Source organism: Ylistrum balloti, unplaced genomic scaffold (genome assembly GCF_031769215.1).
Source record: "Ylistrum balloti isolate Yb309-2 unplaced genomic scaffold, AGI_CSIRO_Ybal_v1 Utg370610, whole genome shotgun sequence".
Taxonomy (NCBI): domain Eukaryota; kingdom Metazoa; phylum Mollusca; class Bivalvia; order Pectinida; family Pectinidae; genus Ylistrum; species Ylistrum balloti.
Genome location: NW_026782375.1, coordinates 21072 through 93160, shown reverse-complemented (window position 1 = coordinate 93160; position 72089 = coordinate 21072). Strand labels below are relative to the sequence as shown.

Genomic DNA, 72089 nt, shown 5'->3' with positions numbered 1-72089 from the left:
GACCAAAGGTGCTGGGGTACTGACTGTGGTAGGAGTGGGTATCTGCTCAACTACAATTGGCTCTATAGGACGCTGTTGCGAAGGCACAGTGGAGCTAGCATTTACATATTTAATTTTTGCAGTTTTGTTAGACACCGCCTCACTGTATTTCCTAACCGTGGTGATAGCTTCTCTCCTCGTGCATTTGTTCTCTCCGACTACTTCCAAAACTTTGATAGCTTCCTTTCTACGCACACAGCCCCCGTAGGCAGCACTATGTTCCCCCCACAGTTTGAACAATTTATCAGTGGTGCACTCTGAGGTTATATGGTCTGATGTTCCACATTTAGTACATTTCTTTCCCCCGACATCTGTCACGAGTGTGACCATATTGGTTTCATTTATAACACCTTATAGGAGGTGGGGGTGTATGGTTTCACTCTAAATTTAGAGTATCTGATGGTGATAGACTCAGGCGGATCTTTCGAGCGAAAAACAAGTTTGATTGTTGTAGATCCTTTGTCATGATAGTTTCTGCCCTTCATACGGACGAAATATTTGACCCCTTATGGTTTTAGGGCATCGCCAAGTTCGCCTGGGGTAATCTCGGGACTGACCCCGTAGATCACCCCCTCCGAGCTATCTTGTTATTTAAGTATGTTCAGACTTTTTTCACACAAGCCCACCATCTATTCAAATAGATGGTGTGTTATTCAAATCACCCTGCGTCCGTGGTCCGTCGTCCGTCCGTCCGTCCCTCCGTAAACAATTCTTGTTACCGCTATTTCTGGAAAAGTACTGGATGGATCGTTCTCAAATTTCATATGCAGGTTCCCCTTGGTCCCTAGTTGTGCATTGTACCTTTTTTTAACTGATTCGAATTCAAGATGGCCGACAGGTGGCCATCTTGGATTTTGGATGTAAAAGTTTGTTACCGCTATTTCTTGGAAAGTACTGGATGGATCTTTCTCAAATTTCATATGCAGTTTCCCCTTAGTCCCTAGTTGTGCATTGTACCTTTTTTGGACTGATTCGAATTCAAGATGGCAGACAGGTGGCCATCTTGGATTTTGAATGTAAAAGTTTGTTACTGCTATTTCTTGGAAAGTACTGGATGGATCTTTCTCAAATTTCATATGCAGGTTCCCTTTGGTTCCAAGTTGTGCATTATACCTTTTTGGACTGATCCGAAATCAAGATGGCTGACAGGCAGCCATCTTGGATTTTGAGAGTAAAATCTTGTTACTGCTATATCTGAGGAAGTCCAGGATGGATCCTTCTGATATTTCATAGATATTGGTTTCCCATGGTCCCTAGTTGTGCATTGTACCTTTTTTGGACTGATTTGAAATCAAGGTGGCCCACAGGCAGCCATCTTGGATGTCGATAGTAATACAGCACAAGCATATTGTCCATTATCCACCTGTAACTGACTGCTATCTAATAATACTTTGGGATCTTTTTCAAATGATATTTGCTAATAGGTGCTTAATAAAAATATCTTGTGCCATCATTGAGTACATTCAATGAAGACCAGTTCATGAACATTTACAACACCTGTAACAAACACACAAAAATTTTCAAGAACTGAAAACAGATCCTCAAATGGTGGGCGCCAAGATCCCTCTGGGATCTCTTGTTTTATATAGATTTGATATGAGGAACCCAAGTTATTTTACGATCAAAAGTCATGCCTAAATATTTTGTTTCTTTGACAATTTTAATTTCTGAAGTATAGTTTGGGTTCTCTTTGGCGCCTTGAAAATAATATGGCTACTGTTTTTGTTTTTGAAATTTTGAAGCCCCATTCGTCGGCCCATTCTTGTATTGTGTTTAATGTTTGTTGTACTGCTGTTTGTGTATGTTATATTGTAATGTCTGTATGACAAACACTGGTGTCATCTGCAAATTGACCCACCGAACCTATTCTTGTTCGTTGCCTAGCCTCTTCTAGTTTTTTTTATCTAATTTATTAATATATATGTTAAAGAGGGTGGGGGATAGTACACTACCTTGGGGACTCCATTTTCTAGGGTTTGTACTGTCGAATGTTCGTTATTTACTCTGACTGTTATGGTTCTGTTGTGAAGGAAGTTCAAAATAAACCTAAAAATAATTCCCGTGATACCTATATGTATGGGATTTGGGGTTGCATGTTTTGTCTGTGCATGTTGTTTGTGGTGGTATTATGTGGTTTGGTAGTAATTTCGGTTGTAGTTTGTTCATCATTTGTTTCGGTGTCTGGTGTAATATCTACAGATGTGATTGTTTTGTTGATGTGTGTGTTTTGGGGAGTTGTTATAGGGTGTGGTTGCGTTGGGGTGGTTTCTGTTTTTTTGTTTGTATCTTCGTCTACTGATATGTCTAGCCCTATCCCTATTTCTGTTCGTAGTGTTTGGTTAAATGTTGGTTAAACAAAGATATGCTAAGCCTAGAGGGAGGTGTCGACAGCTCGGGGGTCAGGAACAGAAAAGTATGCATACCGACGGTTGTCCCAATTGACGTACGTCGATTCTCGGGCGACGTGAGGGGGATGCTCTCCTCATGATGTGGGAGTCGTCTGGTTCGTTAATTAATTTAGATGTCCGTCCGAATTAGGAAATGGTTTTATCTAAATGGGGTGTGGGAGGGTTGTTAGGGCTCCTGGGCGGCGTTAAGCGCCTACTCTTGTTTACGAAAACCGCAGAAAACCATGCAAGGATGGACGGTCCTTACACGGGACCCCGTTTATATTCCCGTCCGACGGACTATTGTTAGTGATTGTTAGTAGTTGTGCAGGTGTGACCTTTGGGTGTTCTTTCTAGTTTACTTTACGTTGCTTTCTGCTGAGGTTCACATTCGATTTCAAAATGTCTATGCTTTCTAGGAACCTTTCCGGGCTTTCTACTATATACTATCTGCTATTCTTGACATTTTAGTGCGGGAAGGATGTGCTAGTGCAAGTAGTTATTAGTTGTACGGTTTTATAGGTAGGAGGTAGTTATTGATATAAGGTAGGTTATAGGGTTTTTATATTTATTTTTTTTTAGATAGAAAGGGTGTGAAATGAGAATAGAAAGGTGATAGTGGCATGAAATGAATGTAGAAAGGTAATGTTGCGAGGATAAGTTTGGGGGGATACTTGTGAATGTAATTGGGGATTTGTTATTATATGTGGTAGTTTGATGTGGATTTGTCCTATTTGTGTTATAGTGATGTGTAGGTTAGGATAAGACTATTAGATGTTTTGTTCCGTTATTGTTTTAGTGTATTTATTTTGGTGGTGTAGGTGTAGGTTTTTGGTTGCTGTTATCGTTGTATTTGGTGTGTTGATGTTATGAACTTAGGTCCAGTGTTGGATACACCTACCTGTAAAATGAATCCATAGGGTTGTGTATCCCTTTTCCCTACCTAACATAGGATACCTAACGCCCATTGGGTACAGGTAGGTGACGAACACATCTACTGTGTAGTCGGAATTCGTACAGTGTTTGTACGACCTACAAGTGGTACCTATTTTTGTTTGTCTATACTGGACTTGGGTTCATAATGTCTTGATATGTATTTCCTATATCTGTTTTATTTAGTTTATTTGCGTGTTTTGGATGTTTTTGGCTAACTGATCTGCGTTTTCATTACTGTATTTCTGGTTCCGTTTGCGGTTGATATAGCTATAAGAGAGGAGAGAGACTATCAGATAAGATTAGAGCTCCGTTCTTAGGTTGTTCTATAACTATTTTTCGTTACTTGCCCATATACTGTTTTCAGGGCTAGTCCTATTGCCCATAATTTCAGTGCTGTTAATTACGCATCCAGAACAATTATTAAGAATTTACAAACTTTTTAAAGAAACAGTATTCTGATTAGTAAATTTAGACCAAAATTGTGTTTCAATTGTATTTCAGTGTGCGCCATTTGGCTGTTTTATGGCCCCTTCTCAGATTCAAATTTCCTGTTGGTGGTGCAATTGTCCATGCCGTTGTGGTCACAAATCTCAAAAATGCCTTTTTCGATAACATTTTAGACACAAAAACTGTGTTTTTTTTATGAGAATACACCCTTTTTTTTATGGGCGTTGGATGCAAACCAATTTTTATCCTATTAAATAGTACGTAATATGCTATTGATGAGAGGAAAAATCATCAAAATGTGAGTGGTGGAACATTTTCAAATGTTGGGTTGATCAATACATATCAATATATAATATATCAATACATCATACTGGTACAGATTTGGAGAGCTAGATATATAGAATAATTAAATATCAAATAAAAGGAAAAGATACTAACTTACGTCTCCGATGTCTTGGATGAATTTCCTGGATCGAACTTTGATCTCGTTGTCGCATAAGTATCGCACGAGGAAGTGGGAATCCTGTCTGCCAAGTGTTCTTTTCGTCATGTTGATCATGCAGTCAGAAGTGAAGTTGGGAATGTCTGGCCGTGGTAGCCGCACCCGTATTTACGTTGCGCTCTTGCACAACAACCCAGATGGCTCGTTAATCGCTAAGAAAACAATATATGCCAGGTCTCGACGGTGTGTTCCCGGGATGCCAACATTTTTAAAATCACAACATGACATGTTGTTGTTATAGTGGTTAGAAACGGGTAACAGTTAACATTATTATATAATACTTACCTGTATACGGTGAACCATGTATACTGCTTACCTGTATATCTCTAACTGGTAAAAGTTAAATTAAAACAATACAACTACTTAAAGTATGCCAATTCTGGTTAAGGCTGTCCGATACTTCAAATGATTGGATAGTGAAAATTGTCTCTTTGTGAAAATAAAACTGATAGACCGCATTCGGTTTCTGCCAAGTATGAACTTACAGGGGAAATAACAACAAAACAAACATCGTATTTCGTTTTCAAAACAAATTTTAATACCATCAAAGTTAAACATAATTTAATAGTGAAAGGTTACGTCTGAAATGGAAGAAGAATATATATATATAATAAAGTTTCGCACTAAAAATAGTTTTAGAGGGAAACAACCCAGGGGGAACGGTAATTAGCGTGGAACGACCTGGAACCCTATAAATAGCCACATTATATCGACAGTTTCCACGTTGTGGTTAGAAAGTTAGCTGAATTCTGAAGGAAACAGAGAACTGTTCGGTATGATGTTCGAGTTCACATTTCTAATAATCTCTGTTGTTAGGTATTTGGCACCTGGAAACATTTAATCCAGATTGTTGTTACTTGTATGCGTAGTCAAAAGATTCGATAAGATACTATTACATTGTACTGCGAACGGGGTCATCATAAATGTATTATCATCAAGGGTCAAGGGAAGCAACTCCCAATGATACTTGTTTCCCTACACGCTCTAGCGTGGAGTAACATGGAGTCTCCACGCTAGAGCGTGGGGAAATATTGATAGTAATAGCATTATCGTTCTCCACGCTCCTCCACGCTGTAGCGTGGATCCACGTTCCTCCGTGGAGTCATGATGGTGGGATTAACATGAAGTCACGGTGGAGGGAAAGTTAACGCCACGGTGGATGGTGGAGAACGATCCTATGAGGATGAATTGTAGTGTACGTCACTGCTTGGCAGTTGACCACTTCTTGAATGCTGATTCAAAGTCTACATCACCATCATGAATGGATATTCTCATCAGATTCTCCAGGCTTCTAGGACCAAGGCTGTTTCTGAGGTCTGTCTTTATTAGGTTCTGTCTACTGAAGCTTCTCTCGCAGTCCACTGTGGATACAGGGATGACCAGTAATCGTTTAGCAGTCATGGGAAACTATCTTTACACTTAATGGCCAACTGAGCTACATCCCCTATACCTTGAAAAGACTGAGTACTTCCTCTCACATGAACCTTGGCATATGCCCTAAACCCTGTCATCTCCTGTCTACACTCTACCTCTGACCCTAGAACACACCTAGATATATATGATACAACATCATCCACAACATCCTCAGACACACCTGACGGACAAAGAGCTGTATCAAACAACTTGCTAACAGCAGACAAAGTAGAAGCATCCCTGAGTTTGCTAACAACTCTATCCACCAACATCTCACATGAGCTGACTACCTCTGAGCACAACTGTCCCTAATTGTATGACCCCTATACTCGAATGTGTTCAACACTGCCTCATCTACAACTGGCTCAGAGGGCACTACCTTGAGAAACCTGACCATATTCTCACCAGACTTCCTATCCCTAATCTCCTCTAGAACTTCAACTGTAGAATGGTGGAGGGGGTTCACCTCAGTGAAATCAATAGAAGACCTCTGGTATGTCTTACAATGGAGAGAAAGGTGCTTCAGCACATCCACCAGAACGTGAGCCACATACAGGAACTTAAAAGTAGTGACGGGCTTGTGCATTGAGAAAGCCTTAGCCGAGTTGTCCTCAAGAAACACTAACAAGACCTGGAAAGTTGTCTACCACTGACTGGACACTACCTAAATTATTCAGGAAAGGGAAGGTAATCATGATTTTTGGAATGTCATGAAAAACATATATCCCAATTCTCATCAAATTAGAAGAAATTATATTTGATGAGTTATCTCCCCATAGGGGCCATCTTGCTTTGATTTCCAGAAAATGGAAATGTTCTACCATACTGCCACACATACACGGACCCTTTTCTTTAGTTTTGTTAAATTACATCCAATCATTGTTTAGAAAATTGTCGGAAACCTTGCTAGTGGAAGAAACCCAGCAAAAAAAACATTTCCTTTGAGAGACTTAAAAGCCATTTTTACGATGGATATCAGCTGCCTCGAAATTTGTGAGGATAAAGGAATAATCTAAATGAAGTAATAAGATTTTTCAATTCAATTACCGGTGTTTGAACAATAATACTGCATTACAGTCTGTGCTACGTGGGTGTTTGTATTACATGCCTGTGTATTTGGGAGACTGCAGTATGCTTGTGTAAATCTCCCTGTGATAATGTGAAAACTGATGCCGCTTTTTAGAGTGCTTCCAGAGTTTCTTAACATTTCTGAACAAAACTCGCCATTTCATTAGATGCTTCATAATTGGTTAAAATGACTGCAGCAGCTCTTCTTTTGTAGTCCTGCTTAATGGACGTTGTATAAACGTTCTATAAGCATCTGAACAGGCTCTTCTGCTCTTCTCTTATTGAACAGAATGAGTCGTGTTAATATTAGCTCAGCAATCTTTCTCCACAACTCAGCTACTGGCTGACTCAAAACTTTTGAAGTCATTGGAGTTGTTTCTTCCTCTAAGTACTTGTGTAAAAACAACAAGAGGCCCATAGGGCCTTAAAGGTCACATCAGTTTTCATAACTGTTCTTGTCATTACGCAGAAACTTACATATTCTTACCATCATCTTTGACTCAGTGATAATAAACCCTCTGTTAATTAACAATCTTCACTATACATTATTTCATTGATTTCCTCCATTTTGATGTTTAATATATGATATATGTTCATTTGTTTGAAAAACAATTGTGTAATTTATAATGTCATTATGATGAAAATTTCTAACTAATAAAGTAAAATTGTATGACATTATAATAACATCATTTAAAAAATGTGAATTCTACAATTATTACAAGAGTAAAGCTGTGAAAATCTAATTCACATGCCTTAGATGCAATTGATTTTATTTTAACAGGACCAGACACAGGACTGTCAATGTTGAATTTTAATATATTATACATTATAAGTAAAATTATTCCCATATTAATTAACTTCTAGATGGGAATGTCAGAAGATTGTTCAATGTAACAAACACACATAAAATATAATCTCTAAAATTACACCAGCTTCAAACTAAACAGATATCTGGTACAAGTCAGTCATGCCATGTCGTGATCATTTAACATTATATTTTATAACTGACAATGCCAATGGCCAAATTCTGTAATTTACTTACCGTAACTTTCTGCAGATCTGCAGTAAGTGGAAGAATAGTTTCTTTGTTGAAATGCAACTCTTTGATATTTTGATGTGCATTCCCTGATATTTTGTCACCACATCATCTTTATTATATCATTCAATAAATGCAGCCGCTGCCAATTTTGATGCCTCATCTTTTTTTCTGATGCCCTGTCCTTTCTTGAGCTCTGCAGTTTTCCTCAGCAGGTGTCCTGCTTTAAGGGCTAGGGAAGGTTTATTGAATGTTTTTGTCCCACTGAGAGACAAATGATCAGTTTCCTCTGCTAATTATTTCACTCTCTGAAGGCAAGTATCAAAATCCATAGTATTGATAAAATCTTCCATTGAAGCAGAAAGTTTTTCAGTGGTTCTTCTGAGGACAAGTTTATTAGGAGTTTCTCCCTCGCATGGCAGGCTTTCCTTGCTCCTAGCTTGTTGTATTGACCCTGGCCTAGTAAAATGAGTAGCTGATCAGATCTAATTGCTAAACTGATTTTATCCACATGCATTGCTTTTAGAACATTCAAATCAAACTGTTCATCATCAATCTAAAACCCAACTGCACCTACACCTGTGGCACCCTGAATAAACATCTTAGATGAAGTAGAATTTTTTCTTGCCACCTTTTGTTCTTGCGAAACATTTTCATACAGCAGCGGCCTTGAGAGAAATGGACATTTCTTTGTGTGTCTCCAAACTTCTTTTGCAATGTAAAATACAAAACAGTACTGGCAAGGAAGATAATGTTCTGAACTACGCTAAGTTTCTTCTTCGTTTGGTCTTCTCCCAACAAGAATCTCCTTTTTCTCTGTCAGAACTTCAATGTTGTGATTAAAGTTACCCATATTCCTGTGTGTCTAGTATAATTTTCCTTTTCTTTTTGTCTGCTTTTCCTGACGAAACACTGGGTAGTGTGGCAATGTCCTTTACATCACTATGCTGATGAAGAATTTCTTGCAATTTTTAACTGGCTCTTACCACAAAAGTAACAATAATGTCGCTTGTTATAATCATTGTTTATTCCTTTGGTGACTGTTTGGATAGCCATACCCTGCTTAATCTCCTGTCCCACAGGATTTGACTTCAGTTCATTACTGACAAAGTGTGGCAAGCACAAGGTGAATCACATCTAGCGGTCTTACGTTCAAAATCAAAGGTTTTTTTCCATGAAAAACTAATGCAGATGATGAGTTCTAATGTATATTAGCAACAATGAATTCACAAACCTGCACATTCAGTAGTTTCGTTGACAGGAAATATTAAAATCCAAAAAATGTGTCTTCTGTGTAGTTGTAAATAATATGTGATGATGGAACTTCTGTTGATGATAAAATGAAAACAGCACAGTACATGAACACATCAGTGATGAGTTCTGGACGAAGTTACACGTTAAAGATCCTCTTCAATAACTGGAGGTATCATGATGGACTGAAGTCTTGGGTATATTGGAGTTGGCTGGAATGTTGGTGGTATGAGTGGTACAGCTGCAGGTGAAGCTTCAGTTGGTGACATGGTCATCTGTAGAGCACTTCTTTCTTGTTTACGTTCACTTGACCCACAGTTTTCATGAATAGTAGATTTAATTTTCTTTCTATATTTTTGCGAACATTTGATATAAATACAAAATAGAAATATAACTAATAAAATGCCACCTAAAGCAGAGAAAACTGGAACTAAGTGCTGTTTATAGGTCCAAAAGTTGCTATCAATAGTCTGCACTTGCGAGAGTTCTTGAATTAATGATTCCATGGATATTTTTTCCATTTTTTGGAATTTATTTGGTATATTTACTGATTAGTAATTAGGAAACTTTTTTGAAAAGGTTGCCATAAGGAACTAACAGAAATATTTAATATAACGGGTGGTGAGAAAGTAACGTTAAGGGAGTGAATTGCTGATGATTTCCTAAAAGAAGCTGCTAAAGTAAGGTGGTCACTAGATGCTGAACATGAATTTGAGACATAGATTAATTGAATTGGAGGTTTTACAATCAAGTCTGAAGTTTCATCAGTATTGTGACATACAATGGAAAATCGCATTTCCATTTTTGATGTAATGGCCCAAGAACCATTTTCAATGTGGAAAGCTAAAGGAAGTCGAGAACTTGGCATGACAATAGTAACACGGTATTTTTTAATTTTGGCTTTGTTGTTTGTAAACAGAGCAACTATACAATGGCTACTAAGATTAATGGGATATATAGGGGAAGTAAGTTGACATTGATTATAAAAAGGATGAGTACATGTACGAACATCTGCTTCATTAAGAATAATATATTTTGAAACTTGGGGGTTAACAGCTATAGCTGAAGATTCCAGTTGTTATTTAGCAACAAGATTGCAAGCAGCACAGTCTTGATTATTTATGTTAGATGATTTAGATTTAAACGGCATAGTAACAGGAATATTAATTACATTGTACAGACGAAATTTGTTCAAGACATCCATAAGAGGTACTGGTATAATAACAATAATTCATTCTGGATCAATTAATGTGGAACAGGTTAAAAACTGATAATATTTCCAGATGTTTGACAGAGGATCGATTGGTAGTTGTAGTGTGTGTGGAAGAATACCTAACAGTGTTTCGCGAAGTTGAGATGGTGTTTTAGTGCTTGGTGAAAGGTGGTTTAATGAGAGCATTGGAGTTTTAAATTTTGTATTTGTATGATTGCTTCCTCAAGGATAACTCTAATGTGCGATATAAAAGAATAAACGTGAACAAAAGTCATGGTGAAATAATAGATATTTGCTACGATTCTGTGTAAGTAATTTGAGTCAGAGTGAACTGCATTCTTTAATGAACGAAATGAATCTATAAGAGAATTGATCTTCTGACGATTAGCATTCACGTCAAATCGTGTTGGGTTTAATATCGACAAATTGTTTTCTAGAACACGTTTAATTTTCTTCTGGTTTGTAGAAATTACATTAATATTACTTCTAATTGCAGAAAGGTCACTTTCTGAAGTGGTTCCGAAAAGAAAACTTAAAGCACTTCCTACAAAAGGAAGTATAGAACGTTTTGAAACATGTAAAGAGCGGAAGTCCGAAAGAGTAGATAATAGTGCATCATATTCCGAGATGAACAAGTCAAGTTGTTGTTGGAGTTGGTTAAATATTTTAGGGACATCTGTTGAAGAAGTATGATTTAAGGAATTTTCAATCAAAGAGGAAGCCTTTAAAATATCTTGGTAAATAATATCTAAGAACCTATTGTAATCGAGGAAGTTAATGGCATAGGAAATCAACCACTGTGATTTTGTTGAGCTTATAACATTGCTCTCAGTAAATATATTATTTTCATTTACTTTTATAGCTATAAGTGTCGTGATGAAACAAGAAAGAAGTAAGTTTAATGTTGACCAGAAGTTATCTGTAATGAGAGAAATAACATAGGTAATTTAATGATAATAGAAAGAATCTATGAATACAAATGATGCTTTTAAATAGCAAATCTCATACGATAAACATAGTTTATGGTATTAAGTTAAATAATGTTTCTTGTGTTTTTAACATGTGTTGCAATGCATTTTTGTATGATTGTTATGTTTGCTGATTGTCAAAGCAGTGTGCATGACTTCTTGAATCAGACGGGAGATCTGACATTTGGATGGATGTGTGACCTACATCCTTAATTGGATAATTTGTGTCAACTGAATTGGTGTTATGGGCGTTTTGCTGTTTCTTATGTCTATGGCTGCGTAGTTCCATGTGTGGAACGGGTTCATTATCAGATTAGTTATCACGTTGATGCTTTGTGCGGTTGACGATTTATGGTCTGGATTTGCGAAGTTGTGTTTTTGTGCGGGGTCGAGAAGTTTGATTTGGTACTGTTTCATGATCTGTGTCACTGTCGCTACCATCGTCACTCGAAGGTGGACAAGCATATTGAGCTTTGCGTACAGGTTTGTCTGTATTGTTTAGAGAAGGGATATCCCATTCAAGGTGGGAAAGCTGTAAATGACATGCATGGGTTTTGTGTGTTGAACCATCTAACTGGTTTTTAATGATGAATGTTGATGGAGAAGTTTGTTCAATGATGCGATAGTGAGGTGTCCATTTTGGTGCAAGTTTTGTGTTACGTTGGTGATTGCGTAAATACACAGTGTCATTAACCTTGAATGACGTGTTTTGTGTTGTAGTGTTGGCCTGTTCTTTGCGTTTTGTTTTTGCAGATTTTAGATTTTTTTTTACTACTCTGGTCATGGTAATGTGTTGATCTTGAATGACATGTTTGTGAAAATCTTCCAGATATTTTCTGAGGGGCTTTAGACTTGTGTCTATAGGCAAAATGGGGTCTCTGTGATATAAAAGGTAAAAAGGGCTGAATTGTGATGTTTCATTCCCATGAAGTCTCATGCTCGCTAAGGCGTGTGGTATGTTTTCGCCCCAGTCATTTGGAGTTTCAAGTAATAATATGGACAAAATGTTGTTCAGAGTTCTGTGGCTTCTCCCAACCATAGAATTCCCAGTTGGATTGTAAAAGCTGGTTTTGATGTGATGGATATGGAGATAACTCAAAACGTCATCTATGGTTTTGTTAATGAATTCCTTGCCATTGTCTGAAACAATGTGCAGAGGACAACCGTTATGATGTGAGCTACATTGATAGCTTTTTTTGTAGGGATAGGAAAAGCTTCTACCCATCCTGTGAGACAACAAAAAAACTGAGGATGTATTTGTTGTTACTGTGTGTGGTATGGTGTGGACCTGATATATCCATCTGTATTTTGGCGAAAGGAAATGCGGGAATTTCCGTTTCTTGTTGTGGAACTTGTGGTGTGAATGAAGCTGTCTGACGACATGAAAGACATGCTTTAATGTATTCATCTAGGTGTTTAAATAGATTCGGCCAATAATATTTTCTTTTGATTGCTTGGTATGTTCTGTCAATGTCATGGTGTCCTGTTTCGTCATGATATTGTGATATGACTGCTTTTGTTAAGTGTTCTTGGATGTAAAGTCGGAGTTCTGCTTCAGTGTCTGGTTTGGTTATGTAATATACCATGTTATCACATAAGATAAATTTGTGTGTCTGTCTTTTCTGCCTTGTTGAATTTTAGTTTTGATGTTGAGTATGTTACAGTCCTTTACTTGTTCATGTGCCATGCCATATGTTTGAAATGAGTAATTGTCAATATTTGGAATATCCTCAGATGTCAGTTTAAAGTGCTTAAGGTTGAAAACATCTGAGTTTAGAGTATTGACCTGGAATGTGCTGTCTGAAATGTCAACGAGCTGATCGTCACTGTCATCAATAAAGTAATGCTTTCAATGGTTTGTGATCTGTTTTGATCTTAAATGTGGCACCATGTAAGTAATGATGAAGTTTGTTTAATGCATATGGAATAGCATATGCTTCTTTTTCGACTGTGGACCACTTGCTTTGAGTTTTGTTTAACTTGTGGGAGAGAAAGTAGATAGGTTTTTCATTTGACTCTCCTGGAATGATTTCTCCTCCAGGGTCACAAGGTTGTGTAAGTACAGCACCTATACTATGGTCAGAAGCGTCTGTGTATAAGGTGTATGGTTTTGACACATCAGGAAAACTAAGGAGTGGAACGACAGATAAGCTGTCTTTTAGAAAGTTAAATGCTCTCTGGCATTCTGATGTCCAGCTGAATTTGGCATATTATTCTGTAAGGTTAATCAATGGAGCAGCGATTGTTGAAAAATTTGGAATATAAAGACGATACTAGCTAGAGAGATAAAAGATCTACATTGTTTGACATCTGTTGGATGTTTCATTGATTTGATCACATCTACTTTGTTATTATCAAGTTTAACTTCCTGGCGATTGATTGTAAAGCCTAAATATTTTTAAACACGTTTTAAGTCTGGAGTGTCAAGATGCTCTAGTGATATGTGAGATGACTGTGTCTTGTGTTCTGTGGAATTGTTTTCTGTTATAATGGAAGAAATTTCATTGGCGTGTGTCTCTAAGTTTTGCGATTTGACATCCTTTATGTAATGTAATAAGTGCGTTGTGATGAATCGACAATGGCGAGTGGAAATTTAGCCTTGTGGTTAGAGATGGTGCATATGGACTCCAGTACTTGTATGTCTGGTTCATTTGTTAAAGATGTGGAATGGTTGTGTTCAACATGGAATAGTTTGGAGCTATTAATGGCTCTGTAGTGCGGAAGTTTTCCTGTGCAAACAGTACTAGACTGTGGTGGTAATACAACTTTTTGGGTAAGACGGACAATAGAAGATACAAAATAGTCATCTATAATGGGCACTAAAATGTTTCGGACTTTCAGAGCTTGTCTTTCAAAGTGGAGACTGACAACTTCTTTAACAAACCTATCTCTGCCTAATATAAAATTTCTCGACATGTCTTTGGAAACGCAAAATGTGTGGGTGAATTTCATACCTCTGATGGAGAACTTTAAAGTATTTTTACAGAAATATCTAATTTGTTTCCATTCACCGATTTCAAATAAACTGAACTTGTTTGTAGAGAATGTGTCATATGTAATTGTTCTATGACTTTGTAGTGAACGAGGCTCAAATCAGCTCCACTGTCTAATAGACTCCTGTATTTTTGTTTACCTACTTTGATTTGACGTGAATTTGGAGTTCCACCGACATGGTTGTTGTAGGTGCGTCTGTGAGGGCGTGATCTGTAACTAGTATCGGTGGAATGTTGTTGATTTGTATTTCTATAGTGTCTGGTGACCCTTCGGGGTATTATGGCACGTGTGCGAATATGTAGGTTGGTATGAAGACTTGTGGCCTGGGGTGTTATGATGATTTACTGGATTAGGTAGTAATGGTTGATAATCATGTGATTTGTTATGTCTATGGTGACTGTTGAAGTTACTGTGTCCTTTTATGGCTTTGTTGATTTGGTGTATTGGTGTATCGGTTGTGGTATTGGTGTGGTCTATCTCTTGAGTTGTTTGTCTGAGTATCATTGTAGTATGTGTACGTATTGACAGACCTTATTCGTGCGGCGTCAATATCCATGGGTTCTTAGTTCTAAATTGTGTATCGGTGTAGGGTGTTGCGTATGCAGAAGGAAAAGAGTGTGTAATATGTTCTTGGCGTTTGTCGAAATGTTCTTGGCGTATGTCGAATTGGTGTCAAATGTTCATCTCTTTCATTGCACAATTTACAGCAGATTCAAATTCCCTGAATTCGCCTCTCATGACTTTTAATCTAATTTCCGGTAATTCTAAACCATCTTCAAAAAATCGGACTAGCTGCTTAGCAACAATTGGGGTGTTTAAATCATTACCCTCGTAAACCTTTTCTGCTAAAGAAAGAATTCGCTGTGCAAAAAGTTGTACGGGTTCATCAGGTCGCTGATGAATTTGCTTAAGAGCAAATGCATGAGACGAGCCCTGGATATCGCCAAACGAGACAGCTGACTTTTTAGAGTGTCCCAATCTGGATCTTCAACTCCCCGTATAAATCTTTGGATAAATTCACTGACGGAACCGGTAGTATTGCTTTATTTAGTAAGAACCTATCACCATGATTTTGGGTTCTAGCCCAGTATTTTAGTGTAAGGTTTTCTCGCCTAAGTGTTAATGTGGTTTCGCCGGCCTCTGCTAGTAAACTATTGCTATTGGTGTTTTTGATGGCCCTTAGCGCTTCCCTTAAGGCTGTGTGTTGTATTACATCTAGATGTTTTAATACTGTGTCACTAGCTGTATTATATACCTCGCACCTGTAATCTAACCTTGATCTAACTAAGGCCTTATATAACATTAATTGAGTTGTTTTATTGGCGCCAAATTTACAACCAGAAATATACCTCATGGAATTAATGGCCTTTTGGCATGATTCCTTAACATATTGAATATGTTTACTCATGTGAGCTTGTGATCGATTATTTTGCCTAAATACCTAACTTGTTTTTCAAATTTTAATTTGGTCTGGCCTACGTATAGTTCTGGTAGTGTTCTATTTCTAGAGAAATACATAGCTACAATTTTTTGTTTAGATGGTTTAAAACCCCACTTATTGGTCCACTCATTGATTGCTGTAAGATTTTTTTGGATATGTTTGGTTAAAAATCTAATGTTTTTGCCTGTACTCCAGATACACCCATCATCTGCAAATTGCGCTAACTTGGTGTTGTTGTTTAGCGTATCTGACAGTGTGTTGATGTAAATATTAAAGAGTGTTGGAGAAATAACTCTGCCTTGTGCTACACCGTTGTCTAGTTCAAGTTGATCCGAAAGAGTGTTATGGATGCTAACTTGAATTTTACGGTTTCTAAGGAAACTGTTGACGAATTTGAAGATGTTACCTGTTATGCCAATTTTTTTGTAGTGAGACCAGAAGTGCGTCATGCCAAATGAGATCATAAGCTTTTTTCCAGATATAAGAAGACAGCTAGAGTGTTTTGTTTAAGGTTAAAACCTTTTTTTTTATCTCTGAAGTGAGTCGAAGTAGTGGGTCTAATGTCAATCTACCCTTAAGGAACCCGCTCTGTTCCTCGTTTATGATACCTGATCTTTCTATTGAGTGTACTAGCCTATTGTTTACCATAGTTTCCATAACCTTACACAGGTGTGAGGTTAGAGCTATGGGCCTATATGATGGTTCTTGTGGATTTTTACCTCGTTTTAGTATAGGTATAACAATGGCATTTTTCCAAGATTCAGGTATAATACCCCTGTCCCATATGTGGTTGTAAAATAGGAGTATGATGTCCGTGATGTTGTCTGGACAGTGTTTGAGTACGTTGTATGAAATGTTATCATCGCCCGGGGACGTGTTTCTCTTGTTCTGTAGTGCTTGTTTGTATTCTGTGATTGTGAATGGGTAGTTGAGATCACCGGTGTGCGGTTGCGGGGGGTATTTCCGACTAATAAAGCCAAAGTTCACCTAGACGGAATATACTAATGGGTGAATTAGAGGGAAATTTTGAGTCGATTAAATATTACAGAAAATTTTAGTGCAACCGGATGTGTGCCCAGATGTGCTAATGAGAGACATTGTTTTATGATCTATAATTTTGTTTGTCTAGTTTTTGGAGTCCGTCTAATAGGCCTTATTAATGAACCTTATCTTTATCTTTATTGGGGCCTCCGGGCCGGCGTTATCACACCTACTCTTCTTCGAAAAGCCACAGAGGGATCTTTAACGTGCGGGTTGGACCTTTCCTGCACGGGACACCGCTTTGAGTCCCATCCGACGGACTATATGTTTAGTGGTTAGTACTGGTGATTTATATTTTTGGTGTCCGTTCGGTTGTACACATCCATATCTTCCTGTCCGTAAACAAACTTTGCACTTAAACCAATGTCCGCTTTCTGTTTATATTCCATACTGGTGCTTTCATCAGGAATCTTTCCACACTCGACATTTTATTATTTTTAGTTGTGACATTTTCTTAATCCGGAGAAAGGTGTTATCAAAGGATAGGATTTGAAAGAAAGGAAGGGAGATCTAAGAAGGGAATTAAGTGCAAAAAAAAAAAAAAAAAAAAGTAGAAGGAAGGAATAATAAAGGAAAGGAGAGTCTTATATTGGTGGTTTCGAAGGGGGGGGTTGGATATGGTGTTGTTTTATTTAATTTATTGTTTGTTTTACATTGTTGGATTTTAGTACCCGATTTATATGTGCAGCTGACTCACACAAACCGGATGTTGTGGTGGTGTTGTAATTATCGTGACTATTCTTTTTAGGTTTAAATGGTTATTCTATATGTTTTTTATATAGGTTGTTGTTTGACTGATTAGTATGTTTAATTTACGTCTGTTTTGTTTGTTTGTTGCTGATATTATTGGAACCCCCTATTCTCTGTGTTAGATAGTTAGATATTAGATTTGACTTATCGAATATCTCTCTATCCCGTTTTGCCCTACCTAACGTAATAGGTCTTCAAGGCAGAAAAGCGCCCCCTCAATTTACCGTGCTAACCCTTAAGGGTTTTGCCCGTTTGAGAAAGCTAGACCTATTATTTGATCTTTAGACAAATTATAGGGTGTTATTTGTTGTTTGTGTATATAATCATGAGGTCGCTGTTGGGTGGAAGACATGTTCAAAAACTGAACTCCCCGTATGTGTCCTGAACACATACGTTGCAGTTAGCTTAGCTCATTCTTATATATCGGAAGTGTATATTATAATTAACATATTTATTTGGTGTTATGTTGATGTTATGTTTGGTTTGTTGATATTTGGTTTAAAGGAACTAATTAATCATTATTATTGTTATGATTTGTTGGATATATTTGAGTTTTGTTTATGTTCGTCTGTGTTATATTGTTTATTTGGTTATTCTCCCTATTCTCTGTGTTAGATAGTTAGACATTAGATTTGACTTATCGAATATCTCTCTATCCCGTTTTGCCCTACCTAACGTAATAGGTCTTCAAGGCAGAAAAGCGTTCCCTCAAATTGCCGTGCTAACCCTTAAGGGTTTTGAACTAGACCTATTATTTGACCTTGAACGGATCATAGGGAGTTAAACCGAGTAGTATATATTATCCTGAGGTTGCTGTGGGGTGGGAAACAAGTCCATAGGACTGTGTTCCCCGTACGTGTCTAGGACATATGCATTGTAGCAATATGTCCTTACCTAGCCTAGTGTACTATTTTCTTTCTTCTTTTGACCCTGCACCCTGCCCGTTTTATAAGTGACCTGCCCACCTGCAGGGTATAATAACTAGCTGACTAGGGGATAGTAGTTTCTAATGGTCACTTAGTTTACGTTATTCCTGATGTAGGGGAGGTAACTCGTACTAATTTGTCCTTAATTTTAACCCTGCACCCTACCCGTTTTATAAGTGACCTGCCCGCCTGCAAGGTATAATAACTAGCTGACTAGGGAGTAGATGTTTCTAATGGTCACTTAGTTTACGCTAATCCTGATGTAGGGGAGGTAACTCGGACATATTAAGTTTCAAATTTTATCTATTAGTTCGGTTTTTGATAGAAATTTTAGTATGGTTTGTGTAGCTGTTCGTTCTGTTTGTTTGTTATTTAATATTTTGATGATGTTCCTATCATGTATTTGGTAGCTCTCTAGTTCTTTGACGAATTCGGCTCTTGCTGTTGTTTTGTTCCTGCATTCCCAGAATATATGTTCTAAAGTTTCTGTAGTGTTACAATGTGTGCAGTTGGGATTTATGTGCTTGACCATTGTGTTGGTGTTCCCGTTCAATTTAGTTTTACCTAATCTGATTCTTGTTATTACTACATCATCTTTCCTATTACATCCATGTAGTCTAGGTTTATTCATTGGCTGATCTATGATGTTTCTTAAATGATTATTGTTGGTATTGTGCCAGATATTTATCCATTTTTGGTTTATACTGTTATTTATGATCGAATATGTTTCATCTTTACTAAGGCCTAATTCGTATGTTATTTCTGGAAGTTTAAGTGCCTTTTTGGCTAACTTATCTGCTTTTTCGTTGCCCGGTATGTCTATATGGGCTGGTACGAATTCAAATTCTACTGAAATTCCTTGTTTATTTAATGTATCGACTGAATTTAGAATAGAGTTCAGAATGTTTGGTCTTGTACTGTTACCTGTCATTATTGATTGTAGGGTCGATAAACTATCGGTGAGAATTACTGCTCCGTTGGGGGTTTTATTTCATCAATAATCCTGAGTGCTAAACCTATCGCTAGAATTTCACTTGTGTATACTGAGCAGTAATCTGAAATTCTGGCCGAGATTGCTATTTTATGTTCTTTAGAATATATCCCTAACCCTACTTTGTTATTATCTGGGTTTTTGGAGCCGTCTGTATAGAATTTTGTTTTATTCTTGTATTCTCCTTCTATGATGGCTAGTGCTATATTTTTGGCTGCTAGTGGGTTTTCTTTTTTGTTTGTGTTTGTATTTATTTCTGTGCTAATCTTGGGTTTGTCTAATAACCATGGCGGTGTTGGGTTTGTTATGTTTTCTGATACTTCTATGTGTTCTAGTTTGTGTTCATTAATTAAGTTTAATACTACGTGATTATATGGAGGTTTTATGTGTTGTTTTTTTGTGTATTGACTTGTATTTGGAAAGTTTTGCATCCTGTACTATAATATTAGGAGGAAAACTGGACCCCAGTTGTTGTGTTCTAGCCCAGTATTTGAGTATTAGTCTGTCTCTTCTAAGTTGTAGTGGGTGTTCTCCACTTTCAGCTAGAAGGCTAATTGATGGTGTGTTCTTGACCGCTCCTAGTGCTATTCTTATTGCCTTGTGTTGTATTATGTCTAATGTTTTTAGGATTGAATCGGAAGCTGAGTTGTATACCTGGCAACCGTAATCAATTTTAGATCTTATAAGGGCTTTATATATTTTAAGTAGGGTTACTTTGTTAGTATTTAATTTGCTTCCGGAAATACATATAAGTGTGTTGATTGCTTTTTTACAATTGTTTTTGATGTAGTTAATGTGAGGTCTCCAAGTGAGTTTTGTATCAAAAATCATTCCTAGGTATCTTGTTTGTTTTACGAATTTGATTTTATGTTTTCCTAGGTACAGATCTGGAGTTATTTTCCTTCTTGAAAAATTCATTGCTACTGTTTTTTCTTTAGAAATTTTAAATCCAAACGTGTCAGCCCATTCCTGAATTATGTTAAGTGTTCTTTGTATGGCGTTACAGTTGTGTTTCAGTGTATTGTGGCTATTCCATAGGCTTGTGTCGTCTGCAAATTGTCCTATTTTGGCGTATTTGTATTTAAAGTTTTGTTCTTCAGCTCTCTGTCTGATTAGGTGATCTAATTTGTTTATATATATGTTAAATAGAGTGGGTGAGAGCACACTACCTTGTGGGACCCCGTTGTCTAGTGCATGTTCTTCTGATAGGATATTGTTTACTTTAACTTGTATTTTGCGGTCTTTTAAAAAGTGTGTTATGAATCTAAGTGTGTTCCCTGTTATGCCTATTTCTTTTAAGGATTTAAGTAGACCCTCGTGCCAAATGAGGTCATAAGCTTTTTCTAGGTCTAGAAAAACCGCTATAGTGTGTTGATTTTTACTGAGCGATTTTTTAATTTCTGATGTAAGTCTGACTAGTGCATCTAGAGTTGACCTATGGTTTCTGAAACCGCTTTGGTTTTCATTTATTATATTGTTTTTTTTGTAAAAAATATTTTATTCTGCTATTGATCATAGTCTCTAGTGTTTTACATAAGTGTGCTGTTAATGAAATGGGTCGATATGACGAGGGCTGTTCCTTGTCTTTGCCTGGTTTTAATATAGGTATAACTACGGCTTTGTTCCATTCAGCCGGATATACTCCTGTGGTCCAGATGGTATTTATTAAATCAAGTATAATGTTGTTTATGTTGTTAGGACATTTTTTCAATATTGTGTATGATAATTTATCGATACCTGGAGATGTGTTCTTTTTCTTATTTAGTGCTAGTAGGTATTCTGATATTGTGAATGGCTTGTTAAGATCTGTTTCATTGTCCCCTGTTTCGCTAAGATATGTTTTGATATTGTCTAATTCGTTGATTTTGTTTTCCTTGAATATATCGGTACAATTTTCGTCACTGCTTGCTTTTTGAAATTGTTTAGCCAATAATTCGGCTTTTTCAAAATTGGTTTTTCCCTCTGCTTCTTTACCTAATATCGGTATTTCTTTAGGGGGAATACCTTTGATGGCTTTAATTTTATCCCATACATCTTTTGGTTTAGAATTGTTGTTTAGTGAATTGCAGAATTCATACCAATGTTTCTCTTTATATTTTTTACAAACGTGGTTGAAGTTATTTTTAGCTGATTTATATCTATCAAAAGTGGATTCTGTAGGGTTTTGTCTACATATTCGTTCCCACTTCCGCTTGTCTTTTTTTGCATCGGAGCATTCTTCATTACACCAGGGGTTATTTATACGTTTTTTTGGTTTGCCTGAGGTGATTGGTATTGTTTGTTTTGCCGCGTCGACTAACTTAGTCGTGGGTGTAGATGTATATATATCTATGTTTTGGTTTTTTATGTCATTAATTTTAATTTCCCTACATAAATTTCCGAATTCTGGCCAATCTGCTTTTTCAAAGATCCATCTTGGGGGGAATCTAATTTCATTTCTTATGGGCTGAAATCTGAATTTAGCTAAAAATGGATAGTGATCTGATCCTAGTGTACTATTACTAACTACCCATTTTTCTAACAAATTTGCCATTTCCGGGTTGGTTAAGGTAAGATCTATGTGACTAATACTTCCCGTTTTATGGTCTATTCTAGTTCCTTCATTTGGGTCGTTTAAGACGTTAATATTATTGTCCGAAAGCCAGTCTCCTATCAATTCTCCTCTATCATTATTGTTTTTGCTTCCCCATAGTTGATTAGCCGAATTGAAATCTCCGGACATCACGTAATTAGAATACTTGCTAATAATGTTGTATATACTTTCTAAATCTTCATCTTTTATTTCTATACTTGGGCTGATATATATATTGAAAATCGCTGTTATTTTGTTTAGGCTATGTATTTCTGCGCCTTGTAGCTCTATTTTAGGGGATAGATTGGTGATTTCGATAGATTTGTAGGCTATGTCATTTTTTATATAGATGGCTTGGCCGTGTTTAGAGTGATTTGAACGTAATGGTTCATAATAACCTTGAATTTTGGGAATTTTTTGTTTATTTTTAATTTTTGTTTCTTGTAGTTTGATAATATCTATGTCTGGATTTTTGGTTATTAAATGTGTTAAATTGTGTAGATTGGCTCTAAGGCCGCGGATGTTCCAGCTGAGAACAGACAAGGTGCCCGCGGCCTGTTTGTTATTCTGTTCTATCATTACTACTATATACTATTTTGTTGTTCATGTGATGTGTTTTTTAGTATGTAAGTTCCCTGGCGGCTATTGTTGTATTTCTCATAATTGCGAGTTGTCCCCCCTTTAATGTGTTTGTTGTTCTTCCCTTGTTTTTTCCTTTGTGTATTTTTCCGGTCGTGTGGGATTATGACTGGGGATTTTGGGGTGGTTTTTCTAGTTGAGTCGGGGGATTGAATGTTTTCCTTTGTAGGTGTCGTTTCCGGTGTGTTCATTGGGGTTGTGTGTATGCTTGATATCGGGGAGGGGACGGGGGAGATCTGTGGGTCTTCTACCGTTTCTATATTTGTTTTGGTTTCTTTTTCCTGTGTTTTGGTCTCTACTATGATTTTAAGGTTGATTCCTAGTTCTTGAATCAGTGCCTGATTAAATGTGTCATATAATTCCTTGGGGTTTTCATTCAAATTTGATAGTGAAATAAAAAGTGCGCCTAGGGTGTTGACTAGCTGTTGTTTTGTAACTACTTGCTTTCCTACGGAAGGGGGCGCTTGTACTATATTGTATTTTATTGGTGAACCATTGGTTGATGTGAAAGTTGATGAAAATTGTTTGGTGGGGTTGTTGGTGTGTACTGCCTCTGCGTACGTTTTGTTTTTATTAAGTTTGTTGTTGTTGTTGTTGTTGTTGGTATTTTTGTTCTGATTATGATTATTGTTTCTGAAGGAGGTAATGTCGAATATTTGGTTCCCGTACCTGAGGGTTTTTGGTTGAATGAGGCAGGGGAATACCGATTACCCTTATAGTTAACCATTCTAGTTGCTTTAGTAACATAGAGGCTTAGAAAAAAATTGGATTTACATGCATTGGGACATTGTATATGACCCCGCGGCTACTTGCTTTATTAGTTTTGGTAGTGTTGTGTTTGTTTCCTGTTTTTTGGTTTTGATGTTTAGTTCCTGATGGTTTATTTGATTTGTAGGCTTTAAAGGGGAGATTCTTAATTTTGTTTATCTGCAGGGCCCCCCGGATTTGCATGGCTGTAAGGCAGAGTATTAATATGAAACCAGAGGGGAGGAATTCTATCGGGGCGATTACCCCTGTCATACCCTGTATTTCCGCTACTGCCTCCTTTTTATTTATATTTTGGTAGGGATACCTGTTTTTTCCTGTAGGTTTTAGTACAATGACTGTTCTTGGTTCCATTATTGTTTATTTCTACTGTGAGTTATTGTATATAATATTTACTTTGCCTTTTTTATTATGGTGTTGGTTCCGTTTAATTACCTGATGTGTATAAAAAATTGCTAGTTTTAGGTCTAGGGGGGATTGAAATTTCAGCCAATCAGAGCCGCGTTTACAAAATTTAACAGCGAGCCGAAAATGTAGGGGGTGTCTTCTATGAGTTTTGTCGCTTATCGAGGTTCGAGTGGTTTTTATTTAATTTGATTTCGATCCACCCTAGCGTGTTTTGAAGTATATAGGTTTTTATTTGATACTAATTGTTCTTTACCTTTACTATAACTGTAATTTAGATAATATTGTATTTATCTTATTGAAGGAGGGCAGTATGGGTAATTATGGAGAGACTACAATTTTGGTATTATTGCCTAAATTTTGTGTTTAGTGGATTTGTGCTTCGTAATTAATTAAGGATTCTAACTTTATGGTGGGGTTTTATAAATATGAGGATGGTCTTATATATGGGGTTGGTTTGTTTCCCAAGATGTTGTTTACGTAAATGGTATTGGGTGTTAACTGGGATATGGTTAGGTGAGGAAGTTTTAGTATGATATAAGTGTTTTACTTAACTGTTCGTAGGTTTTCTATCTTGTCTCGTAACAGCTAAATCCTTGTGGAATAGTGTGTCACTTCCGAAAATTCTGAAAAGGTAGTCGGTCTCAGTAGGTATTGTGGTAGGTATATGTGTTTGTTGTCAGATGGTTGTGTAAGGAATCTTGTGGTGTTTTTCTAGGTATTGTAGATGATGGGTAGGTTGGTCTGTATCTGTTTGTAGGACGTGGGACTCTTGTTTCTTGTCTGGAACTGGTGATGGAGCTGGTTTTGATCTCTTGGTTTTCTTCTTTGGTGTTCACACTTCTGAGTCACTGGTGACTATATGGATACTAACAAGTTTGATTTTGATTTTGATTTTGAGTGGTTTTACGTCTACTTCATCACCGTACATGACAGTGTACAGCAGACGAGAACAGATAGGAAGGAGAGTAGAAGGGTAAAAGTGTGTAGAGATAGAGTAGAGAGGGGTAGAAGGAGGTAGAGATGGGAGTCGTCTTAAACCTATCCTTATCCTATTTTTAATCTGATTAAAATTTTGATGACGACTCCCGACCTAAATGTGCCTTAACGATACCTATTTGATAGCCGGCAGCAAAGCAGTCTGGATGTGGCGAGGAGGAAGTCTCAGGTCTTTATCCCGTCTTGGTCTTCGGGGCGTCCAGCGGCCTCTGGGACTTATGCTACATTTCCAACTTTCTATGTGTTATTGATGTTGGTAATGTATAGGGGATATTATATTGAGGGTTTGTACATACTGTGTGTGCCTTAGTGAGAGATGCGGTATATTGTTGTGGGACCAGTAGGTTAATGTGTGTTTGTACCCTTCCAAGATCTTTCCCACGTGAACAGGTCACAACAGAGCCCACCTCAGTAACCCGCAGGTCACTCGATGGGTTGAATGCGCCCTGAACCGTTTTAGGGTCCAATAATGGGAGGGGTCCCTAGTGGCTGTGTGCGTGTATATGTGTGTATGGACTGTTTGCCTTGTGTGCGGTTGCGGGGGGTATTTCCGACTAATAAAGCCAAAGTCCACCTAGATGGAATATACTAATGGGTGGATTAGAGGGAAATTTTGAGTCGGTTAAATATTACAGAAAATTTTAGTGCAACCGGATGTGTGCCCAGATGTGCTAATGGGAGACATTGTTTTTTTTATCTATAATTTTGTTTGTCTAGTTTTTGATGTCCGTCTAATAGGCCTTTTTTTAATGAACCTTATCTTTATCTTTATTGGGGCCTCCGGGCCGGCGTTATCACACCTACTCTTCTTCGAAAAGCCACAGAGGGATCTTTAACGTGCGGGTTGGACCTTTCCTGCACGGGACACCGCTTTGAGTCCCATCCGACGGACTATAAGTTTAGTGGTTAGTACTGGTGATTTATATTTTTGGTGTCCGTTCTGTTTGTACACATTCATATCTTCCTGTCCGTAAACAAACTTTGCACTTATACCATTGTCCGCTTTCTGTTTATATTCCATACTGGTCTTTTCATCAGGAATCTTTCCACACTCGACATTTTATTATTTTGAGTTGTGATGTTAGTTTTGTGCTATTTTCTTGATCTGGAGAAAGGTGATAGTAATGCTAGGATATTGAAAGAAATGAAGGGAGATCTAAGAAGGGAATTAAGTGCAAAAAGTAGAAAAAAAAAAAAAAAAAGAGAATCTTATACTTTAAGTGCAGGAAAAAAAATAGAAGGAAGGAATACTAAAGGATAGGAGAGTCTTATATTGTTGGTTTCGGAGGTGTTGGTTTCGGAGGGGGGTGAGGGTTGATTGAATATGGTGTTGTTTTATTTAATTTATAGTTTGTGTTTACATTGTTGGTTTTTTAAACCCGATTTATATGTGCAGCTGACTCACACAACCCGGATGTTAAAGTGGTGTTGTAATTTATCGTAGCTATTGTTTGGTTTAAATGGTTATTCTACATGTTTGATATGGGTTGTTGTTTGACTGATTAGGATGTCATTTATGGCCGTTTGTTTGTTTGTTGCTGATATTATTGGAACCCCCTATTCTCTGTGTTGGATAGTTAGATATTAGATTTGACTTATCGAATATCTCTCTATCCCGTTTTGCCCTACCTAACGTAATAGGTCTTCAAGGCAGAAAAGCGTTCCCTCAATTTACCGTGCTAACCCTTAAGGGTTTTGCTCGCTTGAGAGAACTAGACCTATTATTTGACTTTGAACGGATCATAGGGAGTTTAACCGAATAATATATATTATCCTGAGGTTGCTGCGGGGTGGGAGACAAGTCCATAGGACTGTGTTTCCGGTACGTGTCTAGTACGTATATATTGTAGCAATATGTCCTTACCTAGCTTAGTGTACTATTTTCTTTCTTCTTTTGACCCTGCACCCTGCCCGTTTTATAAGTGACCTGCCCACCTGCAGGGTATAATAACTAGCTGACTAGGGGATAGTCGTTTCTAATGGTCACTTATTTTACGTTATTGCTGATTAAGGGGAGGTAACTCGTACTAATTTTTACTTACATTTGACCCTGCACCCTACCCGTTTTATAAGTGACCTGCCCGCCTGCAGGGTATAATAACTAACTGACTGGGGAGTAGATGTTTCTATTGGTCACTTAATTTACTCTAATCCTGATGAAGGGGAGGTAACTCGGAGATATTACGTTTCAAATTTTATCTATTAGTTCGGTTTTTGATAGGAATTTTAGTATGGTATGTATAGCTGTTCGTTCTGTTTGTTTGTTATTTAATATTGAGATGATGTTCCTATCATGTATTTGGTAGCTCTCTAGTTCTTTGACGAATTCGGCTCTTGCTGTTGTTGTGTTCCTGCATTCCCAGAATATATGTTCTAAAGTTTCTGTAGTGTTACAATGTGTGCAGTTGGGATTTATGTGCTTGACCATTGTGTTGGTGTTCCCGTTCAATTTAGTTTTACCTAATCTGATTCTTGTTATTACTACATCATCTTTCCTATTACATCCATGTAGTCTAGGTTTATTCATTGGCTGATCTATGATGTTTCTTAAATGATTATTGTTGGTATTGTGCCAGATATTTATCCATTTTTGGTTTATACTGTTATTTATGATCGAATATGTTTCATCTTTACTAAGGCCTAATTCGTATGTTATTTCTGGAAGTTTAAGTGCCTTTTTGGCTAACTTATCTGCTTTTTCGTTGCCCGGTATGTCTATATGGGCTGGTACGAATTCAAATTCTACTGAAATTCCTTGTTTATTTAATGTATCGACTGAATTTAGAATAGAGTTCAGAATGTTTGGTCTTGTACTGTTACCTGTCATTATGGATTGTAGGGTCGATAAACTATCGGTGAGAATTACTGCTCCGTTGGGGGTTTTATTTCATCAATAATCCTGAGTGCTAAACCTATCGCTAGAATTTCACTTGTGTATACTGAGCAGTAATCTGAAATTCTGGCCGAGATTGCTATTTTATGTTCTTTAGAATATATCCCTAACCCTACTTTGTTATTATCTGGGTTTTTGGAGCCGTCTGTATAGAATTTTGTTTTATTCTTGTATTCTCCTTCTATGATGGCTAGTGCTATATTTTTGGCTGCTAGTGGGTTTTCTTTTTTGTTTGTGTTTGTATTTATTTCTGTGCTAATCTGGGGTTTGTCTAATAACCATGGCGGTGTTGGGTTTGTTATGTTTTCTGATACTTCTATGTGTTCTAGTTTGTGTTCATTAATTAAGTTTAATACTACGTGATTATATGGAGGTTTTATGTGTTGTTTTTTTGTGTATTGACTTGTAATTGGAAAGTTTTGCATCCTGTACTATAATATTAGGAGGGAAACTGGACCCTAGTTGTTGTGTTCTAGCCCAGTATTTAAGTATTAATCTGTCTCTCCTAAGTTGTAGTGGGTGTTCTCCACTTTCAGCTAGAAGGCTAATTGATGGTGTGTTCTTGACCGCTCCTAGTGCTATTCTTATTGCCTTGTGTTGTATTATGTCTAATGTTTTTAGGATTGAATCGGAAGCTGAGTTGTATACCTGGCAACCGTAATCAATTTTAGATCTTATAAGGGCTTTATATATTTTAAGTAGGGTTACTTTGTTAGTATTTAATTTGCTTCCGGAAATACATATAAGTGTGTTGATTGCTTTTTTACAATTGTTTTTGATGTAGTTAATGTGAGGTCTCCAAGTGAGTTTTGTATCAAAAATCATTCCTAGGTATCTTGTTTGTTTTACGAATTTGATTTTATGTTTTCCTAGGTACAGATCTGGAGTTATTTTCCTTCTTGAAAAATTCATTGCTACTGTTTTTTCTTTAGAAATTTTAAATCCAAACGTGTCAGCCCATTCCTGAATTATGTTAAGTGTTCTTTGTATGGCGTTACAGTTGTGTTTCAGTGTATTGTGGCTATTCCATAGGCTTGTGTCGTCTGCAAATTGTCCTATTTTGGCGTATTTGTATTTAAAGTTTTGTTCTTCAGCTCTCTGTCTGATTAGGTGATCTTATTTGTTTATATATATGTTAAATAGAGTGGGTGAGAGCACACTACCTTGTGGGACCCCGTTGTCTAGTGCATGTTCTTCTGATAGGATATTGTTTACTTTAACTTGTATTTTGCGGTCTTTTAAAAAGTGTGTTATGAATCTAAGTGTGTTCCCTGTTATGCCTATTTCTTTTAAGGATTTAAGTAGACCCTCGTGCCAAATGAGGTCATAAGCTTTTTCTAGGTCTAGAAAAACCGCTATAGTGTGTTGATTTTTACTGCGCGATTTTTTAATTTCTGATGTAAGTCTGACTAGTGCATCTAGAGTTGACCTATGGTTTCTGAAACCGCTTTGGTTTTCATTTATTATATTGTTTTTTTTGTAAAAAATATTTTATTCTGCTATTGATCATAGTCTCTAGTGTTTTACATAAGTGTGCTGTTAATGAAATGGGTCGATATGACGAGGGCTGTTCCTTGTCTTTGCCTGGTTTTAATATAGGTATAACTACGGCTTTGTTCCCTTCAGCCGGATATACTCCTGTGGTCCAGATGGTATTTATTAAATCAAGTATAATGTTGTTTATGTTGTTAGGACATTTTTTCAATATTGTGTATGATAATTTATCGATACCTGGAGATGTGTTCTTTTTCTTATTTAGTGCTAGTAGGTATTCTGATATTGTGAATGGCTTGTTAAGATCTGTTTCATTGTCCCCTGTTTCGCTAAGATATGTTTTGATATTGTCTAATTCGTTGATTTTGTTTTCCTTGAATATATCGGTACAATTTTCGTCACTGCTTGCTTTTTGAAATTGTTTAGCCAATAATTCGGCTTTTTCAAAATTGGTTTTTCCCTCTGCTTCTTTACCTAATATCGGGATTTCTTTAGGGGGAATACCTTTGATGGCTTTAATTTTATCCCATACATCTTTTGGTTTAGAATTGTTGTTTAGTGAATTGCAGAATTCATACCAATGTTTCTCTTTGTATTTTTTACAAATGTGGTTGAAGTTATTTTTAGCTGATTTATATCTATCAAAATTGAATTCTGTAGGGTTTTGTCTACATATTCGTTCCCACTTCCGCTTGTCTTTTTTTGCATCGGAGCATTCTTCATTCCACCAGGGGTTATGTATACGTTTTTTTGGTTTGCCTGAGGTGATTGGTATTGTTTGTTTTGCCGCGTCGACTAACTTGGTCGTGAGTGTAGATGTGTATATATCTATGTTTTGGTTTTTTATGTCATTAATTTTAATTTCCCTACATAAATTTCCGAATTCTGGCCAATCTGCTTTTTCAAAGATCCATCTTGGGGGGAATCTAATTTCATTTCTTATGGGCTGAAATCTGAATTTAGCTAAAAATGGATAGTGATCTGATCCTAGTGTACTATTACTAACTACCCATTTTTCTAACAAATTTGCCATTTCCGGGTTGGTTAAGGTAAGATCTATGTGACTAATACTTCCCGTTTTATGGTCTATTCTAGTTCCTTCATTTGGGTCGTTTAAGACGTTAATATTATTGTCCGAAAGCCAGTCTCCTATCAATTCTCCTCTATCATTATTGTTTTTGCTTCCCCATAGTTGATTAGCCGAATTGAAATCTCCGGATATCACGAAATTAGAATACTTGCTAATAATGTTGTATATACTTTCTAAATCTTCATCTTTTAACACAGCCCACTGATTTTTTGATTTTTGATTTTGAGTGGTTTTACGTCTACTTCATCACCGTACATAACAGTGTACAGCAGACGAGAACAGATAGGAAGGAGAGTAGAAGGGTAAAAGTATGTAGAGAGAGGGGTAGAAGGAGGTAGAGATGGGAGTCGTCTTAAACCTATCCTTATCCTTAATCCGACTAAAATTTTGATGACGACTCCCGACCTAAATGTGCCTTAACGATACCTATTAGATAGCCGGCAGCAAAGTAGTCTGGAGGTGGCGAGGAGGAAGTCTCAGGTCTTTTATCCCGTCTTGGTCTTCGGGGCGTCCAGCGGCCTCTGGGACTTATGCTACATTTCCAACTTTCTATGTGTTATTGACGTTGGTAATGTATAGGGGATATTATATTGAAGGTTTGTACATACGGTGTGTGCCTTAGTGAGAGATACGGTATATTGTTGTGGGACCAGTAGGTTAATGTGTGTTTGTACCCTTCCAAGATCTTCCCCACGTGAACAGGTCACAACAGAGCCCACCTCAGTGACCCGCAGGTCACTCGATGGGTTGAATGCGCCCTGAGCCGTTTTAGGGTCCAATAATGGGAGGGGTCCCTAGTGGCTGTGTGCGTGTATATGTGTGTATGGACTGTTTGCCTTGTGTGCGGTTGCGGGGGGTATTTCCGACTAATAAAGCCAAAGTCCACCTAGATGGAATATACTAATGGGTGGATTAGAGGGAAATTTTGAGTCGGTTAAATATTACAGAAAATTTTAGTGCAACCGGATGTGTGCCCAGATGTGCTAATGGGAGACATTGTTTTTTGATCTATAATTTTGTTTGTCTAGTTTTTGATGTCCGTCTAATAGGCCTTTTTTTAATGAACCTTATCTTTATCTTTATTGGGGCCTCCGGGCCGGCGTTATCACACCTACTCTTCTTCGAAAAGCCACAGAGGGATCTTTAACGTGCGGGTTGGACCTTTCCTGCACGGGACACCGCTTTGAGTCCCATCCGACGGACTATAAGTTTAGTGGTTAGTACTGGTGATTTATATTTTTGGTGTCCGTTCTGTTTGTACACATTCATATCTTCCTGTCCGTAAACAAACTTTGCACTTATACCATTGTCCGCTTTCTGTTTATATTCCATTATATTCCATACTGGTCTTTTCATCAGGAATCTTTCCACACTCGACATTTTATTATTTTGAGTTGTGATGTTAGTTTTGTGCTATTTTCTTATTGTTTGGTTTAAATGGTTATTCTACATGTTTGATATGAAAGGTGATATGGCCGTAATGCTAGGATATTGAAAGAATCGATGTTTTGCCCTACCTAGTAATAGGTCTTCAAGGCAGAAAAGCGTTCCCTCAATTTACCGTGCTAAGGGTTTTGCTCGCTTGAATTAATTTGACTTTGCAAATAGGGAGTTTAACCGAATAATATATATTATCCTGAGGTTGCTGCGGGGTGGGAGACAAGTCCATAGGACTGTGTTTCCGGTACGTGTCTAGTACGTATATATTGTAGCAATATGTCCTTACCTAGCTTAGTGTACTATTTTCTTTCTTCTTTTGACCCTGCACCCTGCCCGTTTTATAAGTGACCTGCCCACCTGCAGGGTATAATAACTAGCTGACTAGGGGATAGTCGTTTCTAATGGTCACTTATTTTACGTTATTGCTGATTAAGGGGAGGTAACTCGTACTAATTTTTACTTACATTTGACCCTGCACCCTACCCGTTTTATAAGTGACCTGCCCGCCTGCAGGGTATAATAACTAACTGACTGGGGAGTAGATGTTTCTATTGGTCACTTAATTTACTCTAATCCTGATGAAGGGGAGGTAACTCGGAGATATTACGTTTCAAATTTTATCTATTAGTTCGGTTTTTGATAGGAATTTTAGTATGGTATGTATAGCTGTTCGTTCTGTTTGTTTGTTATTTAATATTGAGATGATGTTCCTATCATGTATTTGGTAGCTCTCTAGTTCTTTGACGAATTCGGCTCTTGCTGTTGTTGTGTTCCTGCATTCCCAGAATATATGTTCTAAAGTTTCTGTAGTGTTACAATGTGTGCAGTTGGGATTTATGTGCTTGACCATTGTGTTGGTGTTCCCGTTCAATTTAGTTTTACCTAATCTGATTCTTGTTATTACTACATCATCTTTCCTATTACATCCATGTAGTCTAGGTTTATTCATTGGCTGATCTATGATGTTTCGTAAATGATTATTGTTGGTATTGTGCCAGATATTTATCCATTTTTGGTTTATACTGTTATTTATGATCGAATATGTTTCATCTTTACTAAGGCCTAATTCGTATGTTATTTCTGGAAGTTTAAGTGCCTTTTTGGCTAACTTATCTGCTTTTTCGTTGCCCGGTATGTCTATATGGGCTGGTACGAATTCAAATTCTACTGAAATTCCTTGTTTATTTAATGTATCGACTGAATTTAGAATAGAGTTCAGAATGTTTGGTCTTGTACTGTTACCTGTCATTATGGATTGTAGGGTCGATAAACTATCGGTGAGAATTACTGCTCCGTTGGGGGTTTTATTTCATCAATAATCCTGAGTGCTAAACCTATCGCTAGAATTTCACTTGTGTATACTGAGCAGTAATCTGAAATTCTGGCCGAGATTGCTATTTTATGTTCTTTAGAATATATCCCTAACCCTACTTTGTTATTATCTGGGTTTTTGGAGCCGTCTGTATAGAATTTTGTTTTATTCTTGTATTCTCCTTCTATGATGGCTAGTGCTATATTTTTGGCTGCTAGTGGGTTTTCTTTTTTGTTTGTGTTTGTATTTATTTCTGTGCTAATCTGGGGTTTGTCTAATAACCATGGCGGTGTTGGGTTTATTATGTTTTCTGATACTTCTATGTGTTCTAGTTTGTGTTCATTAATTAAGTTTAATACTACGTGATTATATGGAGGTTTTATGTGTTGTTTTTTTGTGTATTGACTTGTAATTGGAAAGTTTTGCATCCTGTACTATAATATTAGGAGGGAAACTGGACCCTAGTTGTTGTGTTCTAGCCCAGTATTTAAGTATTAATCTGTCTCTCCTAAGTTGTAGTGGGTGTTCTCCACTTTCAGCTAGAAGGCTAATTGATGGTGTGTTCTTGACCGCTCCTAGTGCTATTCTTATTGCCTTGTGTTGTATTATGTCTAATGTTTTTAGGATTGAATCGGAAGCTGTGTTGTATACCTGGCAACCGTAATCAATTTTAGATCTTATAAGGGCTTTATATATTTTAAGTAGGGTTACTTTGTTAGTATTTAATTTGCTTCCGGAAATACATATAAGTGTGTTGATTGCTTTTTTACAATTGTTTTTGATGTAGTTAATGTGAGGTCTCCAAGTGAGTTTTGTATCAAAAATCATTCCTAGGCATCTTGTTTGTTTTACGAATTTGATTTTATGTTTTCCTAGGTACAGATCTGGAGTTATTTTCCTTCTTGAAAAATTCATTGCTACTGTTTTTTCTTTAGAAATTTTAAATCCAAACGTGTCATCCCATTCCTGAATTATGTTAAGTGTTCTTTGTATGGCGTTACAGTTGTGTTTCAGTGTATTGTGGCTATTCCATAGGCTTGTGTCGTCTGCAAATTGTCCTATTTTGGCGTATTTGTATTTAAAGTTTTGTTCTTCAGCTCTCTGTCTGATTAGGTGATCTTATTTGTTTATATATATGTTAAATAGAGTGGGTGAGAGCACACTACCTTGTGGGACCCCGTTGTCTAGTGCATGTTCTTCTGATAGGATATTGTTTACTTTAACTTGTATTTTGCGGTCTTTTAAAAAGTGTGTTATGAATCTAAGTGTGTTCCCTGTTATGCCTATTTCTTTTAAGGATTTAAGTAGACCCTCGTGCCAAATGAGGTCATAAGCTTTTTCTAGGTCTAGAAAAACCGCTATAGTGTGTTGATTTTTACTGCGCGATTTTTTAATTTCTGATGTAAGTCTGACTAGTGCATCTAGAGTTGACCTATGGTTTCTGAAACCGCTTTGGTTTTCATTTATTATATTGTTTTTTTTTTTGTAAAAAATATTTTATTCTGCTATTGATCATAGTCTCTAGTGTTTTACATAAGTGTGCTGTTAATGAAATGGGTCGATATGACGAGGGCTGTTCCTTGTCTTTGCCTGGTTTTAATATAGGTATAACTACGGCTTTGTTCCCTTCAGCCGGATATACTCCTGTGGTCCAGATGGTATTTATTAAATCAAGTATAATGTTGTTTATGTTGTTAGGACATTTTTTCAATATTGTGTATGATAATTTATCGATACCTGGAGATGTGTTCTTTTTCTTATTTAGTGCTAGTAGGTATTCTGATATTGTGAATGGCTTGTTAAGATCTGTTTCATTGTCCCCTGTTTCGCTAAGATATGTTTTGATATTGTCTAATTCGTTGATTTTGTTTTCCTTGAATATATCGGTACAATTTTCGTCACTGCTTGCTTTTTGAAATTGTTTAGCCAATAATTCGGCTTTTTCAAAATTGGTTTTTCCCTCTGCTTCTTTACCTAATATCGGGATTTCTTTAGGGGGAATACCTTTGATGGCTTTAATTTTATCCCATACATCTTTTGGTTTAGAATTGTTGTTTAGTGAATTGCAGAATTCATACCAATGTTTCTCTTTATATTTTTTACAAATGTGGTTGAAGTTATTTTTAGCTGATTTATATCTATCAAAATTGAATTCTGTAGGGTTTTGTCTACATATTCGTTCCCACTTCCGCTTGTCTTTTTTTGCATCGGAGCATTCTTCATTCCACCAGGGGTTATGTATACGTTTTTTTGGTTTGCCTGAGGTGATTGGTATTGTTTGTTTTGCCGCGTCGACTAACTTGGTCGTGAGTGTAGATGTGTATATATCTATGTTTTGGTTTTTTATGTCATTAATTTTAATTTCCCTACATAAATTTCCGAATTCTGGCCAATCTGCTTTTTCAAAGATCCATCTTGGGGGGAATCTAATTTCATTTCTTATGGGCTGAAATCTGAATTTAGCTAAAAATGGATAGTGATCTGATCCTAGTGTACTATTACTAACTACCCATTTTTCTAACAAATTTGCCATTTCCGGGTTGGTTAAGGTAAGATCTATGTGACTAATACTTCCCGTTTTATGGTCTATTCTAGTTCCTTCATTTGGGTCGTTTAAGACGTTAATATTATTGTCCGAAAGCCAGTCTCCTATCAATTCTCCTCTATCATTATTGTTTTTGCTTCCCCATAGTTGATTAGCCGAATTGAAATCTCCGGATATCACGAAATTAGAATACTTGCTAATAATGTTGTATATACTTTCTAAATCTTCATCTTTTAACACAGCCCACTGATTTTTTGATTTTTGATTTTGAGTGGTTTTACGTCTACTTCATCACCGTACATAACAGTGTACAGCAGACGAGAACAGATAGGAAGGAGAGTAGAAGGGTAAAAGTATGTAGAGATAGAGTAGAGAGGGGTAGAAGGAGGTAGAGATGGGAGTCGTCTTAAACCTATCCTTATCCTTAATCCGACTAAAATTTTGATGACGACTCCCGACCTAAATGTGCCTTAACGATACCTATTAGATAGCCGGCAGCAAAGTAGTCTGGAGGTGGCGAGGAGGAAGTCTCAGGTCTTTTATCCCGTCTTGGTCTTCGGGGCGTCCAGCGGCCTCTGGGACTTATGCTACATTTCCAACTTTCTATGTGTTATTGACGTTGGTAATGTATAGGGGATATTATATTGAAGGTTTGTACATACTGTGTGTGCCTTAGTGAGAGATGCGGTATATTGTTGTGGGACCAGTAGGTTAATGTGTGTTTGTACCCTTCCAAGATCTTCCCCACGTGAACAGGTCACAACAGAGCCCACCTCAGTGACCCGCAGGTCACTCGATGGGTTGAATGCGCCCTGAGCCGTTTTAGGGTCCAATAATGGGAGGGGTCCCTAGTGGCTGTGTGCGTGTATATGTGTGTATGGACTGTTTGCCTTGTGTGCGGTTGCGGGGGGTATTTCCGACTAATAAAGCCAAAGTCCACCTAGATGGAATATACTAATGGGTGGATTAGAGGGAAATTTTGAGTCGGTTAAATATTACAGAAAATTTTAGTGCAACCGGATGTGTGCCCAGATGTGCTAATGGGAGACATTGTTTTTTGATCTATAATTTTGTTTGTCTAGTTTTTGATGTCCGTCTAATAGGCCTTTTTTTAATGAACCTTATCTTTATCTTTATTGGGGCCTCCGGGCCGGCGTTATCACACCTACTCTTCTTCGAAAAGCCACAGAGGGATCTTTAACGTGCGGGTTGGACCTTTCCTGCACGGGACACCGCTTTGAGTCCCATCCGACGGACTATAAGTTTAGTGGTTAGTACTGGTGATTTATATTTTTGGTGTCCGTTCTGTTTGTACACATTCATATCTTCCTGTCCGTAAACAAACTTTGCACTTATACCATTGTCCGCTTTCTGTTTATATTCCATACTGGTCTTTTCATCAGGAATCTTTCCACACTCGACATTTTATTATTTTGAGTTGTGATGTTAGTTTTGTGCTATTTTCTTGATCTGGAGAAAGGTGATAGTAATGCTAGGATATTGAAAGAAATGAAGGGAGATCTAAGAAGGGAATTAAGTGCAAAAAGTAGAAAAAAAAAGAGAATCTTATACTTTAAGTGCAGGAAAAAAAAAATAGAAGGAAGGAATACTAAAGGATAGGAGAGTCTTATATTGTTGGTTTCGGAGGCGGGGGGGGATTGATTGAATATGGTGTTGTTTTATTTAATTTATAGTTTGTGTTTACATTGTTGGTTTTTTAAACCCGATTTATATGTGCAGCTGACTCACACAACCCGGATGTTAAAGTGGTGTTGTAATTTATCGTAGCTATTGTTTGGTTTAAATGGTTATTCTACATGTTTGATATGGGTTGTTGTTTGACTGATTAGGATGTCATTTATGGCCGTTTGTTTGTTTGTTGCTGATATTATTGGAACCCCCTATTCTCTGTGTTGGATAGTTAGATATTAGATTTGACTTATCGAATATCTCTCTATCCCGTTTTGCCCTACCTAACGTAATAGGTCTTCAAGGCAGAAAAGCGTTCCCTCAATTTACCGTGCTAACCCTTAAGGGTTTTGCTCGCTTGAGAGAACTAGACCTATTATTTGACTTTGAACGGATCATAGGGAGTTTAACCGAATAATATATATTATCCTGAGGTTGCTGCGGGGTGGGAGACAAGTCCATAGGACTGTGTTTCCGGTACGTGTCTAGTACGTATATATTGTAGCAATATGTCCTTACCTAGCTTAGTGTACTATTTTCTTTCTTCTTTTGACCCTGCACCCTGCCCGTTTTATAAGTGACCTGCCCACCTGCAGGGTATAATAACTAGCTGACTAGGGGATAGTCGTTTCTAATGGTCACTTATTTTACGTTATTGCTGATTAAGGGGAGGTAACTCGTACTAATTTTTACTTACATTTGACCCTGCACCCTACCCGTTTTATAAGTGACCTGCCCGCCTGCAGGGTATAATAACTAACTGACTGGGGAGTAGATGTTTCTATTGGTCACTTAATTTACTCTAATCCTGATGAAGGGGAGGTAACTCGGAGATATTACGTTTCAAATTTTATCTATTAGTTCGGTTTTTGATAGGAATTTTAGTATGGTATGTATAGCTGTTCGTTCTGTTTGTTTGTTATTTAATATTGAGATGATGTTCCTATCATGTATTTGGTAGCTCTCTAGTTCTTTGACGAATTCGGCTCTTGCTGTTGTTGTGTTCCTGCATTCCCAGAATATATGTTCTAAAGTTTCTGTAGTGTTACAATGTGTGCAGTTGGGATTTATGTGCTTGACCATTGTGTTGGTGTTCCCGTTCAATTTAGTTTTACCTAATCTGATTCTTGTTATTACTACATCATCTTTCCTATTACATCCATGTAGTCTAGGTTTATTCATTGGCTGATCTATGATGTTTCTTAAATGATTATTGTTGGTATTGTGCCAGATATTTATCCATTTTTGGTTTATACTGTTATTTATGATCGAATATGTTTCATCTTTACTAAGGCCTAATTCGTATGTTATTTCTGGAAGTTTAAGTGCCTTTTTGGCTAACTTATCTGCTTTTTCGTTGCCCGGTATGTCTATATGGGCTGGTACGAATTCAAATTCTACTGAAATTCCTTGTTTATTTAATGTATCGACTGAATTTAGAATAGAGTTCAGAATGTTTGGTCTTGTACTGTTACCTGTCATTATGGATTGTAGGGTCGATAAACTATCGGTGAGAATTACTGCTCCGTTGGGGGTTTTATTTCATCAATAATCCTGAGTGCTAAACCTATCGCTAGAATTTCACTTGTGTATACTGAGCAGTAATCTGAAATTCTGGCCGAGATTGCTATTTTATGTTCTTTAGAATATATCCCTAACCCTACTTTGTTATTATCTGGGTTTTTGGAGCCGTCTGTATAGAATTTTGTTTTATTCTTGTATTCTCCTTCTATGATGGCTAGTGCTATATTTTTGGCTGCTAGTGGGTTTTCTTTTTTGTTTGTGTTTGTATTTATTTCTGTGCTAATCTGGGGTTTGTCTAATAACCATGGCGGTGTTGGGTTTGTTATGTTTTCTGATATTGCTATGTGTTCCAGTTGGTGTTCTCTAATTAAGTTTAATACTACGTGATTATATGGAGGTTTTATGTGTTGTTTTTTGTGTATTGACTTGTATTTGGAAAGTTTTGCGTCCTGTATTATAATATTAGGAGGGAAACTGGACCCTAATTGTTGTGTTCTTGCCCAGTATTTAAGTATTAATCTGTCTCTCCTAAGCTGTAGTGGGTGTTCTCCACTTTCAGCTAGAAGGCTAATTGATGGTGTGTTCTTGACCGCTCCTAGTGCTATTCTTATTGCCTTGTGTTGTATTATGTCTAATGTTTTTAGGATTGAATCGGAAGCTGTGTTGTATACCTGGCAACCGTAATCAATTTTAGATCTTATAAGGGCTTTATATATTTTAAGTAGGGTTACTTTGTTTGTATTTAATTTGCTTCCGGAAATACATATAAGTGTGTTGATTGCTTTTTACAATTGTTTTTGATGTAGTTAATGTGAGGTCTCCAAGTGAGTTTTGTATCAAAAATCATTCCTAGGTATCTTGTTTGTTTTACGAATTTGATTTTATGTTTTCCTAGGTACAGATCTGGAGTTATTTTCCTTCTTGAAAAATTCATTGCTACTGTTTTTTCTTTAGAAATTTTAAATCCAAACGTGTCAGCCCATTCCTGAATTATGTTAAGTGTTCTTTGTATGGCGTTACAGTTGTGTTTCAGTGTATTGTGGCTATTCCATAGGCTTGTGTCGTCTGCAAATTGTCCTATTTTGGCGTATTTGTATTTAAAGTTTTGTTCTTCAGCTCTCTGTCTGATTAGGTGGTCTAATTTGTTTATATATATGTTAAATAGAGTGGGGGATAGCACACTACCTTGTGGGACCCCGTTGTCTAGTGCATGTTCTTCTGATAGGATATTGTTTACTTTAACTTGTATTTTGCGGTCTTTTAAAAAGTGTGTTATGAATCTAAGTGTGTTCCCTGTTATGCCTATTTCTTTTAAGGATTTAAGTAGACCCTCGTGCCAAATGAGGTCATAAGCTTTTTCTAGGTCTAGAAAAACCGCTATAGTGTGTTGATTTTTACTGAGCGATTTTTTAATTTCTGATGTAAGTCTGACTAGTGCATCTAGAGTTGACCTATGGTTTCTGAAACCGCTTTGGTTTTCATTTATTATATTGTTTTTTTGTAAAAAATATTTTATTCTGCTATTGATCACAGTCTCTAGTGTTTTACATAAGTGTGCTGTTAATGAAATGGGTCGATATGATGAGGCCTGTTCCTTGTCTTTGCCCGGTTTTAATATAGGTATAACTACGGCTTTATTCCATTCGGCCGGATATACTCCTGTGGTCCAGATGGTATTTATTAAATCAAGTATAATGTTGTTTATGTTGTTAGGACATTTTTTCAATATTGTGTATGATAATTTGTCGATACCTGGAGATGTGTTCTTTTTCTTATTTAATGCTAGTAGGTATTCTGATATTGTGAATGGCTTGTTAAGATCTGTATCATTGTCCCCTGTTTCGCTTATATATGTTTTGATATTGTCTAATTCGTTGATTTTGTTTTCCTTGAATATATCGGTACAATTTTCGTCACTGCTTGCTTTTTGCAATTGTTTAGCCAATATTTCGGCTTTTTCAAAATTGGTTTTTCCCTCTGCTTCTTTACCTAATATCGGGATTTCTTTAGGGGGGATACCTTTAATGGCTTTGATTTTATCCCATACATCTTTTGGTTTAGAATTGTTTAGTGAATTGCAGAATTCATACCAATGTTTCTCTTTATATTTTTTACAAACGTGGTTGAAGTTATTTTTAGCTGATTTATATCTATCAAAAGTGGATTCTGTAGGGTTTTGTCTACAAATTCGTTCCCACTTCCGCTTGTCTTTTTTTGCATCGGAGCATTCTTCATTCCACCAGGGGTTATGTATACGTTTTTTTGGTTTGCCTGAGGTGATTGGTATTGTTTGTTTTGCCGCGTCGACTAACTTAGTCGTGAGTGTAGATGTATATATATCTATGTTTTGGTTTTTTATGTCATTAATTTTAATTTCCCTACATAAATTTCCGAATTCTGGCCAATCTGCTTTTTCAAAGATCCATCTTGAGGGGAATCTAATTTCATTTCTTATGGGCTGAAATCTGAATTTAGCTAAAAATGGATAGTGATCTGATCCTAGTGTACTATTACTAACTACCCATTTTTCTAACAAATTTGCCATTTCCGGGTTGGTTAAGGTAAGATCTATGTGACTAATACTTCCCGTTTTATGGTCTATTCTAGTTCCTTCATTTGGGTCGTTTAAGACGTTAATATTATTGTCCGAAAGCCAGTCTCCTATCAATTCTCCTCTATCATTATTGTTTTTACTTCCCCATAGTTGATTAGCCGAATTGAAATCTCCGGATATCACGAAATTAGAATACTTGCTAATAATGTTGTATATACTTTCTAAATCTTCATCTTTTATTTCTATACTTGGGCTGATATATATATTGAAAATCGCTGTTATTTTATTTAGGCTATGTATTTCTGCGCCTTGTAGCTCTATTTTAGGGGATAGATTGGTGATTTCGATAGATTTGTAGGCTATGTCATTTTTTATATAGATGGCTTGGCCGTGTTTAGAGTGGTTTGAACGTAATGGTTCATAATAACCATGAATTTTGGGAATTTTTTGTTTATTTTTAATTTTTGTTTCTTGTAGTTTGATGATATCTATGTCTGGATTTTTGGTTATTAAATGTGTTAGATTGTGTAGATTGGCTCTAAGGCCGCGGATGTTCCAGCTGAGAACAGACAAGGTGCCCGCGGCCTGTTTATTATTCTGTTCTATCATTATTATTATATACTATTTTGTTGTTAATGTGATGTGTTTTTAGTATGTAAGTTCCCTGGCGGCTATTGTTGTATTCCTCATTTCATAATTGCGAGTTGTCCCCCCTTTACTGTGTTTGTTGTTCTTCCCTTGTTTTTTCCTTTGTGTATTTTTCCGTTCGTGTGGTATTATGACTGGGGATTTAGGGGTGGTTTTTCTAGTTGAGTCGGGGGATTGAATGTTATCCTTTGTAGGTGTCGTTTCCGGTGTGTTCATTGGGGTTGTGTGTATGCTTGATATCGGGGAGGGGACGGGGGAGATCTGTGGGTCTTCTACCGTTTCTATATTTGTTTTGGTTTCTTTATCCTGTTTTTTTGTCTCTACTATGATTTTAAGGTTGATTCCTAGTTCTTGAGTCAGTGCCTGATTGAATGTGTCATATAATTCCTTGGGGTTTTCGTTCAAATTTGATAGTGAAACAAAAAGTGCTCCTAGGGTGTTGACCAGCTGCTGTTTTGTAACTACTTGCTTTCCTACGGAAGGGGGGGCTTGTACTATATTGTATTTTATTGGTGAACCATTGGTTGATGTGAAAGTTGATGAAAATTGTTTGGTGGGGTTGTTGGTGTTTACTGCCTCTGCGTACGTTTTGTTTTTATTAAGTTTGTTGTTGTTGTTGTTGTTGGCATTCTTATTTTGATTATGATTATTGTTTCTGAAGGGGGTAATGTCGAATATTTGGTTCCCGTACCTGAGGGTTTTTGGTTGAATGAGGTAGGGGAATACTAGAAGGATGGAGGTTGTAAGGTTACCCTTATAGTTAACCATTCTAGTGGCTTTAGTTACATAGGGGCTTAGAAAAAAGTTCGGATTTACGTGCATTGGGACATTATATATGACCCCGCGACTAGTTGCTTTTTTGGTAGTGTTGTGTTTTTTTTTTCTGTTTTTTGGTTATGCTGTTTAGTTCCTGCTGGTTTATTTGATTTGTAGGCTTTAAAGGGGAGCTTCTTAATTTTGGTTATCTGCAGGGCCCCCCGGATTTGCATGGCTGTAAGGCAGAGTATTAATATGAAACCTGAGGGGAGAAATTCTATTGGGGCGATTACCCCTGTTATACCCTGTATTTCCGCTACTGCCTCCTTTTTATTTATATTTTGGTAGGGATATCTGTTCTTTCCTGTAGGTTTTAGTACAATGACTGTTCTTGATTCCATTATTGTTTATTCCTACTGTGAGTTATTGTATGTATTATTTACTTTTTATTATGGTGTTGGTTCTGTTTAATTACCTGATGTGTATAAAATTGCTAGTTTTTGGTCTAGGGGGGGGATTGAAATTTCAGCCAATCAGAGCCGCGTTTACAAAATTTAACAGCGAGCCGAGAATGTAGGGGGTGTCTTCTAAGAGTTTTGTCGCTTATCGAGGTTCGAGTGGTTTTTATTTGATTTGATTTCGATCCACCCAAGCGTGTTTTGAAGTATATAGGTTTTTATTTGATACTAATTGTTCTTTGCCTTTACTATAACTGTAATTTGGATAATATTGTATTTATCTTATTGAAGGGGGGCAGAATGGGTAATTATTTTGGTATTATTGCCTAAATTTTGTATTTAGTGGATTTGTACTTCGTAATTAATTAAAGATTCTAACTTTATGGTGGAGTTTTATAATAAGAGGATGGTCTTATATATGGGGTTGTTTGTTTCCTAAGATGATGTTTATGTAAAGGTATTGGGTGTCAAATGGGATATGGTTGAGGAAGTTTTTAGTATGATATAAGTGTTTTACTGTTCGTAGGTTTTCTATCTTGTCTTGTAACAGCTAAATCCTTGTGGAATAGTGTATCACTTCCGAATATTCTGAATAGGTAGTCGGTCTCAGCAGGTATTGTGGTAGGTATATGTATTTGTTGTCAGATGGTTGTGTAAGGAATCTTGTGGTGTTTTTCTAGGTATTGTAGATGATGGGTTGGTTGGTCTGTATCTGTTTGTAGGACGTGGGACTCTTGTTTCTTGTCTGTAACTGGTGTTGGAGCTGGTTTTGGTCTCTTGGTTTTCTTCTTTGGTGATCGCACTTCTGAGTCACTGGTGACTATCACACAGCCCACCACAAACCACTCTTATATACCATCGCCCTCTCAGGTAGGATCGAGTCTTGTAATGCCCAAATCACTCGAACCTTACATGTTCACTGAAAACACCCCCTACTTTACGCTCGTTGCAATTTCGATCCTACCTTGGGGTATATAACGCTTCATGATGTGACCGACATTACAAGAAGACCAGCGACCAAGAAGATCCAAGCAGCAAATCAAAGGACCCATCACCACAACCAGACCACAGACAACATTACAGTGCAGAAACACAAATCAGCCCTCCAAGATTGATATATCATATCATTCATAGAGACAATCACTGCTCTAGCAGTTATACAGCCCTTAGTCATCATAATCCATCACCACAGAAAACAACAACAATTAGTGATACCACATTAGACATTACAGTGTTCCATAGAATTATTTTGTGTTTATATTATTCCGTGGATTAATACCAGCATCCAGTGCAGTTAAGAAGATCCACGAACAGATAAGTAACATAACCCACTAACACACCCAAAACAAACCCTTACATATAGTAGTCTAACTTTCATTCATTCATTTATTTTCATTTATTTCATTTATTTCATTTATTTTATTATTCTTGCCCAAACACACACCCTAACCATATATATTATAGTTTCTCCATAGTTTACTTGTCACTGCTCCCCCATACCTAACAAAACACCATAGTATTCAATATAGTAGTTTGCTCTGAATTTATTCCTTCATTTGTATTAGTTTTTTTTGGCCCTAAATCATCTAGACATAAATTCACATTAAGCTATAGAAGTTTACAAAAACAACAATTTCTACAACCACTTAAGTTCCTTTATTCATCATACCATTAGGCAACAACAAAAACACTCATAAGGAAAAAGAATTTACACTAACAATAAATTTGAACTACCCTTTTTCGATCTTAAAACAAATTCAAAAACGACCCCGATAACAGATCTGTAAAAACGAACCAAAATACATTAGGGTGGATTAAGAAATTTTGTAATAAAGCGCTCGAACCTCGGTCTACTCGTTGAAAACACCCCCCTACTTTCGGCTAACTGTTAAAAATTGTAACCGCGCTTTTGATTGGCCAAAGTTTCAATCCTATCTAGACACCTTTTTAACACAAATCAACCAAAAACAACCCTCCCTCTAAATCAAACCAACTACCAATAAAACATGAGACCGCAAATAGAACAAGTAGTAGTACTCAAACCAAAACCCAACAACAAAACAATCTGGCCCTACAAAAACCTAAACAAACAAAACACCCGGACAGAAATACAACAAAAAACAGGAGTAGTCAACCCCCCACAGTTCCTGCCCTCAGGAGTAATATTACTCCTCTGCCTAACAACCCTCCAACTTACCAATGCACTTAAACTAAGAACCCTACAGAACCTACCCTATGACACATACAAATCAAGCAGACCAAATAACAAAACAAACAAACCCAGAACTAGAAAACCCACACAGAACAAAATCAACAATCAACAACCTAATGGTAGCAGGGGGGTGGTCTACAAAATACCCCTATTCGTTTCCATGACATTCTTTCTGAGCCCATTCGTCAATAGAGCAACACGATTCATCAACAAAAAAGGCAAAGCCACAACAACAGTCCTGCTACATTTCACATCCCCCAACCTCCCAAAGGTAATTAGGTACGGGCACCAACTCTTTCAAGTAACCCCATACAACAACACAACCACGACAACAGAAAACAAACAAACAACCAAAACAACCAGATCAAACAACAAAACATCAGCAGTCGACCCCAAAACAACATATGCCGATAAGGTAAAGGGCTCAACACACACACAACACTTCACCACAGAATCCAACACAAAATTAGATTACAAAATAGAACAAACCCCAGCTCACAACATGGAACAAACAGTGACAAAAGGCCAATTGATAAACATAATCAGCACCATGTTCGTTACTTTCTCATCGGTTTTGGACTGCTCGGAAACTTATGAAACAATTAAAAAAGTAGTAAAACAAGAATTAGATCTAGATTTCGAAATTACCCCAAAATACCAAGATACGTCAATCACAGATAATAGCCTACTACAGGCAAAAAATTACGAAACGGCCACAAACAACAGCATTACAAACCAATCACCAAAACATCGTAACAACCCCCCAACATCCACACCAGTCAACTCCCCCACACCACCTCCATCTAGGGTTGAGCTAATCAACAAAGCCCTAAAAGAACTAAACTCCCTACCCACATCACTCCATTCACCAAATACATCGGAACTAGAGTCCATGCCCTCATCTCCCTCTCAATCCACACTAGACATAACTATAGAGTCGGAGAAATCAACAGAAAACAAATCAGACCCCCCCTCCACTCACAACGACACCCCTCATGAAGAGGATCAAAACACTCCCCCCTCCACAATAAAAAAGAACACAAAAAAAGGGAAAAAAAGTCAGGTACCAAAGACACCCAAAACTCCAGAATGCTTAAGCAGAAAACCAATTACAAGATCACAGAAAAAACAAAAAAGTAAAAAACACAATCCAAAACTCAGACCCACAACACAAACACCAGTATTAGAAAAATATAAATAAACATGACAGAACAGAAAGTAACTAAAAAGACCGCGGGCGGACTTTCTGTTCTCAGTTGGAACGCCCGTGGTCTAAAAACTAATATAAACAGCCTAAAACACTTATTAGACATAGACGGAAACATCGATGTTCTCATGTTCCAGGAAACGAAAATTAGCGAAAAAACAAAATACCCCAAAATAAATGGTTATTACGAACCAATCAAAACCCATCACAAATCATACGGTTTAGCAATATATATAGCAAATAAAATAGCTTACAAAACAATACCAATAACCGTAGTTTCGGAAAACATACAAATACTAGGCGTAGAAATACACAATAAAGATAAAATTATAGCCCTTTTTAACATATACATAAGTCCTAGTATAAAATTAGAAACAACAGATCTGGAGAATGTAACATCATTAATAAACAACTACCAACATCATATAATAATGGGTGATTTTAACGGACGTAATAGCCTATGGGGAAGCCCTGAAGACGATCATAGAGGGGAACTTTTAGAAAATTGGCTAAATGATAATGACCTAATTGTACTAGATAATCCAGAACAGGGTACTAGGTTAAATATCAAAACTGGTAAAGAATCACATTTAGATCTAACATTAGCTTCACCAGAAATAGCCACAAAATTTGTATCATGGGAGGTAGCTAATAACACACTAGGCTCCGACCATTACCCAATAGTATTAAAACTAAATTTCGACCCAATTAAAAACGAAATACAATTTCCCCCTAGATGGATTTTTGAAAAAGCCAATTGGGAAAAATTCCAAACATTAGTAAATAATTACGATGAACTAAACATATTTAATGAGAACATTGATGTCTTCAATAAAAACATAACAACACACATATTAGAGGCAGCACAAAAAACAATTCCAAAAACTTCCGGAAAACCCAAAAATAGAAAACACAATCCATGGTGGAACGAAAGTTGCTCTACAACCAAAAAAATTATGCGTAGATGGGAACGAATAGTTAAGAAAGACCCTTCAGAAATTAACATTAAAAATTACAATATAGCAAGAAACAAATTCAAACGCACATGTAAAAAATATAAAGAAGAAAATTGGTCTCAATTTTGTAATTCATTAAATAATAAAACAAACGTTAGAGAAGTTTGGAGCAAAATTAAAGCTATACAAGGAGTCCCCCCCAAAGAAATACCCATATTAGGCAAAAAGGGGGAGGGAAAAACAAACAAAGAAAAAGCTGAAATTTTTGCCCAACAATTCCAAAACGCCAGTAGCTCAAAAAATTGTAACGAAGAATTTCTACAACATAAAAAACAGGTAATAGAGGAAATTAAACAAGATATTAAAGATTTCGGTAACAACGACACACATTTAAATGTTCCCTTCTCATTAGACGAATATCTATCGGCCTTAAAAACAAAGAAAAATACATCCCCAGGAATAGACAATCTTTCGTATTCCATCCTCAAACAATGTACACCAAAAATAAACAACACAATACTAAAATTAATTAATCAAATTTGGACAACCGGAAGTTACCCCACCACATGGAACACGGCTAGCGTGATTCCAATACTAAAACCCGGTAAGGACAAAGAGGATCCGGCTTCGTATCGCCCCATATCATTAACATCGCACCTATGTAAAACATTAGAAACAATGGTAAATAATAGACTTAAATATTACATAGAAAGCAATAAATTAATAGCAGAAACGCAGAGTGGGTTCCGCAATAGAAGATCTACATTAGATGCACTAGTAAGAATTACTTCAGAAATAAAAAATAATTTAAGTAAAAACCACCACACAACAGCAGTGTTTTTAGATCTAGAAAAAGCCTACGACCTTATTTGGCATGAAGGTCTTCTTAAAACACTAAAAGAAGTAGGAATTACAGGAAATATTTTAAAATTTATAACAAATTTCTTAACAAACAGAAAAATTAAAGTCAGAATTAACAATAATTACTCAGATGAGTACCAACTAGAAAACGGTGTTCCTCAAGGGAGTGTAATATCACCAACACTCTTTAATATATATATTAATAAATTAGATCAAGCCATCAAAGAGGCAAACCAAAATCTTGCTAACCCTAGTGCAGGTCAATTCGCGGACGATGCCAGTATTTGGGCAAGTAACCACACTATCAGAAATAACGCCCGCATCATACAGAGAAATCTAAACATCATAGACAATTGGGCAAACGAATTCGGCTTTAAAGTATCTAAAGAAAAAACAGTAGCGATGCTATTCTCGAGAAAAAATAAACACCCAGACCTATTTTTAGGCAACAAGAAAATAGAATTTGTAAAACAAACAAAATATCTAGGTCTGATCTTCGACAAACAACTATCATGGGTGCCACACATAAAACATTTAAGAAATAGATGTAAAAAGGTACTAAATACACTTAAATATGTTTCAGGAACTAAAGTAGGGGCAAATAAAGAAACACTTATTAAAATGTATACAGCCCTAATAAGATCCAAACTAGACTACGGATGTCAGGTGTACGATTCGGCCTCGGACAACGCTCTAAAACCATTAGACTCTATACAACATCAAGCACTAAAAGTAGCCTTAGGAGCTGTCCGCAATACACCATCACTTAGTTTATTAGCTGAAAGTGGGGAATTACCACTTAAATTAAGACGAGAAAAACTTATTCTTAAATATTGGGCGCGAACACAAGTCATGGGACCCTCTTTTCCCCCGTGTAAGATAGTGAAAAACACAGAGAACAAAGCATACAGAAACAAACTAAACAAACATCAAAAACCACCATACATGTTTAGAATACACGAGGCACTAAAAGAACACAAACTGGATAAAATTAAAATAGAAGAGTATCTGCCAAACCCGACACCTCCATGGCTTCTAAAACAACCGGAAGTCAACATCGATATTTTAAATACAGTCAACAAAAAGGAAAACCCTATAGCTGCAAAACATTTGTCTTTAGACATAATATCTAAATTCGAGAAAAGAGAACACTATTACACCGACGGATCGAAAAATCCAGATAATAATAGAGCAGGTTTTGGAATCTTCTGCCCTCAAAATTCTACAGAACTTTCAATTCGGATTAGCGATAACTGTTCAGTATATAGCAGCGAAATTATTGCCATAGGATTAGCACTCCGCATCATAACAGTAAATAAACCGAAAAACGGAGCTGTAATCCTTTCAGACAGTCTATCCTCTTTAATATCCATCTCAACCGGAAACGGAACCAGAAACACAGTTCTAACATCTATTCAAAATTCAATAAACCAGTTGTCAATAGCTAAAATACCCGTCACGCTCATGTATGTCCCGGCACACGTGGGAATACCGGGTAATGATAAAGCAGATCAGTTAGCAAAAAACGCGCTTCACTTGACCGAAATTACACAACCAGTCAGTCTTACTAAAGAAGAAACGTATTCGCTAATTAACAAATCGATACAAAAAAAATGGGACGATATTTGGCTCAACTCAGACCCCAATCAACCACTAAGGAAAATACAAGACAAACCATCCAAAAAAGCCATCTTATATAGCGAAAACAAAACAGAAGACAAAATTATAACAAAATTAAGATTAGGCTACACCAAATTAAAAGAAAACATCAACAAAATGATAAAAAATACATCACCAAATTGTACACACTGTAACGCATTAGAAACAATCAGCCATGTGTTTACAGAATGCCAATTTCACTCAACGGCAAGAAATAATTGGAAAAAACAACTCAAAAAAGAAAAACTAGATGATAAAACACTAATTGAACTAATAAGACTGGCAAGCAAAAATCAAGTAGCACGTAACTTAATCATCTCCTTTATCCGCGAAATCGGCTACATAGACAAAATCTAAATCCAAACAGAGATATGGTGCAAGGGAGGCAACTCTTACTGAAAATTAGGCAAATTTTTGACAAATACACAAATAGACACAGAAACACGTACATGAAAAAATATAAAACTAAGTGACCATGATAGATAATTATACTCATATTAGGTAGCTACTACACCCTGCAGGTGGGACGGTCACTTAATTAAAAAGGGCAGGGTGCAGGGTCAAATGTATGAATAGAAATAATTATTGTATATAACTGTAAATATCATAAACCAAACAAACAAACACAAAGTTAGGGAAGTGATTATCTAAGGACTGTTAGACAAAATATAAGTACTGGTTCCTCTCTCCCCACGGTATTACCCCACAGGGTAAATATGTGTTGGGGCGTTGTCCTTCGTGTTTCGGAACCTTTACACGTTAGGTAGGGCCCAAGGGATAATCAGACCACGCTAAATGGTAATAATAGACGGGTCGGGTTATCTAACACAGTCTGTAAGATAAACACAAACACACGTAAACTATATAATTAATAACTAAAATACTTCACACGGGATAAGAGGTACTACAACGTCTTTGTTTCGCCCTCAGACGGGGAGTCCGGCCACCCGACGATGGCTCCTGTAGTACTTCCGGTTCCGAACACACACACAAAATATATACACACACCAAAATTAACATAAACACACTTAAAAAAACAAACAAACTATAACCACATAAAGACTACTACTACATAGTGATTATTTAAAGACTGTTAGACGTAATATAAGTACTGGTTCCTCTCTCCCCACGGTATTGCCCCGCAGGGTAAATATGTGTTGGGGCGTTGTCCTTCGTGTTTCGGAACCTTTACTCGTTAGGTAAGGCCTAAGGGATAACCAGACCACGCTAAAATGGTAATAATAGACGGGTCGGGTTATCTAACACAGTCTGTAAGATAACACGAGCACACACATAAACAATAGGAACAATAAATAATATATACCCCACACGGGACAAGAAGTACCACAACGTCTTTGTTTCGCCCTCAGACGGGGAGTCCGGCCACCCGACGATGGCTCCTGTAGTACTTCCGGTTCCCGGTAACATAAAATACATAAAACCCCACAAGCACACAATTCCCCACATACCCCCACCATAAGCTCAATATATATAACACCTACCCTTAACTACAAAATAAACTAATACCCCGAGCCCGTAAAAAACAACTCAAATACAAGTAGATTTTAGGCGAGTCAAGACATTGCGGTCTCGCTCTGTTTAAAAAATAAAACAAAAACACAGAAATACCCATTAGAAATACATCAACATATAAGGCTAGGCCCGTTATCAATAATTTCTGAACCAAATTAAACAAAAAACTCAGACACAAAAATTGGTTTTATAACGAGTCAAGACATTGCGGTCTCGCTCTATTGTCAGATAAATAAAACAACAACACAATCTATCTATACAATCCAATAAAGTCAATCAGCAGCCACAGCGGTGCATGCCAGGCTGACTGCAGCTTCAAAACTTTCGATCCTACCTAGGTAGCTAGCTTAAGTACTATCCACCAGTCCGTCGGCGAAAACACCCCCTATTGTAACAAAGGCGGCGATTGGATAGAATTTCAATCCTACCTAAGCCAAATTTTTGCACAAAACTAGAAATATCAAAACTTCCCCCTTTTTGACGCAAAATATCGAAAATTACACAAAAAACAATAAATAATGTAAGAATGACAGAAAACAAAACCCTATCAATCCAAAAAACCCAACTTTTAAATATCAAAAACTTTTTTTTTTTTTTTTTTTCTCTCTTCAAAACCACTCAATACTAAATAGATTATAGGGATATGCGTATAATTCGAGACGCCTATACAGACACTCTTTATTAAAGTGGGTGGCCTTAAAAAAGGCCGTTGAATAATGTACATTCAAACAAGAACATACTAACGGGGCAAGGTCCTAGCGGTCAGGAAACAGGGTCGTACAATTCCATACCGATTACCAGAAGCCGCATAACAGCCATTGGGCAGTCGATACAATTTCTGTCCAGCTCGGAGATAGGCACCTACTTTCAAGGAAATAACAACCTTACAATGGGGACGTAGGGCAGCGGGTCGATCAGCAAAATGGACGTATCGCCTGGACATGACACGGAGTCCCTCCTTCCGAATGATGCTCCAAGCCTCGGCGGTGGTAGCATGACGACAATATTGTACTCCTTGCGAGTCGGTGACAGGGGTAGCTAAGTCCTCTAAGTTTACATCGGTAACGCTGTGTCCAGCTCCGGCCCTCAACTTCTCACCACACGGCGATAGAAACAAACGCTGTTTCGATGTAGGGGAAGAAACAACCTGAAGAAGTAACGGGCGAGTCACTCGACAATAATTGGCCAAATGGTCCAATGGGACATAACCGGCAGAGTCCCTGGGAGCGGTAGGGTCGTGACGAAGATAGGCAACCAAGCGGCGAGATAGGGTCTCCATAATGAAGTAGTTAAGTAAAAGTAGTAGCGGCTTTTTATAAGTAAGCGCGACGACAACAACCAATCAGAAACAACCTTACATCCACAACTAGGATTACGGGGTTACCGGCCACGCCCCTAACAAGGGAATCACCCGTAAACAATCCCTAACCGTCAACAACAAAAAAAAAAAACATAATCTAGACAACCATATTAAAATCATCAGCCTATCATTTAACTAAGTTAAATATTATTACCGAAAAAACTAAACATTATAAACATCATTAAAGGGAGAAGCGTATTCATTCGAGAGTAAATCTGAACCTTTTTAAGGAATTAGGGTGGCCCTAAAAAAGGCCTTTTAGGATAAATGTAGATAACGGTCGATTAAAGGCGGCGCAGTATAGACTGGATTCGGCTGTAGTAGACCATCATCCCTCTCTGGTTAAGATGAACCCGATCAGGAGCAAAGTGCTGAGGGTACTTTAGGGCCGACAGGGTAATAAATCCACGCTCCATATTCCTGGCCATCCAATGATTAATAATGGAACGGGCGCGACGATAGATGGTAGGAGTCAAACCCGGGACCTTGGACAATCCGTGTCGTGGCAAAAGCTCCAGTAATAGTACATGAGCACCAGTCTGTCGGAGATCATTCACCAGGGTAGTAAGAGCTTCAACTATCTGTCGAGGATGGCGGGATGGTGAAATGTCATTAGCCCCTAGATGTAAAACGTAGACATCGGCGTGACGTGAAACCAAATCATGTACCATAGCTTGGGTCAACGATGATACACGCAGACCACCTCTACCAACAAACTCGGATATCCAGGTCTCATCATAACGTTCACGGCGATGGTGATCGGCCAAACGGCGGATAAAACTGCTACCGAAGTATACAACCTTCATAACGATAAGTAAATAATACTATAGCTATCAGAGATGTACATATATCCCTTATAAACTATCAAACAACAACATAGAGCCTTAACTAGTATACAAACACAGCATATGACACCTATGATCATGCCGCAAAATGAAACCTACAACAAAACAAAACATTGAAATGACCCCTTTTTTACACGCCGCCAACCCAAGCGCAACACAATGAGAAAACAAAACCAGTAACATAAACACAAACAATAGCCGACCAAACTGAAATTCAGCCCTAATAAGTATCAAAACAAACCTAAAATACTGTCAAAACTATCCATAAACCTAACAAACAAATAACATATCAATTCCACATAAGCTAAATTTTGTACAACTTCCATACAACATTAACTCAACACTGAACATACAAAATATCGGACAAATAAGCCATAACACACAGACAACTCCAACACTAACCAGACCCACAACACTTATGAGACCCAATACCCCTAACCCTTGCATGCCAAAACTAACAATACCCCCATAATAGATAAATTTAAGGTTAAGAATACCCCCCCACTAATACGCACCACCTTCACACAATATATAATAAAACGTCGGAGTGAGAAACAAGGAAGGACTTGAGTGGTTTTATTGAACGAGGACATTGGTAAAGTCAGTAAAGATTCACACAGGAGAAAGAAGAAGAAAGACAGAAGATTGGACAACAAAAAGATCTGCACGCACTTGCACAGTACTAACCGCTAACACATAGTCCGTCGGAGGGGACTTAAAGCTGTGGTGTCCCGTGTGAAGGTCAGCCCGCCCAAGCACGTAAAAGATCCCCCTGTATCTTTCGAAAAAGAGCAGGCTTATTGCAAGCCGGTGCAGGGGCTATTAGGGCAGTAGGTAGGTAGGTAAGGGTAGTGGTAGGGATAATTAATATTAGATCGGGCTTCAAAATTCAATTAATAAATAACGACTTCGAACCGACGGCAAGGTAAAGGATCATTTTTTTCCAATAAGTACTTTAACAGTACAATCCAAAAATCAAATATAGATACAGACACCATAGCGGTACAAACTCAAATAGAATTAAAACACAAAATAGAAGAACTTATTCAAAAACACAATAGTGCATCTCAAATAAATAGGCTCCTCAAACAATCTTAAATCAAATAAATCCCCAACCATAAACGTTTTGACTCATAAAGTCATAACGATTAGTTAATGAGATAGCACATCTCCTGGCCTAAATAATCGTAATAGGATAAATCATCACTAAACTAGACCCCCCCCCACCCCCCCCCCCCCCCCCCCCCTCCCCACCCCCCTGACAGCTCTTGGTGCCCTCACAAGAGGATAGACGGTGGACAAGACCGGAAGAAGACCTTGGAACCATACGAACCGTCGGTTAGGAACACATTAGGCCCCCCGAGTCGCCTTCTAAAATTATAGATACCGCGTTAATAAGATAAGGTTAGGCATAGGCGACTCATCCCCCCCTCTATCTTCTACTTCCCTTTTTCCCTTCTTTCTCTCCAATACTATCCCCCCTTCTACTCACTCCTATCTTTTCTCGTCCTCTGAAAGGCCGAAAGGCCACAATAGAGGACGTTAATCCCTTAATAATAATAATAATAATAATGACCGACATTATAACGTCGCCAGAGAATCGACGTACGTCGATTGGATTCCGCCCGGCGACGGGAGGAATCACGGAGACGAAAAACTGCCAACAACAACGACCGACATTATCCAGAGAACATTAGACGCCATCCATGATTGGGCAAATCAGTACGAGTTTAAAATTTCAAAAGAGAAAACAGTAGCAATGCTATTTTCTAGAAGAAACAGGTTTCCCAAATTAACTCTAGGTGGTTCTGATATAAATTTCGTTAACCAAACCAAATACTTGGGTATGATATTTGACAGAATGCTCTCATGGATACCTCATATAAAGTATATTATAAAAAGATGTAAAAAAGTAATTAACACCATGTCCATCGTAAAAGGTAATAAAATTGGAGCCAATAAAATCACATTAATTACCATGTATAAAGCGCTGATAAGATCGAAGATTGATTATGGTTGTCAAGTATACAATTCGGCCTCACATAATGCACTTAAGGCACTAGATAGAATACAATTAAAAGCACTCAAAATAGCAATAAGTGGTCTTAAACATACTCCCTCAATAAGCGTACTGGCAGAAAGCGGAGAGCTCCCCCTACAATAAAGACGAGACAATTTGATCCTAAAATATTGGGCTCGCACTAAATGATTAGGTCCAGAATCACCAATCAACCTTATGACAGAGGAAAGTACAGATGAAATTTATCGCGATAAAATTACTCAACACTCCAAACCACCATTTAACTATAACATTCATGATTTATTAAAAGAACACAAATTAGAACACATCGAAATTGAAACATTAAACACTAATCATATACCCCCCTGGTTACTACCACAACCCAAAATTGACCTAGAAATTCTGGAAAAAACTAATAAAAAAGTAAACCCTGTAGGAGCTAAAAATATCGCATTGTCAATTATAGACTCAAAATACGCTACCTTCCAAAAAATATACACGGACGGCTCTAAAAACTCAAACACAAACAGGGTAGGCCTAGGTATTTACTGCCCGGATAACAAAACGGAAATCGCCCTTAGAATTAATAATAAATGCTCAGTATATAGCAGTGAACTAATAGCCATAGGATTGGCACTTCAACTCATTGATCAAGACAGACCAAATAATGAGGTAGTAATTCTCACGGACAGCCTATCCTCTGTACAATCAATCCAAACAGGTAATAGTACCAGACCTACGGTACTCAATTCTATTTATAATAGCTTAAAAAAACTAGAGGATAAGAATATACCGGTAATCATAGAATATATACCATCACATGTAGAAATTCCCGGTAACGATAAAGCCGACGAACTGGCTAAATCAGCTCTTTCACTTCCGGAAATACTACTTCCGGTTAAACTATCAAAAACAGAAGTATACTCTTTAATTAATAAAGCCATTAAAACCAAATGGGAAAAACGATGGAAAAATTTAGAACAAAGCAATCATCTCAGAGAAATTATAGATACACCTAATTTAAAACCAATTATGTACGGTAAAAGTATAACAGAGGATAAGGCTATTACAAGAATTAGACTAGGAACAACAACACTAAGAGGCGAAATTAGCCAAATAATCAGAAATATATCCCCAAATTGTAATCAATGCAACTTGGACATACCAGAAACAGTAAATCATATACTATGGGAATGTCCAGCCTATTCTAATGAACGGACGGTTTTTAAAAATGCCTTAACAAAATTGAAATTAAAAACACACAATACCAAATCATTATTTCTTAAATCCCAAGATGAAAGGTCTATAATTATTTATATCGTTAAATTTCTACACCAAATTAATAAGATCTACTACATTTATATCAAAAAACCCTTTAACAGCCCCAATCCCCACACACATACACATACGCGTCCTACAACTACAAAAACAAGCCGGGGGGTTGTATACAACATACCCCATCACATCAATCCAAACATCTTTCTAGGGAAAACCATACTAAAGGCCACCAGAATGCTAAACAAACAAGGCCAGCTCACTAGATCCATCATCCTTCTATTTAACACAGCCACACCCCCTCCATACATCTCAAACGGAATTCAATTTCTCAAAGTATCCCCTTACATCACAAAAACCACCTCAACTCGCACAAACCAAAAAAACCTATGCAACATCGACAACCAAAACATTCAACACCGATTTTAAACTCCGCAACGGAGAAACACAAAAGATACACATAAAACAAGCCCCAACACACACAGGGAACGAACCCATCACAAAACAACAATTCATCAACACAATAGGGTCACTTTTCATGGCTCTATCTTATCTCGACCAAAATCCAACAAAACTCTTCAATACTTTCAATAACACCCTCATATCTGAACTAGGGATAGGGCTTGACATATCGGTAGATAAAGAGACAAACAAAATAGAAATGACCCCTACAAAAACACACACAAACTCACCTACTCCAACTACGCACACAGATAAAAGACCCATAACGGAAGATATGACACCTGACACCAACACAAAGGAAGATCAAGCCATAACCACACTTCCCACACCGCAAGCGACGCTCAATACTACTCCCACACAATCACACCCTATAACAACACCACAACAATCACACGCCGCCGTAGCAGTCACATCTCCTAAAACACCTGACACAACTATTAAATCTCCAGCCATAGCATCTACACAATCCACACCAAAATCTCCTACCAACATACCACTCTCACCTCAAAACACAATTAGGAAAAATGAAAAAACATCACAGGAAACAAAACACCCAACCAGAATATCAACCAGATCAAAAAGACAACTTAATTACAAATATTAAACCAAACAACCATCCTCCACCCCACCAAACATAGCAAGCCATAACAATGACAGAACAGACCAATAAAAAATCCACGGCCGCCCTATCTGTCCTCAGTTGGAACGCCCGCGGACTTCGCAGTAACCTACACAATTTAAAACACCTATCAGACAACCCCAACATTGACATTTTTCATATCCAAGAAACAAAAATCAAACCTTCCAGAAACCACCCCAAGATAGCAGGATACTATGAACCACTAATAAAAAACACCAAAACAACAGGACTAGCAACTTACATCAAAAACAACATAGCATACAAACAAATAAAAACACCAGATATAGCAGACAACATTGGACTCGTGGGCGCTGAAATACATAGCAACAAAAAAATTGTTGCCTTTTTTTAACATATATAGGCCCCGGCTTCACAATAGAAAAACACCATCTTGAAGCCCTTTCGGAAACCATCACGAAATAGAGTAACTACGTTATATCAGGAGACTTCAACAGTCATAATATAATTTGGGGTAGCAAAAGTACAAATAAAAGAGGTGACACAATATTAGATTGGATTAATGAAAACGATATGATCATACTAAATGATCCTGATTCGGCCACACGTATAGACCCATCTACGGGTAACAAATCACACATAGACCTCACTTTAGCGTCACCGGAAATTGCTACCACTTACTCCTCCTGGTTCACAAACGTCAGCGCCCTAGGGTCAGATCACTTCCCCATACATACCACATTCACTTTCAAACCAATTAGAAACACCATCAGCTTCCCACCAATATGGCAATTTCAAAAAGCTGACTGGACATCATTCAAAAAACACTGTACAAAAATAACACTCAAATCAATAGAAGACAAAAACATAGACACATACACCAAAAATCTCAGATACATTAGTATCAATTGCAAAATTATACATTCCACAAACATCGGGGAAACCACAAAACAGAAAACACAACCCCTGGTGGAACGATTCATGCACAACACACAAAAAAATAAAACGCAGGTGGGAGGAGATCGTAAAGATAATTGCACATAAACATTCCTAGAAAACAAAAAAACAAAATTCCCCGGATATCATTGCTGCTATCTCCGACCCTGGATCCAACACCTCTGATCTCAACATCCCGTTCACATTAATCGAATACCGTAGGGCCCTTAAACAAAAAAAGAGTACGTCGCCAGGTATAGATCAGTTATCCTATATCATACTACAAAATTGCCCAAAAAACATAGACTACATCATTATGAGCTATATAAACTATATTTGGCAATCCGGCTCATACCCCTCATCTTGGAATAAAGCAGAAAGTATCCCCCTACATAAACCTGGTAAGAAAGAAGATCCGGCCTCATATAGACCAATAGCCCTAACCTCACACTTATATAAAACCCTAGAAACCATAGACTCAAACACTACCTTTCCAGTAATAAACTAATTAGCGAAAACCACAGTGGCTTACGGAACCGCAGGTCAACTCTCGATTCCCTAATTAGAATATCATCGGAAATAAAAAACGCACTAAGCAAGAATAGACATACTCTGGCTGTTTTCCTAGATCTAGAAAAAGCATACGACCTTATTTGGCACGAAGGTCTATTGCTCTCCCTTAAGGAAATAGGTATTACAGGAAATATCTTTAGGTTTATGTCAAATTTTTTACAAAATAGGTCCATAACAGCCAGAGTAAATAATTCCCACTCAGAAGAGCAACCCCTAGAAAATGGTGTCCCTCAAGGTAGTGTTATATTCCCAACCCTTTTTAATATCTACCTAAATAAATTAGATAAAAAGTTAGAAGAGGTTAGGCTACATAAAAAAAAAATAGGATCGGTAGGGCAATTTGCAGACGACACCAGTGTTTGGCACTCGGACAACACCATAAAACACACATGCACAACAGTACAAAGAACACTAAATACAATACAAGAATGGGCCGATGTATGGGGCTTTAAAATTTCAGAAACAAAAACAGTAGCCATGTTATTTTCCAGACGTCAAAGAGAACCCGAATTATATTTAGGCAAGTCAAAAATAAAATTCGTCAATCAGACGAAATATCTAGGCATGATATTCGATCGGAAACTGACTTGGATTCCTCATATAAAATCAATCACAAGCAGATGTCAAAAAAGTATAAACACTCTAACTTTTATAACAGAAAACACTTGGGGTACCAATAAAAAAAAATTACTCAAATTATACAGGATACTCATTAGATCAATAATAGACTACGGTTCCCAGGTATACGACTCAGCCTCAGACAACGCCCTACACGCACTAGAAAGAATACAGTACAAAGCACTTAGGATAGCTCTAGGTGCAACCAAAAATACACCTACCGTCAGCCTCCTAGCAGAAGCTGGCGAACAACCACTACAATTACGACGCAATACACTCACCCTCAAATACTGGGCTAGGACACAAGGACATGGCAGACAATTCCCACCCAACAAGCTAATAACACAGGCAAAACACACAACATTCAAGAAAACAAAACAACACAAACCCCCATACAATCACAAAATACACTCTCTCCTATCAAAACACAACTTGAACAACATAAAAATAACACAATTTCACACAAATCCAACTCCGCCCTGGAAACTAGTAGCACCCAAAACAAGTACAGACATCCTACATAGTACGGACAAAAAAGAGAATCCTATCGCTGCAAGAAATATAGCACATTACTAAAAACTAACACCACAGTCCGGCGGACGGGACTTAAAACGGTGGCCTGTGTGAGACCCGTCCAAGCTCGCACATTAAAGATCCTCCTGTGGTTTTCAATAATAAGAGTAGGCACCTCACGCCGCCCAGGAGCCCCCCTTCCTCTATTTCGGCATATATATATATATATATTTTTTTTTTCTCTCTTTTTTTTTTATAAATTGACAAATACTTCAAGAAACTATTAGACAAGGACATCAAAAATTTCTTGATATATTTTAATAATAATAAAAATAAAAAAGGGCAGTTTTGGATTTGGTACCTGCACTGCTAACTGGTGAAAACGACAGCGAAACACAAGCCTCCACTCCTCGGACCAAGAAAACGAATAACACAGGCCCAATAAACTTTTTTAGATCCGGGAGTCATATCAAAACAATAAGACCCAGATACTTTCAATATGACTCCCACCAATGAGGGGAGCACCCCCCTCGCGTCACCAGAGAATTGATGTACGTCGATTGGACTCCGCCCGGCAACGGGCGGAGTCACGGAGACGAAAAACTTCCCCAACAACAACAGAAAAAAGGTCCATAGTCGTCACTGTCACTTGTCACTCGACAGCGAAACAGACAACACCTACCTTGAAAGAGATATACCCACCTGCACCAAGAAATCACCAAGTATCAGTTTCTTCCCCTAGATCTACTATGCTTATACAGTTTTGAGGAACCGCCAACAAATTAGAACTCTACTAAGTGTCACACCAATAACTCTCATATAGGAATTAGTGTTTATCCTGTAGACTGAATTCCGCTACAAATAGTGTTTCTCTAGTTCCAAGTAGTGTTTTTCTATTCCCGGGATTTATCCTAAGGAGCCACAGACCAGAGTTCTACAAAGCTAAGTACTCATAACACCCTACTAAATCTCCAAAACTTCCACTCTAAGATACCCCCTCCCTAACCCGATTAGTCAATTTTTTTATCCATACACAAAGTTACCTCATAATACCTACATTTCAACATGAACAACAAACAGGTAGTTGTCCTAAAACCAAACAACAAACAAAAAAATGTGCAACCATATCTCAACATCAACCAAAAACAGGCAGTTGCCGATATACAACAACACGCCGGAATCACACCGGTTCATTTCATCACAACAGGGTTCATCCTAATATATTGCAGTACCATAACACAGATCAAGGGCGCCCTACAAGCCAAAAATATAGGACGGCTATCCTTCACCACCTATATATCCGACAAACCATACAACACAACAAACCCCCACGCACATACACATGTACGACCAACTAGAACCAAAACAAGTAGAGGGGTCGTATATAACATCCCACAACACATCAACCCAAATATATTCCTCAGTAAAACCATCCTAAAAGCAACTAGAATGATAAACAGACAAGGCCAACTCACAAAGTCGGTCATCTTACTTTTCAACGCTACCACACCCCCACCATACATCTACAATGGTACACGATTTCTCAAAGTCACACCATTCATTGCGAAAAACAAAACCACAAACAACTACAAACTTACAAATAAAACATACGCTAAAGCTACATCTTCCACACCAAAACATTCAACACTGATTTCAAACTCAGCAATGGCGAAACACAAAATATACACATAAAACAAGCCCCACCACGCACAGGAAACGAACCCATCACTAAGCAACAATCTATAAACACAATAGGGTCACTTTTCATGGCCCTATCAAATCTCGATCAAAACCCCACTAAACTGTTCAACACATTCAATAACACCCTCATATCTGAACTCGGGATAGGTCTTGATATAACAGTAGATAAAGAGACAAACAAAACAATAGAAATGACCCCTACAAAAACACCCACAGTCACACCTACACAAATTACACAAACATACAAAAGACCCACTACAGAAGATATGACACTGATACAAATTTATATAACTTTTTTTCAGATTTCTAGTGCATGTATTAATTTTGTGATATTGTGTATAATAACTGTAATTCATTGAACTTTGTTAAGTTTGTTGTGATTCAGTTTTGAACTCAACGTAATATCTGTACATAGCGTTTGAGACATGGCGTATCTTTAAGTTCAAGTCAAATTTGTTATGAACAAGCATGGAGGTCAAAACTTGCTTCATAACGGTTTCGGATATCGTGTAAAGAACAACAAGGCTGAAAGAATATATTGGAGATGCTGTGTCAAAGACTGCCCGTCCACCCTGAACACTCTGGACAACATCCAAGTTAAATTTGGAAGAGAACACAATCACCAACCGGATCCATTTCAAAATGAAGTTCAAACAGTGATGGACAATATAAAGAAAAGATGTCGAGAGGAAATTCATCCAATACCAAGCATTTATCAGGAGGAAATTGCCAAACTTAGGGACGTCAACTGGACGGATGACACTAAGCGCGTTGTGAAGAAGATACCTACGTTCGTATCATGCAAGGGACAGCTATACAATGCAAGGACACAGCTATTACCGAAACTTACCAAGACTCGTCAGGAAATTCTACTAGAAGGAAAATGGAGGGAAACATCGGCTGGTGAACAGTTTCTTTTATTTGATGAAGGAGAAGAACAACGGATGATAGCGTTTGCCACCACTGAGAACCTCAGGATGTTATGAAATGCCGGTACTGTGTTTTGTGATGGAACACTTTACATGTGCCCTGGACTGTTTACCCAGTTATACACATTACATGCTATAGAAGACGGAGCCATGTACCCGTTGATATTTGCTTTGTTACCAGGAAAGAGCCAACTTATCTACAATAACTTCTTCAGGAAAATTAGCGATACCATGGACGATCTACTGCTTCCGTTTAACCCAGCTACCTTCTTTCTGGACTTTTTTTCATTATACTCAGTGCTTTTGTAGGAAGGCCCAACAACACGGATTACAGGTATCCTATGGTGAAAATGAAGAGGTTCATCGACTTGTGTGCCGAGCAGCTGTGCTTCCAATGATTCCCCCTGAACGTCTTGAGGATGTGTGGTTCAATGCCTTAGACCTAGAGGATGCAGTTCTGCCAGTAAATACTACACCATTCTGTGATTATGTGACCACCCAGTTGCCTTTCCCTTTACTTTTCCTCAGTAGACCTGGTCTCTAGCTATTTGAGTGACAGAATTCAGCAGGTTAGGCTGGGTTCCAAATGCGGTGACTGGATGAAAGTGCTGAAAGGTGTCCCTCAAGGCTCAATCATGGGCCCTTTACTTTTCAATGTTTTCATTAATGATATGTTTTTATATGTCAAGTCACCCAACTTATATAATTACGCTGATGATAATACCAACTCTAGCAAAGATCCCCTCACTTTAAAACAAGCTGTTGAAACAGACTGTTCAACTTGGTTTAATGGTTTCATAAGAACCGAATGAGGACAAATCCTGAAAAATTTCAGGCTCTGTGAAGGTAAAAAATCAATGGAGGCATTTGCAAATTTCAAAATAGATAATGTAACCATTTTACCAGAGAAAACAGTAAAATTGCTTGGCGTTTATTTTGATTCACTTAAAATTTTGACTTTCATGTCTCGGAGCTATGTATAAAGGCCTCCAGACAATTGAATGTTCTGAAAAGAATTGGAACTTACTTAAACAGGGCAGAAAAGTTATATACAATTCTTTTATACTTTCAAATTTCCAATTTTGCCCATTAGTCTGGCATTTAACAAGTATGAAAAGTGAGCGAAAGATGGAAAAGATCCATGAGCGTACTCTAAGATTTGTTGAAAGTGATTATGAGTCGTCTTTTATTCAGCTTTTAACAAACAGTAAAACTACTCATTTACACATCAAGAGACTTGGGCTGTGAAGTTTACAAAATTTTATACAAATTGTCCCCTGAATACATTCAAGATCTGGTGAAAATTAAAGAGTATTTAAAATTTCAGGAAGGACTACATAGTCACTGCCAAATGTAAAGTCTACCAAGTGTGGACAGAAATCGTTTAGTTTCGAGGCAGTACGGGTGTGAAACAGCCTTCCGAATTAATTACGGAAGTGTGAATTCTACCCAGAATTCAGGAGGCTGATCCACACCTGGGATGGCCCAATATGTTCCTGTTCTATCTGTGCCAAAATGAAACCTTGATCTGCTTTCTGTGTGTGTATGTCATTTGGTATATGTTGCCAATATTTATTTTTTACTGTTTGTTTCTCTTTATTTTTAATGGAGTAGGGACAAGGTTTGTTGGGATTATACTGGCTCAACTTACCAGACCTTTGGGCCATTTTAATTTATAACCATTAGTGCTCTCATAACTTAAATAAGCTATGTTTTATGTGCATTTTAATCAATGGAAATCCCGTAAATAACATCTCGTGTTATTACTCTGTGCATGTTCTATGTCCATACACGTATGTTTCACATTTTTTTTTTATGTTGATATGTTTTGTCGTAATAGCTCCTCTGAGCTAATGTTGAATTTGTTTATTATATACGACACAAAATAAAGCTTATTGTATTGTTAGGTGTGTATTCAAGATCAGTAGAACGTGTTTGAGTATAATGAAACAAGCAAGGGGGTAATGGGATAAGACATGAGCAATAATAAAACAGCGTGTCAGAAACACGTCTGCACAGAACAACGAACGAGCTCAGTATGTCCGAACAAAGGCGGACGATTTACAAAGATAACACATGGCCACTTGACTTACACACTCTTATACCCATTACAAACTATTGAAATAAAGAATACAAGACAACTCGACAACATTATCTCATGACCACTTGACTTACACACTCTTACGCCCCTTACAAACTATTACAATAAAGAATACAAGACAACTCGACAACCATTATTTCATGGCCACTTGACTTACACAATCTTACGCCCCATACAAACTATTAAGATAAAGGATACAAGACAACTCGACAACATTATATCATGGCCACTTGACTTACACACTCTTACGCCCCATACAAACTATTAAAATAAAGGATACAAGACAACTCGACAACATTATATCATGGCCACTTGACTTACACACTCTTACGCCCCTTACAAACTATTACAATAAAGAATATAAGACAACTCGACAACATTATATGACAGTTCGTCCCACGCACGCTAACAAGGACAAGGCAACAGGTCCCGGACCGATTGGCCAAGTGTGACGGCGAAATATAGATCGACTCACCTTTACAGCGGTACGCGCACATATCCCTATATAAACAGTAACACAGGCCAGGGACCTATATGATATATACGTCCCTGTACAGGCACTCGATAAGATAATTCACGACGTATCCATACAGATAAACACTTGCTAAAAACATTCCTAAGATAGACTACGTGACATTATGCAGGTACAGTGTGATGTTCACGTCCCGAGGTTTGGGTGCGAGTATACTCCAACAATGTTAGAGGTTTACACGGCGAGATACTTTTGACTGGCGCCGTGTAACCTCTAACTTCCCATAGGCAAAATAACCGATGCAGACCATCGCATTTTCAAAGCTCTGATTTTGGTAATATTTAACGCACTTACTTACAAGATATATCATTAACATATCTTTCTTTCAAAATCCCATATTTAAATCCACTGTTATAAGCTATAAATGTGTTGTTAATGATTACATGCCTCCTTCAGCGTAGCCACTACACTTTTCAGAATCGAAAGTCCAAATATCACATAACTAGCCGGTTAATAGAAAAAAGGAATACATATAGTAAAAAACAGATGGAACGCTATTTGGTAATAACTTCGACAAATGATTTTATAAAAATACGCCTACACATAAAAAAGACACTTTATAGTTTTGTGGTGATTATAAAAAAACATAAAAAGCAATAATTGCAATAATGATTAGACCTGTAATAGTTGAAATGAGCATCACTCATTTAGGATGACGTCAGTCCGTTGATCCAATGCATTAGCGAGTTTGGTCATTTTGTGTGGATATTTTAATACCATTTTCAGGTCCTCTTTGTAAACAAATCCAGGAAAAGCTTTGAACTGTCGTCCGGAAATAGTCTTGAATAATTCCTCATCGAGCAAGCAGCTCACGAGCTTCTGGACATTAGAGTCTCTATTTCTAGCTCGTCTCCTATGGCGATACAACTCATTTTCTATCATTTTTTCATCAAAGATGGAATCAAGGCATTCTTGCAGGGGTCCAATTATTTGACCACACCTTTGGATAGTTTCATCCGTGTACCTTCCTTTCGCATTCTCCAGTTGGTCCTTGAAGAGTCTGTTAAGCAACTCGTTCATCAGGTCCATCGGAAGATTTCGTCCAACGCCACCACTGTAATTGACAGTTCTGCGGTAGCACACCACCAAACACTGAGTCCAACTACAATATGCAGTGCAACGAAACAGTACCACCAAACACAAAACCCTTTCTTAAGAAACAAGTCAATTTAATAACTACAAATGGTTTAGCGGTAGCGGTATTACACCACCAAACACAGTCCAACAACTAGACATCAATCTCAATGTAATGAAACAATGCCACCAAAAACCAAAGAAATCCTTCTATTGAAAAAACCAACAACAAAACATCTAGTCAATTTGATGAAATAACTACGAATGGTTTAGCGGTAGCGGTATTACACCGCCAACACAAAGTCCAGCGATAACATATCAATGTAATAAAACAAAACCACAAATCCATTCTATTTGAAGTTAATAAAACGGGTCTGTCGGTAAAGTTGGCGAATTTCACTACATCAAATTCCTTTCCCTTACACGGGCATTGCTGTTGACAGTGAGAACAGCACATGCATTTAGAACAAAGGCATCTTTCTGTGTCTCATTCTCCTTCTCAAACCTCTTCAACGTTACGATCCTCTTTATTGCCTAGGTTTGTAGCTCCAAAACCAATCAAACAAACGGCGTGAAGAAAGGTTGAAAGTTAATGTGGGGGAGATAAGAATAGTTTTTTTAATGAGAGCAGAGAGGTGATAGTAGCGTGAAAAAGGTTGAAAGTTACTGTGGGGGAGATAAGAATATGGGGGACTTCTGGGTGTAGGTGGGGTTTTGTTATTATATGTGAGTTTGGATTTGGATTTGTCCTATTTGTGTTATAGTAGTGTGTGTGTGAAAAAAAATCCCCCGAGGGAATCTTTTTCTCCTCTGCGCATTCCTTCTTCCGAGTATTTGGCGACATTCTAGTGCCGGTACAATCATTTAGGAGAAATAGATTGTTTAATGCAATAAATTTGGATACTTTTTCACCTTGTATACCGTTGTTATTACTGCCCCAGGTTTTATGGTGGGCATTAAAATCACTGTGACGTTAAACATATCGGAGGCGGCCTTGACCATAATTTCAATTAAACCGGAAAGACTAGACTCGCTCTTCATCGCGAGGATGACAGTAACCAAGAAAAGCACCAATTGATTTGGGGCTTTCTGACATTTATGGTGGGTGGACCGAGGTGAGGGTATAGGGCGTGCAGGGGTGACCAAAGGTGCTGGGGTACTGACTGTGGTAGGAGTGGGTATCTGCTCAACTACAATTGGCTCTATAGGACGCTGTTGCGAAGGCACAGTGGAGCTAGCATTTACATATTTAATTTTTGCAGTTTTGTTAGACACCGCCTCACTGTATTTCCTCGTGCATTTGTTCTCTCCGACTACTTCCAAAACTTTGATAGCTTCCTTTCTACGCACACAGCCCCCGTAGGCAGCACTATGTTCCCCCCACAGTTTGAACAGTTTATCAGTGGTGCACTCTGAGGTTATATGGTCTGATGTTCCACATTTAGTACATTTCTTTCCCCCGACATCTGTCACGAGTGTGACCATATTGGTTGCATTTATAACACCTTATAGGAGGTGGGGGTGTATGGTTTCACTCTAAATTTAGAGTATCTGATGGTGATAGACTCAGGCGGATCTTTCGAGCGAAAAACAAGTTTGATTGTTGTAGATCCTTTGTCATGATAGTTTCTGCCCTTCATACGGACGAAATATTTGACCCCTTATGGTTTTAGGGCATCGCCAAGTTCGCCTGGGGTAATCTCGGGACTGACCCCGTAGATCACCCCCTCCGAGCTATCTTGTTAAGTATGTTCAGACTTTTTTTCACACAAGCCCACCATCTATTCAAATCGCCCTGCGTCCGTGGTCCGTCGTCCGTCCGTCCGTCCCTCCGTAAACAATTCTTGTTACCGCTATTTCTGGAAAAGTACTGGATGGATCGTTCTCAAATTTCATATGCAGGTTCCCCTTGGTCCCTAGTTGTGCATTGTACCTTTTTTTAACTGATTCGAATTCAAGATGGCCGACAGGTGGCCATCTTGGATTTTGGATGTAAAAGTTTGTTACCGCTATTTCTTGGAAAGTACTGGATGGATCTTCCTCAAATTTCATATGCAGTTTCCCCTTAGTCCCTAGTTGTGCATTGTACCTTTTTTGGACTGATTCGAATTCAAGATGGCAGACAGGTGGCCATCTTGGATTTTGAATGTAAAAGTTTGTTACTGCTATTTCTTGGAAAGTACTGGATGGATCTTTCTCAAATTTCATATGCAGGTTCCCTTTGGTTCCAAGTTGTGCATTATACCTTTTTGGACTGATCCGAAATCAAGATGGCTGACAGGCAGCCATCTTGGATTTTGAGAGTAAAATCTTGTTACTGCTATATCTGAGGAAGTCCAGGATGGATCCTTCTGATATTTCATAGATATTGGTTTCCCATGGTCCCTAGTTGTGCATTGTACCTTTTTTGGACTGATTTGAAATCAAGGTGGCCCACAGGCAGCCATCTTGGATGTCGATAGTAATACAGCACAAGCATATTGTCCATTATCCACCTGTAACTGACTGCTATCTAATAATACTTTGGGATCTTTTTCAAATGATATTTGCTAATAGGTGCTTAATAAAAATATCTTGTGCCATCATTGAGTACATTCAATGAAGACCAGTTCATGAACATTTACAACACCTGTAACAAACACACAAAAATTTTCAAGAACTGAAAACAGATCCTCAAATGGTGGGCGCCAAGATCCCTCTGGGATCTCTTGTTTTATATAGATTTGATATGAGGAACCCAAGTTATTTTACGATCAAAAGTCATGCCTAAATATTTTGTTTCTTTGACAATTTTAATTTCTGAAGTATAGTTTGGGTTCTCTTTGGCGCCTTGAAAATAATATGGCTACTGTTTTTGTTTTTGAAATTTTGAAGCCCCATTTGTCGGCCCATTCTTGTATTGTGTTTAATGTTTGTTGTATTGTAATGTCTGTATGACAAACACTGGTGTCATCTGCAAATTGACCCACCGAACCTATTCTTGTTCGTTGCCTAGCCTCTTCTAGTTTTTTTTATCTAATTTATTAATATATATGTTAAAGAGGGTGGGGGATAGTACACTACCTTGGGGACTCCATTTTCTAGGGTTTGTACTGTCGAATGTTCGTTATTTACTCTGACTGTTATGGTTCTGTTGTGAAGGAAGTTCAAAATAAACCTAAAAATAATTCCCGTGATACCTATATGTATGGGATTTGGGGTTGCATGTTTTGTCTGTGCATGTTGTTTGTGGTGGTATTATGTGGTTTGGTAGTAATTTCGGTTGTAGTTTGTTCATCATTTGTTTCGGTGTCTGGTGTAATATCTACAGATGTGATTGTTTTGTTGATGTGTGTGTTTTGGGGAGTTGTTATAGGGTGTGGTTGCGTTGGGGTGGTTTCTGTTTTTTTGTTTGTATCTTCGTCTACTGATATGTCTAGCCCTATCCCTATTTCTGTTAGTAGTGTTTGGTTAAATGTTGGTTAAACAAAGATATGCTAAGCCTAGAGGGAGGTGTCGACAGCTCGGGGGTCAGGAACAGAAAAGTATGCATACCGACGGTTGTCCCAATTGACGTACGTCGATTCTCGGGCGACGTGAGGGGGATGCTCTCCTCATGATGTGGGAGTCGTCTGGTTAATTAATTTAGATGTCCGTCCGAATTAGGAAATGGTTTTATCTAAATGGGGTGTGGGAGGGTTGTTAGGGCTCCTGGGCGGCGTTAAGCGCCTACTCTTGTTTACGAAAACCGCAGAAAACCATGCAAGGATGGACGGTCCTTACACGGGACCCCGTTTATATTCCCGTCCGACGGACTATTGTTAGTGATTGTTAGTAGTTGTGCAGGTGTGACCTTTGGGTGTTCTTTCTAGTTTACTTTACGTTGCTTTCTGCTGAGGTTCACATTCGATTTCAAAATGTCTATGCTTTCTAGGAACCTTTCCGGGCTTTCTACTATATACTATCTGCTATTCTTGACATTTTAGTGCGGGAAGGATGTGCTAGTGCAAGTAGTTATTAGTTGTACGGTTTTATAGGTAGGAGGTAGTTATTGATATAAGGTAGGTTATAGGGTTTTTATATTTTTTTTCTTTTAGATAGAAAGGGTGTGAAATGAGAATAGAAAGGTGATAGTGGCATGAAATGAATGTAGAAAGGTAATGTTGCGAGGATAAGTTTGGGGGGATACTTGTGAATGTAATTGGGGATTTGTTATTATATGTGGTAGTTTGATGTGGATTTGTCCTATTTGTGTTATAGTGATGTGTAGGTTAGGATAAGACTATTAGATGTTTTGTTCCGTTTTTGTTTTAGTGTATTTATTTTGGTGGTGTAGGTGTAGGTTTTTGGTTGCTGTTATTGTTGTATTTGGTGTGTTGATGTTATGAACTTAGGTCCAGTGTTGGATACACCTACCTGTAAAATGAATCCATAGGGTTGTGTATCCCTTTTCCCTACCTAACATAGGATACCTAACGCCCATTGGGTACAGGTAGGTGACGAACACATCTACTGTGTAGTCGGAATTCGTACAGTGTTTGTACGACCTACAAGTGGTACCTATTTTTGTTTGTCTATACTGGACTTGGGTTCATAATGTCTTGATATGTATTTCCTATATCTGTTTTATTTAGTTTATTTGCGTGTTTTGGATGTTTTTGGCTAACTGATCTGCGTTTTCATTACCTTGTATCGCTACGTGTGCCGGGACGTATATGAGGGTTACGGGGATCTTGGCCTTACGTAATTGATTTATTGAGTTTTGGATTGAGGTAATTACTGTATTTCTGGTTCTGTTTGCGGTTGATATAGCTATAAGAGAGGAGAGACTATCAGATAAGATTAGAGCTCCGTTCTTAGGTTGTTCTATAACTATTTTTCGTAGGGCTAGTCCTATTGCAATAATTTCAGTGCTATATACAGAACAATTATTACTTATTCTAATTGATAGATTGGTAT

The 72089-nt window shown here is 37.6% G+C and overlaps 2 protein-coding genes across 2 annotated transcripts; one reads left to right on the top strand and one right to left on the bottom strand.

Annotated features, from left to right (window-relative positions):
- The first annotated feature begins 49043 nt into the window (after positions 1 to 49043).
- On the top strand, positions 49044 to 50438 carry LOC132556933 (uncharacterized). Its single transcript, XM_060221387.1, has one exon. It carries the CDS (start codon positions 49044 to 49046, stop codon positions 50436 to 50438), a length of 1395 nt encoding a protein of 464 aa, XP_060077370.1.
- Positions 50439 to 52353: 1915 nt separating this feature from the next.
- LOC132556932 (probable RNA 2'-phosphotransferase) lies at positions 52354 to 52893 on the bottom strand. The gene has a single exon (XM_060221386.1). The coding sequence runs from the start codon at positions 52891 to 52893 to the stop codon at positions 52354 to 52356; it is 540 nt and encodes a 179-aa protein (XP_060077369.1).
- Positions 52894 to 72089: the final 19196 nt, after the last annotated feature.

Coding starts and splice junctions, on each gene's coding strand:
- LOC132556933 (XM_060221387.1), top strand. CDS start 49,044: ATGTATACAGCCCTAATAAGATCCAAACTAGACTACGGATGTCAGGTG.
- LOC132556932 (XM_060221386.1), bottom strand. CDS start 52,893: ATGGAGACCCTATCTCGCCGCTTGGTTGCCTATCTTCGTCACGACCCT.